The 60,948-nt window shown below is 39.6% G+C and overlaps 1 non-coding gene and 1 pseudogene across 1 annotated transcript; one reads left to right on the top strand and one right to left on the bottom strand.

The window, feature by feature from the left end:
- Nucleotides 1-10,661: 10,661 nt before the first annotated feature.
- On the bottom strand, nt 10,662-14,015 carry Igkvl8 (immunoglobulin kappa variable like 8; annotated as a pseudogene).
- Nucleotides 14,016-32,725: 18,710 nt separating this feature from the next.
- On the top strand, nt 32,726-32,858 carry LOC120102700 (small nucleolar RNA SNORA17). The gene has a single exon (XR_015687384.1). It is a non-coding gene; the product is annotated as a small nucleolar RNA SNORA17 (small nucleolar RNA).
- Nucleotides 32,859-60,948: the final 28,090 nt, after the last annotated feature.

Genomic DNA, 60,948 nt, shown 5'->3' with positions numbered 1-60,948 from the left:
GGACAGAAGAGCTGGACAAGAGGGTCTGGTCATGAGAAAGCTAGCTATGCCACTTCTCTGCCATGTGGTGACATGCAGAAGGGAGAGATGCCACCCCTCAACTTTTGCCACCTACAGAAAGGGATAAAATCTGGCTCAGAGAATATTGGAGTGGGAGATATGGCTCTATCCCTTACTTACCGAACGAAGCATTCCAGAGACTAGACCTTGAATCTCACCTGCAGAGCATAGTAGACCTTACCCTGGATGAGAAGGTTGTAAAGGAGCTAGGCTTGATGCCATGAATGTGGAGGAGCTGTCCCTGCCACTGTTGCTGTGCAGTGGGACAGAGAAATCGCATCCATCCATTGGCATCAATGGGATTATAAGAGCAGGAGAGCTGGCTCTTACCCTCAGTTCCCACAGCACTTTAGACAGGAGGCCCTGCATCTCACCTGGGCAGCACATTAGAACTGGCCATGCCTAAGCAGGATGCAGATGAGACAACCCCAAATGCCTGAGCACAATACAGCTGACCTTACCTCTTGTCTGGACACGGTACCGAGAATCGGGCGAAAGCCTGTGGGATGAAAGAAGCACACACACACAGGTTATTCATGTCAAGCCAGAAGAGGAAGAGAGCCTCTGGTTTCTTTATTGACCAAACTATATATCCAAAGAACACCACTTAGCAGGTATCTGTCAAGCACAGTGGGGAACCCTGGCTGAAACTTCGGTAACAAAGGACCGACTATGTGGCCTGAATAAATTAGGGAAATAACCAGGAAGGCCAGCCTAATTCTGACTCAGGTGAGAAGTACCTGGCCAGACTGTTCCCAGTTGGGGACAAAAGGCTTCCACATGCAAGGGCAGGGCTCAGCAGGGGTCAAACCTTGTTGGAGACCCAGAAGGGTCTTGTTCAGGCTGACAACATTCTGTGAATGTAAACTTCTTGTGCCACACAGTGACAAAGCAACCAGGCCCAAATCCAATACGGCTCCCACAGTAGACCTTACCCTGGATGAGAAGGTTGTAAAGGAGCTAGGCTTGATGCCATGAATGTGGAGGAGCTGTCCCTGCCACTGTTGCTGTGCAGTGGGACAGAGAAATCGCATCCATCCATTGGCATCAATGGGATTATAAGAGCAGGAGAGCTGGCTCTTACCCTCAGTTCCCACAGCACTTTAGACAGGAGGCCCTGCATCTCACCTGGGCAGCACATTAGAACTGGCCATGCCTAAGCAGGATGCAGATGAGACAACCCCAAATGCCTGAGCACAATACAGCTGACCTTACCTCTTGTCTGCTGAACAATGGTGCACACAAGGAAGACACACCTTCCTACTCTTTCTCACCACTCCCCACTGCTCCTGAGGTCATTAGAGTGGAAGAACAGGTCAAGTCCATCACCAGCTGCATCGTTTGGAAGAGTTGGCACTGCACCTCATCTGGAGAGCAAGACAGATCTGGCACTGATTGTGGAGGCTGCTGGTGAGCCTACAACAAGAGCATGAGGGTGGACAGCACTCAGGCCTAGATCCAGGGTTTTGAATTGTCCCACCACAATATCTACCCCAGTGATGTCTTGCTGGAGTGCATAATGGAGCAAGTCCTACAAATCAAAACTACAGGATCTCCACAGGACAACAACAGGTTATCCAGTAGAAGTCCCGGTGATGTGAAAATACTGATAGAGAAGTAGAAGACAAAATCATCATCTTGTACCAGGCCAATGAGTCATTGCAATAAAGATTTGCAAGCTTTGAAGTATACACAAAAGTGTGTACTGTAGAGTACACTGTAACACACTACAGTTTCCATGACAAGATATTTTTCTCTGTAGAGATAAAATCAGGTAGATAGTAATGTGCAAGGGTGAAGTGTTGCAGGTATCAAGGGTGGGACAGATTATGTGTTTGGATTACATGATGAGAAATCTATGAAAAAAATTAAAAAAAAATAAATAAAACTTAGCCTAAGAGAGATGGAGAGGAAAGGAAGGAGGAAAGGAGGAAATACACACACACACACACACACACACACACACACACACAAATACAAAGAGAGAGACAGAGAAAGAGAGACAGAGACTGTGTATACTGTAGGTACACAGAGAGGTGGATAGATTGATGGGGTATAATAGAGATATAGGAAATAGATCTTACACAGACACAATTTCTAAAAACATAAGGGAATAACATATAGAAACTGTGCTGGTGTTTCGTTTGTTTCAAAAACTATGCTGCAGAATTCAATTGTTCAATAATGCAATTTCTAGAATAATCTTTAAGAAAACCCTTTATTATCTATTATTTCATATAGGCAAATAGGAATTCCACTCCATGCCACGGGATAAGAAGTCATATGAGTATGATTTAATGGTATTATTTTCACTTAAGCAGAGCTTTGAAAATAAGAGCCAGAATAATCTGTGTGAAGTGATGCAGACTGCTGGGAGCATCAGTACCAGCTTCCTGGAATTTCAAGACACAGCACAGATAACAGCTAGACACTGTTACCTTTCCCTGTCACATGGGTCCTAGCATTTCTGAGAAAACCAAATAACCCTTTCCACTGTCAGCTTCTCTAGGTAATCATTCCCTTCCCTCTTAAGTACTGACAATTACAAACTAATCTTTTTATTTAATAATGTGTGCTTGGAAAGTCGGGAGAAACTTGTACTGTTCTTCATGAGTCCCAGCTTATGTTATAACTCCGCAAAGAAAAGGACTGTGTCCTCCGTTAAGGCAGAAAAGATATTTGGTACTCTATATTGCTGAAGATGAAAAGACTGAAAGATAGGGTACCAAGTGAGTGGTGTAGCTTCATTTGGACAAATAAATGACTCTTTGATACCTTTGTTAATAACCTGTGACATCTAAGAGTTTCAGTGGGTCCCTCATGAGGAGAAGCACCTGGGACAGCTTAGCCTCTCACTTCTGCTTCCATGGGGATTTATGTAATGATTTGTATCACTGTGAAAGGAAACTCTTTATACTGTAGACAATAGTAGATTGCCATACCTTCAGACTCCAGACTGTGGGTGGTGAGAGAATAATCTGACCAAGGTAGACTGCCACTGAATCTTGATGGGACCCATCTGCCAAACTGATTGCAAGATACATCAGGTGCTTAGGATATTTCCCTGATTTTTGCTGGAACAATTTTAATTACTGCTAGTGCTTGCCCAGAAAGTAATAGTCAGTCACTCTGTCTTCCAGAGATGCAGACATGGAGGATGGAGGTCATCTGGATGTCATATGCTGCACCTAGGAGTGGAGACAAATCAAATATGCACATAGTTAAGCGTGATGAAAAAGAGACATTTCCCAAATGCCTGTATTACAGTGAATTCGCTGTTCAATTTTATTTTACCTGGAAACCAGAAGAACATGAACCCAAGAAACTGAGCAAGGGGCCTCATGTCCAGGCTGATCCTGCATGCAATCATACTGGCACTATATTGAAGTCCCTAAAGCTGTGCAATGAGTATAAGCAAATAATTGGGAACCATTTAGCCGTCATTACAGCAGTCATTACAGTCATCTCAGAACATAGCATAAGCCCAGGGTCCCAGGATGCCCAAAGTCAGACTGTATATAGATAGATAGATAGATAGATAGATAGATAGATAGATAGATAGATAGATAGATAGATAGATAGATAGATATAGGTAGAGTTATAGATATAGACAGAGAGAGACAGAGACAGAGACAGCGAGAGAAAGAGACAGAGAGAATTGCATTTCTATTCAATGATTTAAAATTATATATGGCTTTTCTAATGTTTGTAAGCTCTATTTTATATAATATATTTTAAAGATATACTGGGGTTATTGAGAAGAGTATCTAGCAGTCAGAAAATACACAACAGAGACGAAACTACTAGATCTTTAACGCACTCAAATAATTATGGTTGGTTAAAAAAAATAGGATGTGTTTCCCTTGTGAAGTGTTTGGCAGTTTGGGGTAGGCATTGCTTTAAATTAAAATGGTAATTTATCAAATACATTCTTAATGAATTAAATGTAAGATTTTATAGCTTTAATCTTGTTAACAACAGTTTGAGAGGAAATACGCTGTAAGTGCATAGAAAACACCCTGATATCAAAAACTGCATCACCTGAAGTTCAACTCCATACGAAGACAGAGGTTCTTTCATGCCTGCAGACTTAATGGGTATACCTTTTGCTCAGTTTTGGATCTTATATATTTTGATCTTTTCTGCTATTTGCTATTTTTCCAAAGATTCCTCAATACAAATATTTGACCAGTGATGACAGACTTGAGTATCATAACAGAAAACAGAGCTACTCAATACATGGCTCTGCTGTGACTTACTAATGATATTTTCAACTTTCTTTCTTGAGCAGTAACTGGAGAAATTATCCTGATTCAAGTAACAGCCTCACTATCTCCATGTGCGTCATAGTCGCCAAACAAGCTAAGATGCAGAAAGGTTAGTGCACCCTCCTAACACATATATTTGAATACCACAGATGACACATCACTATCTTTGTCTTGACCATTCAGTCTTATTCATCATCAGGTCAAGTAAAACCTTTTATTCATAGTATCTTTGTCCTGAATCAAGGGAATGAAAGACATGACAGTATGAGATTAATCTGGAACCCACTAATTTTCCAGTAGCTGGACTTGTGGGATGGGTTGGTACACCTAGTCATACTGCAGCTTCTTCAGTACACAGAGCACCATTCCTATCAGAAGTATCCCACAGCAGCTTTTGGATGGATAAATAGAAATGGTGTATTCTCCATCTTTTCACTGCACTGTCTTTCTTCTGATATTTAACAGCTGTATCTGGATCTCTCTATGATCTTTGAGGCTTGAAAGACCTTTCTACATTCTTACATCATAGGCCCAGGATCTGAGGAAGATATTCAGGATAATAAGAGAATGACAGTTTCTCCCAATTTCAAATGGCAAGTAAATGATTACTGTGCAGGGCATCTGGGATGTGAATTCTTACCACATCTCCTTTAGTGATAAGTGAAAATATGATGGGAATTCCAGAAACATTCAACTTTCCTTCACCGTAAATCAGGTTAAGTTACAAATGATTTGGGGTTTGGATTATAACTTCATATGAAAGTATGTGTTGATGGTTCAGTACTCAGCATTGCTACCTTTGAAAAACATTCAACCAACTCATAAAACTTGAATAAACACTGTACACCTTAAGATTTGTGTGTGTTCATAATCAGTTGCTTAATAAATATGCCTTCTGGTTTTTTTTCCAGATTTCTAAAAGGCCAGATTTTGAGGAAATGATAATGGCTACTAGTAGAGGAATAATGGGCTTCACAGTACCTTCCTATAACTATCCAAGTCTAGGCTTAAAACCTCAAAATTAAAATTGACATGCCAAAATGCCCTTCTAGGAGTAGTTGAATTAAAAGTTTAAGATGATATAGAAATTCTGAAATATATTGGCAAAATCAATATACTCACATATGTTTTTCTTACAGGGAGAGAGGGAGTTGAGTATACAGAGTTGTTGTTATAATGGAAAAGAGAACTGTGAGAGAGAGCGCCCATTGTTCATGTGAAAGTGGTGATTTCACCTGCCAGTAGAGGAAACATGAAGTAGAGAAGCTTGGTTCAAAGAATGAAAGAGATAGAGTGACTTAGCACTTTAGGCCAAGTGTTAGGAACAAAAGCAAAAAACAAAAGAACAAAACAAAAAACTTTTATTCAGAGACACTTGCAGTTACCTTTTCTTTCTAACTACAGGAAATCTCTCAGTTGCTTGCACTTCTTAATGGTACAATGTACTAAGGCTTGAGATTTCAACCGAGGCACTCAGGGAAACAGTGTAGGTTCAAACTATAACATTATTTCTCTAGCACCCAAATGGTCTTAAAATGAAAAATACATAGAGACAATTTATCACTCTGTCCATACTTAAAGATCCTGCATTTTCCAAAGTGGCATCATAAACCCCCTGGAGATTAAAGAAATGAGTTTAACTATAACATAATATAAAATCTGTAAAAAGAAGGTGATTAATATATTAAATATCTGTAACAGTAGAATTTGTGACAAGATGATTACTGTATTAAATATTTATAATGGTAGAATTTGTGACATATATTAAGAAAGATATTCTGTGTAAATTTAGCCTGTTATAGAGATCATGTCTCAAAAAGGAACAAAATAAGAAAAGCTGAAAATGCATAATAAATTTCCAACAAACAATAGAACATGGTGAGCATTCTCATTTTAGAAGAACATATAAAACATCCAAAGCAACAACTGAACAAAAGCAAGGCCATAACTAAACGGTGTAAAGATTATATCATGAGGCACCATAGCTATCTTGCAGAGAATGAAGAGGTTGACAGGAAATCACACAAGCTTTGGAAGCCATAAATCCATAACTTTGTTCTCTATAGCCAAGTAGTCTATCTTGCGGTGGCATCATATTTAGCCTACTCTTTACAAATATATCCTAGGTTCTTGGCATCTATTTCTTCCTAGATCTGGTGTATGCTTTGCATCATCATCAGAAATCAAGGCATTGCCTTCAGAATGTACCTACATAGATATCCAAGATGCCATGTACTGACTAACCTCAAATACATTTCTATGAGGTCTTGTAAGAGGCCTTCAAGACCCCAAATGTGTTGCTTTCTCCATTTCTGAAAAACCAGAATCATGTGACAGTGAGTCTGTATTTGCACAAAGTTCCTGACCCTGTCTTGATAGACAGGAGGCAAGAAAGTGAGTGAACCAGAGAGTGAGGACAGAATCATTCCTCGGAAATATGTCCCCAGGGTTATACAGTTCAATTCAGTCATATTCTTTCAGATCCCACACATTCCAAAAGCAACATCACCTGAAGAAGACGATTCTATCCACAAATCTAGGAGAGAAGACACACCTGAATGGCAACTCGTAAATTCATTACTTCTATTACATTCCTATTATCTGGGTAGGTGAGAATCTAAATATTAATACTAAGGAGAAGACCGATGTTATCTTCTGTTTTGCTTTTATTATTAAATCTTTAAAAATTGATACAGTGTCTTTTGATCATAAGTAATCATACACAAATAAATTCTTTCAAAATAATCTCCTCTCTATTCATCTTTGGCCTTTGTTTCTTCCTTTATATTTTTGCATTTCAGAAATGTTATATTTTTAACATCTCCTAACAGGAGATGAGTGAGAGATTTAAATGAAAGAAAGTAGTCATAATAGGATAATATGAGGTGTGCCACATCACCACTCCTAATTAACTTCATTTCTAGTTTGTGATATTTCACATTTTATAGACTGATATAAATAGTGATTCTATAGATGTCGTATAGCAAAAAAATTGTCATATCAATGTTTCTACCAATGCATTAAAATGCTCAGGTGATAAATTTCTTTGTTCTGTTACTATACAAGTACATATGGCTGTTACAGGGCAAGAGCATGGAAAGAGTGATAACTTCTATCCGTCTTCCCAAACCAGGGTCACTCATGTTTAGATACAGGGTAGTCTATATCCTCAGTTCTTAAAGATGTGACTTGTGAATTTGTACTGCTCCCTGGGACATCTCATAGTGGTGAAGCATTATTGCTAACTAAGGCCAAAGTGTGAAGGTTAGGAAGAAGGATCCATCCAGTTTCCACCTGTGCACAGAGCTGACTCGGTCTACAGCTCTCTGGACAAAAATCCAAAGGGGAAAGAAAGCAGGACTCTATGAAGTGCTAAGAAACCTGACAGGAGAGGTGAGAGCACCACTCCTGCAAAAATCCTGGCCCAAAAGAAACCCAACTGGAGCTCTGGACACAAGGACCATGTTGGAGTCTGGGACAGGATCCTTCTTATTTCTGCCTGCATCTTGTGATGACCCTGTGTCACAGCTCTCTCTACCCAGATCCTGCTTGAAGAAAGCCAGTCTCCAGGAGTGCTGACACACAACCTTGCAGGAGGGACAAGCCACTAAGAGAGACAGCAAGAAAATCTAACACTACAGATAAACAGATGGCAAGAGGCAAGAATAAGAACTTAAGCAATAGAAACCAAGATTACTTGGCATCATCAGAGCCCATTTCTTCTACCAAAAAACTACTGCATATCCAACCACACAAGAAAGGAAAGATTTGGATTTAAAATCACATCTCATGATGATGATAAAGGTCTTTAAAAAGGACATAAATAATTCCATAAAAGAAATACAGGACGACTGAACTAAACCAGTTCCACAGCTCCCTGCACCCAAATGCCATGGGTGAGAAAGCTGAAGTCCCAGAAGTGAGGAAAATGCTGTAACTTCATGGGAGACTGCCACTTCTACTCACAAACTGAATCCAAGACAACATCAAAACAATCATCCATCACGATCAAATAAGCTTCATCCCAGGGATGGAAGGATGGTTCAATATAAGGAAATCCATCAATGTAATTCACTATATAAACAAAGACAAAGGAAAAAATAGCATCATTTCATTAGATACTTTGGAAGCATTTGACAAAATTCAACACTCCTTCATGATAAACGTCCTGGAAAAATCAAGAATTGAAGGTGCATACCTAAAAATAGTAAGAGCAATATACAGCAAACAGAAAGCTAGCAATAAAATAAATGGAGAAAATTTGAAGCAATCCCACTAAAACAAGGCTACGCACAATCTTGCTGCTTATTCAATATAGTATTTGAAGCCCTAGCAAGAACACGTAGAACATAAAAGAAGGTCAAACGTATACACAATGGAAAGGAAGAACACAAAATATCACCATTTGCAGATAATATGAAAGTATACTTAAGTGACCCTAAAAGTTCCAAAAGAGAACTACTAAGCCTTGGTAAAAAAAACTTCAGCAAAGTTACTGGATATAAAATTAACTCAAACAAATCAGTAGCCTTCCTCTACTCAAAGGATAAACAGGGTGAGAAAGAAATTAGGGAAATGACACCATTCACAATAATCACAAGTAACATGAAATACCTCGGTGTGACTCTAACCAAGCAAGTGAAAGATATGTATGAAAAATACTTCAAGGCTCTGAAGAAAGAAGTTGAAGAAGACCTCAGAAGATGGGAAGACCACCCATGCTCATGGATTGGCAGGAATAATATAGTAAAAATGGCCATTTTTTGAAAAGAATCTATAGATTTAATGCAATGTCCATCAAAATCCAACTCAATTCTTCATAGGGTTAGAAAGAGAAATTTGCAAATTCATTTGGATTACCAAAAAACCCAGGATAATGAAAACTATACTCAACAATTATAGAACTTCTCAGGGAATCACCATCCTTGACCTCAAGCAGTATTACAGAGAAATAGTGACAAAAACTGTATGGTATTGATACAGAGACAGGCAGGTAATTGCCTCTCAGCCTTTTGGCTAAGATCAACTGCAGAAACATGCAGGTACATCAGTGGAATGGAATTGAAGACCCAGAAATGAACCCACACATCTATGGTCACTTGATATTTCACAAAGAAGCTAAAACCATCCAATGGAAAAAAGACAGGCTTTCCAAAAATGGTCTGGTTCAACAAAACGTTAGCATGTAGAAGAATGCCAATCGAATCATTCTCATTGCCCTGTATAAAACTTAAGTACAAATGGAGCAAGGACTCCCAAATCAAACATGATAAGCTCAAACTAATAGAAGAAAAAGTGAGGATGTGTCTCAATGACATGAGCAATGGGGAAATTTTCCTCAACAAAACACATGGCTTATGCTCTAAGATCAAGAATCTACAAATGGGACCTCATAAAATTGCAAAGCTTCTGTAAGGCAAAGGACATTGTCATTTGGACAAAATGGCAAACAAAAGATTGGGAAAAGATCTTTACCAATCCTTCATCTGAAAGAAGGCAAATATCCAAAATATAAAAAGAACTCAAGAAGTTAGGCTCCAGAAAGCTAAATGACCCAATTAAAAATGGAGTACTGAGCTGAACAAAGAATTCCCAACCATGGAATAATGAATGGCTGAGAAGTACCTAAAGAAATGCTCAAAATTTTTAGTCATCAGGCAAATGCAAATCAAAACAACACTGAGATTCCACCTCACACAAGTCAGAATGGTTAAGATAAAAATTTCAGGTGACAACAGATGCTGGTGAGGATATGAAAAAAGAAGAACACTCCTCCATTGCTGGAGGGATTGCAAAGTGGTACAACCACTGTGGAAATCAGTCTGGAGGTGCCTCAGAAAATTGGACATTGCACTAACTGAGGACCCAGCTATACCTCTCCTGGGCATATACCCAAAAGATGTTCCAACGTACAACAAAGATACATCCTCCACTAGAAGCCTTATTTATAATAGCCAGGAGTTGGAAATAACCAAGATCTCCTTCAACAGAGATGGATACAGAAAATGTGGTACATCTATTCAATGAATTACTACTCAGCTATCAAAAACAATGACTTCATGAAAATTCATTGGCAAGTGGATTTGAACTAGAAAAATCTTCCTGAGTGAGATAACCCAATAACAGGAAAGCACACATGGTATGCACACACTGATAATGATTTAATTAGCAAGTCCAAATTCCCCAGTCTTTCAGTAATGGACTTTCTCAAGTATTTCCTTTTAGGTATGTTGTCAGACTTTACTTGTGACATCTGAGAAATGCTTAGAGTGGCTGATATGTGAACAGAAGCAGATGGAGCAAGGAAGCCTCTCACTTCTGCTTCTTTGGGGTTTATGTTATGACTTGTATCACTGTGGAAGGGTACTCATCATACTGTAGACAGTAATAGATTGCTGTATCTTCAGACTCCAGGCTGCTGATGGTGAGAGAATAATCTGACCCAGACCTACTGCCACTGAATCTTGATGGGACCCCATCTGCCAAGTTGGTTGCATAATAAATCATAGGCTTAGGAGGTTTCCCTGGTTTATGCTGGTACCAGCTTAAATAATTTCCAATGCCCTGGCTTGACTGGCAAGTAAGACTGACTCTGTCTCCCAGAGATGCAGACATGGAGGATGGAGACTGGGTCAACTGGATGTCGCATCTGGCACCTAGGAGTACAGACATAAGGAATACCCACATAGTTAAGCATTATAAACGATGACATCACCCAAATAACAGTCAACACTATTCAGTGAAATTCCCATTTTTGTTCATTTTATCTGCAAACCAGAGCAACAATAACCCAAGAAACTGAGCATGGACCCTCATGTCCATTCTGAGTTCTGACTGCAATGACAATTGCACAGTATATGTGTGACTGGTATATGAAGAAGTTCCCAAGACTGTGCAGTGACTGTATGCAAATCATTGGGAACCAGGTAGTGCTGAGTACAGCTCAAAGGCTTATTCATCTCAGCACTTAGCACAAGCCCAGGGTCCCCAGATGCCTGAGGTCAAACCACATGTATGTCTCCAGAGAATGAATTTTTTTCTCAAGTATTTAAACTTACGAATGACATTTGTAATGTAGTTAGTCTCTATATTGAATAATACATTTCAAAGATTAACTACTGTAATGTAAAACTATATCCTGCTGTCAAGGAATAAACAACAGAGAAGAAACTATTAGATTGTTAGCTCACTCAAATAATTAAAATGAACTAAAAAATAGTATGTGTTCCCCATGTGAAGTGTTTGGAGTAGTCATTACTTAAAGTTAGTAGGACAATTTGTCATAACTATACTCACTGCGATTTTACAGTTTTAACTTTGCAAAGTACAGTCCAATGATACTAAAAACATAGTACATGTACATATAACACCTTGTTCCTAGCAATCTGAGTCACTGGAAGATCTGACTTTATGTGAACATGTAGATACATTCATCCTTATAAACTAAATGGGCACAATTTTTACTCAGTTTGGGATTCTCCATATTTTTCTACCACTTTTCGTTATGTCTCATGGTCTGTCAACATAAAGGGTTGACTGATGATGATACAATTGAGTACTATAATGGAAAATACTGCTATTTTCACATTTTGTTCTTTAGCAGTAATTGGAGGTATTATCCTGATTCTGGCAGCACCTTGTCTGTTTGTGAATCAAAGTCTCCAAACAAGCTACTATGCAGAAATGTTTGTGCATTCTTATAACACAGATATTTGAGGATCACAGATCACACATCTGTCTTTGTCTTGACCATCCAACTTTATTTGTAATCAGGAGAAATACAATGTACTCATTTTTCAATACTTTGTCCTCAAGTCAGGGAATCCTTGGGGTCTTGCAGAAACTAACTGAAAGGTCCTACAATGTTGCAGCATGAGTCTGAATGAGCTGGTTTTCCAGGGGCCTGGACTTGAATGATATATGAGAACAAATACCTAGTCCTAAGGCAACTCCTTCAATATGAAAAACACCATCACCCTCAGGAGTGTCATGCATCAGCTTTTGGATGGGTTAATAATAATGCTGCCTTCTCTGTCTCTGTCTTTGTCCTGCGGATATCTAATAACTCTACCTGACTCTCTCTTTGATTTTTGAGGCTTGGAAAACATGTCTGAGTTCTCACATGATACCACCAAAATCTTAGGAAGATTCACACAGAACACTCACAGTTCATCATAAGAGGAGGGCTACAGCTCTTCTAAACCAAAAACACATGAATCAATAGTTTGCAGGGCATCTGGGATCTGAATTTTTACACAGCTCCTTTAATGATATGGGCAAATATGAAAGGAATTCCACAAACATTCAACTTTCCTTTACAAACGGGCCTTAGATTGCATTCAGTGCTAAATAATTTTGTATTAGATTATACCTGCCTAGGAAAGTATGCACTGAAGCTAAAATAGTGAGCATTGATACCTTCTAAAATTATTCAACAACTTCTTATGATACTCTACCTCACACGTATTGAGTAAATACCTGTACTTGTTGAGGTTTGTGATTATAAAACACATTGAGTTGATTAATAAAACAGATTTTTAAAAGGTCATGTTTTGAGGAGAGAATACAAGCTAATTTTTTGGGAATAATGAACCTCACTGAGTCTTTCTTTCTTATAACTATCCAAGTCTAGGCTCTAGAAGGTTTAAATTGAAATTTACATGTCAAAAGAACTTTTCAGGTATAGTTATGAGTTTGAGATGACATGAATATTCTGAAATATATGGCACATGTGTTTTTTCTACTAGGCAGAGAGATAGTTGAGGTATACAGAGAGTTTGTTACAGTGAAAAAAATTTGGGGGATAGTGCTCATTGGTCAGGCTAAGATGGTTTCTGAGAATAGTGCTAGCATTAGACTCTGGTTTCTGGAGTCTAGATGAAACCCACAGATGTCATTATCCTTGAGGTTAATTCAGGAGATGGTTTACATCTAGAACTGTAAGGCAGTTGTATCTTTTTATTGGATTTTTTACTTACATTTCAAATGTTATCCCCTTTTCCTGGCTTCCTGTCCATAAACCACTTATCCAATTCCCCACCCCTTTCATCTATGAGGGTGTGCCCCCAACCAACCACCCACTACTTACACCCTCCCTGCCTTTAAATTCCACTACACTGAAGGGTTGAACCTTGGCAGAACCAAGGGCTTCTCCTCCCATTGGTGCCCAAAAAGGCTAACCTCTGCTACATATGCAGCTGGAGCCATAGGTATGTCCATGTGTACTCTTTGGATGGTGGTTTAGTAGCTGGTAACTCATTTTACTTGATATTGTCGTTCTGACGGGATGGCAAACCCCTTCAGATCCTTCAATTCTTTCTCTAAGTCTCACAATGGGCACCCCATACCCAGATCCTATGGTGGAGAGAGCTAGACTCTCAGAAGTGTGGAAAATCCTGAGAGCTCAGAGGAGACAAGCACTTCTGCTCACAATCCTGGCCCAAGAAGAACCTGCATAGAACCCTCTGGACACAAGAAAATAGAAGCAGACAGGGACAGGATCCTTCTGGTCTCCCCCTGTGCCCATAGCTGAAAGCCAAATTCCAGGAGCTCTGGCACACCTGAGAAAAGACAGGTAAGACCACCACTTTTGCTCTGAGGTACCAGCATGGAATCCTCAGGACGCAAGAACTCAGGAGCAGTCTGGGACAGGATTCTTCCTGTTTCTGCCTGCGCCAGAGCAGACATGGTTCCACAACTCTCTGTACACAGATCCTGTGGGGGAGAGAGCTGGTCTCTCAGACTTGCAAAATCCTGAGAGCTCAGAAGAGACCACCACTTCTGCTCATATTCCTGTCCTAAGAGGAACCCAACTGGGGGTTGGGGATTTAGCTCAGTGGTAGAGCTCTTGCCTAGCAAGCCCAAGGTCCTGGGTTCAGAACTCAGCTCTGAAGGAAAAAAAAAGAGGAATCCAACTGGACCCCTCTAGACACAGAAACTTAGGAGCAGTCAGAGACAGGATCCTTCTGGTTTCTGCCTGTCCCTGAAGCTGAAAGCCAGTCTCCAGAAGTACTGACACTCCTGAGAGCAGAGGTAAGACCACCACTTCTGCTCAGAGGAACCTGCCTGGATCCTTCAGGACTCAACAACTCGGGAACAGTTGGGAAATTATATTATTAATCAGTTATGAATCCACTGACATTTAGCCACAGAGAGCCAATTGAAAACACTTTATTTGATTTTTCTAAGCCTGTGGCATTCCTTAATATTCCAACATTTCTCAAATTGTTATCAGGTGGTTACAATGTGAAAACTTTAAGATGAGAGAGTTTCAGAGGTATTCATTGCTATAAAACACTGATTGTCAGCTTTGAACATTTCTAGGGAGAAAATTTTAAAAAATAAATTTAAAGGAAGACATGGTTCTTTTCTCTGACAGAATCTCAAATGTCTAACCATCATAACTCCAAAGCATTGCTCCTGGCTCTGAGTTGACCAAGAGCATGGTAGTAGAGGGTACATAAGTAAAGTAGCGTTGTTAAAGAATGAAAGGAAGGAAAACGGTACAGAGTGACCATGAGAGACTAAAGTACAAGTACAAAACTGAAAATCACAAAAGAAAAATAAAAAAAAAAAACTTTTCATCAGAAACACTATGCAGTTACTTTTTGATCTAAGGAATCTCTTATTTTCTTCCACTTGCTAGTGTTTCCTAATGGTATAATCTATTAAAGATTAAGTTTTCAGGGGTTGGGGATTTAGCTCAGTGGTAGAGCGCTTGCCTAGGAAGCGCAAGGCCCTGGGTTCGGTCCCCAGCTCCGAAAAAAAGAACCAAAAAAAAAAAAAAAAAGATTAAGTTTTCAACTGAACACTTGAGAACACTATAGATTCAAATTATAACATTGCTTCCTCTGCCCCCAAATCTTCATAATTTTTAAAAAAGTAATACATTGAGACAAATTATCACTCTGACAATCATTACAGCTCTTGAATTTAAAGAAGATGAAGTCAAAAGCATCTTGGGAAACTCAGAAATGACCTTAGCTACAAGGTTATAAAAAAAATCTGTACAAAGAGAAGCTTAGTGAAGTCAGGGAAAGGAACCATCTAGTTTCTGACTGCACCCAGAGCTAAAAGCCCGTCACTAGGAACACTGACACACTTTAAAGCAGGGGTACAACCAAATCTTCTGCTCTGAGTGGTCTGCCTGAAGGCATCAGGACACAAAATCCCAGGAGCAGACTGAAAAGGAACTTTCCAGTTTCTGCCTGTGCCCTGAGATGAAATAGTCTCACAGCTTTTTCTACCAAGTTCTAGCTGTAACAAAACATTTCTACATAAGTGCTGACACACAGACATACAGGAGGGTCAAGCCACTGTCAGAGACAACCTATCACCAGAGAAAACCTGATGGTGAGAGGCAAGCACAGGAACATAAGCAACAGAATCCAAGACTACTTGGCATAATCAGAGCCCAGTTCTCCCATCAAAGCAAATACTGGATATCCAAACATACCAGCAAAGCAAGATTTGGATTTAAAATCACATCTCATGGTGATGATAGAAGACTTTACGAAGGACATAAATAACTCCCCTAAACAATACAGGACAGTGCAGGTAGATAAATAGAAGCCCTTAAAGAGGAAGCATAAAAAATGCCTTAACAAGTTACAGGAAAACACAACAAAACAGGTGAAGGAATTGAACAAATCCATCAAGGATTTTAAAATGGAAATAGAAAGGATAAAGATATCACAAAGGCAGGCAACCCTGGAGATAGATAACCTAGGAAAGAAACTAGTAGTTGTAGACAAAGCATCACCAACAGAATACAATAGATAGAAGATAGAACATCAGGGGCAAAAGATACCATAGAAAGAATTGACGCAATGGTTAAAGAAAATGTAAAAGGTAAAAAAGCCCCTGATGTAACCCAAAACATCCAGGAAACAGGGAGAAGATCAAACCTAAGGATGAAAGGTAGAGAAGAGAGCAAAGACTCCCAACTGGAAGGGCCAGTAAATTATAGAAGAAAACTTCCCTAACTTAAAGAGATGTCCAGAATCATAGAAAAAGCCTACAGAACTCTAAATAGTTTGGATCAGAAAAGGAATTCTTCCTGTCACATAATAGTCAAAACATCAAATGCACAGAACAAAGAAAGAATATTAAAACCAGGAAGGAGAAAATGTCAACTAAAGTATAAAGGCAGACCTATCAGAATTATACCAGACTTCACACCAGAGACTATGAAACCCAGAAGATCCTGGGCAGATGTCATACAGACCCTAAGAGAATGCAAAGAACAGTCCAGGCTACTATACCCAGCAAAACTTTCAATTTACATAGATGGAAAAACCAAGATATTCCATGAAAAATCCAAATTTATATAATATCTTTCCACAAACCCAGCCCTACAAAGGATAAGGGATGGAAAACTCCAACACAAGAGGGGGGACTATACCCTAGAAAAAGCAAGAAAGTCATCTTCTTGCAAAAAACCCAAAAGGAGAGGGACACACAAACATAATTCTACTTCTAACAACAAAAATAACATGAAACAACAGTCACTATCCCCTAATATCTCTTAACATCAATGACTCAATTCCCCCAACAAAAAGACAAGACAAAGAGACTGCATACATAAAGAGGACCCAGTATTTTCATACATGAAGGAAACATACTTCAGTGTCAAGGACAGACATGAGCACAAAGTAAAAGTCTGGAAAAAATTCTCCAGAAAAAAGAGTCCCATGAAACAAGCATGGGTAGCCATTCTACTATGGAATAAAATCAACTTTCGATCAAAAGTTATCGAAAAACATCAAGAAAGGCACTTCATATACATCAGAGGAAAAATCCATCAAGAAGAACTCTCAATCCTGAATATCTATGCTTCAAATGCAAGGGCACCTACATTCATAAAAGACACCTTCCTGAAGCTTAAAGTACATATTGTGTCTCATGAAATAATAGTGGGAGATTTCAACATCCCACTCCCATCAATGGAAAGATAATGGAAGCAGAAACTAAAGAGAGACGCAAAGAAACTAACAGAAGTTATGAACCATAAGAGTTTAACCAAAATTTATAGAAGAATTCATCCTAAAACAAAAGAATATACCTTTTTCTCAGCATCTAATGGTACCTTGTAAAAAAACTGACCAAATAATTGGTCACAAAACAGGCCTCAACAGATACAAGAAGATTGAAATAATCCCATGTATCATATCAGCTAACCACGGACTAAGGCTGGTCATCAATAACAACAAAAATGACCGAAGACCCACATACATATTGAAGTTAAATAATGCACTGCTCAATAATAACTTGCTCAAGGAAGAAATGAAGAATTTAAAGACTTTTTAAAACTTAATGAAAAGGATGGCACATTGTGAAGGGACACAATGAAAGCAGCACTAGGAGGAAAACACATAACTCTGAGTGCCTCCAAGGAAACCTGAGAAAGCATACTCTAGAAGCTTGACAGCACCCGTAAAAGCTCTAAAAGAAAAATAAGCAAATAAACCGAAGAGGAATAAACTTGCAGAGTATAATCAAACTCAGGGATGAAATCAAAGTAAAAACAAAAATAATGATACAAAGTATCATCAAAACCAGGAGCTGTTTCTCTGAGAAAATCAACAAGATAAATAAACCCTTAGCCAGAATAAGCATAGGGCAGAGAGGGTATGCAAATTAATGAAGTGAGAAATGCAACGGGGAAACATAAAAACAGAATCTGAGGAAATTTTTAAAAAAAACCTCAAATGCTACCACAAAAGCCTCTATTCAAAAAATCTGGAACATTTGGAGGAAATGGATAATTTTACAGACAGATACCAGGTACCAAAGTGAAATCAGGATCTGATAAACCATTTACACAGCCCTGTACCTCCAAAAGAAGGAGGAGCAGTTATTAAAATTCTCCAAACCAAAAACAGCTGAAGACCAGATGTGTTTAGTGTAGACTTCTATCACACCTTCATAGAATACCTCATACCAATACTATCCAAATTATTCCACAAAATAGAAACAGACAGAGCACTCCCAAATTCCTTCTATGAAGTCACAATTACACACAAAGACCCAAAGAAGAAACAAAACTTCAGACCAATTTCTCTTATGAATATAGAAGCAAAAATACTCGATAAAATTCTCGCAAACCCAATCCAAGAACACATCAAAATGGTCATCTATCATCCTCAAGTAGGCTTCATCCCAGGGATGCAGGGATGAGCCAATATACGGAAATCCATCAACATAATCCAATATGTAAACTAACTAAAGAATACATGAACATCTCATTAGATGCTGAGAAAGCATTTGACAATATTCAACACTCCTTCGTATCAAAAGTCCTAGTAAGATCAGGAATTCATTGCCCATACCTAAACATAGTGAAAGGAATATACAGCAAACCAGTAGCCAACATCAAACTAAATGGGGAGAAACTTGAAGCAATGCCACTAAATTCCTGGCCTAGACAAGTTGCCCACTCTCTCCCTACTTATTCACTATAGTACTCAAAATCCTAGCCAAAGCAATCAGATGACAAAAGGAGGTCAAAGCAATAAAATTGGAAAGGAAATACTAAAAATATCACTGTTGCAGATGACATGATAGTATATTTAATGACCTCAAAAGTTCAACCAGAGAACTACTAAGCCTGATAAACAACTTCAGCAAAGTGACTGAGTATAAAATTAACTGAAACAAATCAGAAGTCTTCCTCTATTCAAAGGATAAATGGGCTGAAAAAGAAATTAGGGAAATGACATCCTTCAAAATAGTCACAAATAACATAAAATAGATCATTGTTACTCTAAACAAGCAAGGGAAAGATCTGTATGACAAGAACTTCAAGTCTCTGAAGAAAGAAATTGAAGAAGATCTCAGAAGATGGAAAGGCCTCCCATGCTAATAGATTGGCAGGATTAATATAGTAAAAATGTTCATTTTGCCAAAAATCAATCTACAGATTCAATGCAATCTCCATCAAAATTCTAAATCAATTCTTTGTAGAGTAAGAAACAGCAATTTGCAAATTCATCTGGAATAAAAAAAAAACAGGATAGACAAAAGGATCCTCAACAATAAAAGATGTTCTAGGGGAATCACCATCCCTGACTTCAAGCTATATTACAGAGCAATAGTGATAAAAGCTGTATGGTATTGGTTCAGAGAGAGACAGGTAGATCAATGGAATACAATTGAAGAAATGAACCCACACACATATGGTCACTTGATTTCTGACAAAGGAGCTTAACCATCCAATTGCAAAAAGGATAGTATTTTCAAAAAATGATGCTGGTTGAACTGAAGGTCAACATGTGGAAGAATGCACATTGACCCATTCTCATTGCCTATATTGGCCTAAATCCAAGTGCATCCATGACTTCCAAATAAAACCAGATAGACTCAACCTAATAGAATGAAAAGTAGGGAGGAGCCTGAAACACATGGGCACCAGGGAAATTTTCCTGAACAAAACACCAATGGCTTATGCAATAAAATCAAGAATAAATAAGTGGGACCTCATAAAATTGCAAAGTTTCTATAAAGCAAAGGACATTGTCATTAGAACAAAACAGCAAACAACAGATTGGAAAATGACCTTTCTCTACCCTTCATCAAATAGAGGGGTAAAATACAATATATACAAAAAACTCAAGAAGGTAGACTTCAGAGAATCAAATAAATCTATTAAATATTAGGGTACAGATGAAGAAAGAATTCTCAGCTGAAGATTATCAAATTTCTGAGAAGTTCCTAAAGAAATGTTCCACATCCTTAGTCATCAGCAAACTGCAAATAAAAACAACCCTGAGATTCCACCTGACACCAGACAGAATGGCTAAGAACAAATGCTCAGGTGAGAACAGATGCTGGCAAGGATGTGGAGAAAGAAGAACACGACTATATTGTTGGTGGGATTACAACTGGTACAACCACTCTGGAAATCAGTCTTGAGGTTCCTCAGAAAATTGGACATTGCACTAACTGAGGACCCAGATATACCTCTCCTGGGCATATACCCACATGATGCTCCAACGTAAAACAAGGACACATGCTCCACTTTGTTCATAGCAGCCTTATTTATAATAACTAGTAGCAGGAAAGAACCCATATGCCCTTCAACAGAGGAACGGGTACAGAAATTGTGGTATATCTAAACAGTTGAGTACTACTCAGTTATCAAAAACAATAACTTCATGAATTCTATGTCAAAAGATGAACTAGAAAATATCATCCTGAGTGAGGTAACCCAATCACAAAAACACACAAATGCTATATACTCACTAATAAGTGGATATTAGCCCCAAACCTCGAATTACCCAAGATACAAACCAAAGACCAAATGAAGCTAAAGAAGGATGACCAAAGTGCAGATAGTTCAGCTCTTCATAAAGGGGGAAATAAAAATATTCATAGGAATAGAAATGAAGAAAAAGTTTAGAACACAGACTGAAGCAATGAGCAGAGTCTGTCCCACTTTGGTATCCAGTCCATATATATATATCCACCAAACCTAGACAATATTGATGAAGCCAAGAAGTACATGCTGACAAGAGACTGATATAACTGTCTCCTGAGAGTCTCAACCAAAGCATAACAAACATAAAGGTGAATGCTAGCAGCCAACGAATGACCTGAGAATGGGTTCCCCATTGGAGGAGTTAGAGTAAGGTTTCAAGGAGCTGAAGAGGTTTGCAATCCCATAAGAACAACAACACCAACTAACCAGACCTCCCAGGGACAAAACCACTACCCAAAGACTACTCATGTGCAGACCCATTACTCCAACTGCATCTCTATTATAGGATGGCCTTGATGGGCACCAATGGGAGGAGAAGACTTTGTCCTGCCAAGACTGGACCTCCAATTTAGGGGAATAACATGGGGAAAGTAGTAAGGGTGTGTTGGGGAGGTAGAACACCCTCATAGAAGAATGGGGAGTCGGGATCGGATAGGGAGCTTATGGAAACCAGGAAAGGGAATAACATTTGAAATGTAAATAAAAATATGCAATTATGAAAAGAAAGAAAAGTAATAGAAAATACATCAAGAACTTTATATGAAATTATATATTCATAATAATTTTGATAGAGTATAAGTAATTTAATAAAATATTCCAAGAAAGTGATGAGTGGAGAGAATAGGTTAAAATACATGTAAGTGCTTATTTACTGCATCAAAAATGACAATAGTTAAAATCCACAATTTAATCAGATAATAGACTGTAAGTGAAAATGTGCTTATAGAGCCAGAAAGGATACAAATAATGATCAATTGATTTTTATGTGGTTTGCTGACTTAATTACAACTACATAAGAGGAAATATTAACTGTTTAGACCTCAAAAATTTGAATCTACAATAGAATTTAGCTGGTGGGTATAATGATGTATTACAACTTAAAATGCAAGGTATAGAAATTATGTATTCACATGGGGTCTTTTTTTAGGATGTACAACAAAAAAATCAAAATGAATAAAATTACACCATTAACAATATAAAGAGTCTAAGCCAAAAACAGAAAAGTATAGGCATGGATAATAACCTGAATAAGATATGAAGAAAACATAGAAATTTTTTAAAAAGTTAAATATCATAACTAGGTATAGAAAGTCTTTTTAAAGCTATGTATGGAATGGCAAAACTTAAAATATACTATTAGCATCCTGAATGTAAGGATTCAAGAGAGGTGGATAATCAGATATTTTTAATGAGACTATAAAGTGATAACACTCAAAAGTACTTTTGCAAATGTTTCTACCACTAAAAGGAGAATTATTATACAATTCAAGTATTAAAAAAAATACTTGGGTCTCTTTGCAGAGAAATGAAAACTCATTTTCACACCAAAATTAGTAAAAGTAAAAAATGCTTGATAAGAGTTCTTCCAAAATTTCAACAAGCTGAAGGGTCCAAGTGAGGGCACCTCAGTTCAACTTGGGAAAGTGAAGAAAGGAACCACAAGAGGGGAGGGAGGGATGGAGAGAGAGAGGACGGATAGGGGATGGGGGTTGGGGGAGAGGAGAACTTGATCTGATATTAGTTGGGAGAAAAGGACTGCAACCCTAAGGTCAGCAGACAGAATGGAAGCAGGACACCTCAGGAGGAAGGTTGGGAGGTCACTCTGGAATGTAGCAGAGATCTGAGAAGTGAGAGTGTCTCAGTACTCAAGGGGTGGGAGGACCCTGGAAGAAATGCCCTACACTGGGGAGAGGGAACTTATTGAAACACAGAGCATCAAGTGAGGGATAGGGGTTGCTATCCCACAGGTCAAAGCTCTGATCCATAACTGTTGCTGCCTGAAAGAAATGCAGGAATGGAAATGCAGAAGAGTCTAAGGAAAAGAAGGTCCAGTGACAGACCCAAAGTGGGATACAGCTCAAGGGGAGGCCCCAAGATCTGACACGATTACTAAGGCTATGGTGTTCACAAAAAAGGGACCTATAATGACTGCCCTCCAAAAGATCCAACAAGTAACTGATTCAGATGCAGATAGTTGCATTCATCCAGTGAACAGAAGCTGCTGACCCCTCTGGTTAAATTAGGGAAAAGTTGAAGGAAGGTGAGGAGGGGGCATCCCTGAAGGAGGACCAGCAGTCTCAATTAATCTGAACCCCCGAGATCTTTCAGACACTGAATCACCAACCAGACAGCATACTCCAGAGGACTTGAGGCCTCCAACACACATACAGCATAGGACAACCTGGTCCGGGTTCAGTCAGAGAAAATGCGCCTAATCCTCAAGAGACTGGAGGCCCCACAATGTTTAGAGGTCTGGTTGGGAGGGGGGGTAGGGACTGTCTTGTGGAGACAAGGGTGGTGGTGGAGGGGTGGAGGGAGAGGAGGTATGTGATGTGGAACTGGAGGTGTACAGGGAGGGGAATAAAATCTGGAGTGTAAAAATATATAAATAACAGACCCCGTGAGAGAGAGACCCAACTGCCTGGTCAGGTGGGCACTCCTGAGGCTGCAGAGCGGAAGAGACCACCAACACTGCCCACCCCTGCCCACATCCCTGGCCCAAGAGGAAACTGTATAAGGCCTCTGGGCTCCCATGGGGGCGGGCCCAGGAGCGGCAGGACCCCTGTCTGAGACACCGCCGGAACCTGAAGGAAACAGACCGGATAAACAGTTCTCTGCACCCAAATCCCGTGGGAGGGAGAGCTAAACCTTCAGAGAGGCAGACAAGCCTGGGAAACCAGAAGAGACTGCTCTCTGCAAACACATCTTGGACGCCAGAGGAAAACGCCAAAGGCCATCTGGAACCCTGGTGCACTGAAGCTCCCAGAAGAGGCGGCGCATATCTTCCTGGTTGCTGCCGCTGCAGAGAGCCCGTGGGCAGCACCCCACGAGCGAACTTGAGCCTCGGGACCACAGGTAAGACCAACTTTTCTGCTGCAAGAAAGCTGCCTGGTGAGCTCGGAACACACGGAGGCAGAATTCCTCTAGGACCGGGCACGTCCTGTGTTTACTGGAAGTCCCACACCCGCGGATCCCGGCCTGCAGCAGCTCTCTGCTCCCAGACCCCGTGAGAGAGAGACCCAACCGCCTGGTCAGGTGGGCACTCCTGAGGCTGCAGAGCGGAAGAGACCACCAACACTGCCCACCCCTGCCCACATCCCTGGCCCAAGAGGAAACTGTATAAGGCCTCTGGGCTCCCATGGGGGAGGGCCCAGGAGCGGCAGGACCCCTGCCTGAGACACCGCCGGAACCTGAAGGAAACAGACCAGATAAACAGTTCTCTGCACCGAAATCCCGTGGGAGGGAGAGCTAAACCTTCAGAGAGGCAGACAAGCCTGGGAAACCAGAAGAGACTGCTCTCTGCACACACATCTCGGACGCCAGAGGAAAACACCAAAGGCCATCTGGAACCCTGGTGCACTGAAGCTCCTGGAAGGGGCGGCGCATATCTTCCTGGTTGCTGCCACTGCAGAGAGCCCGTGGGCAGCACCCCACGATCGAACTTGAGCCTCAGGACCACAGGTAAGACCAACTTTTCTGCTGCAAGAAAGCTGCCTGGTGAACTCAAGACACAGGCCCACAGGAACAGCTGAAGACCTGTAGAGAGGAAAAACTACACGCCCGAAAGAAGAACACTCTGTCCCCATAACTGACTGAAAGAGAGGAAAACAGGTCTACAGCACTCCTGACACACAGGCTTATAGGACAGTCTAGCCACTGTCAGAAATAGCAGAACAAAGTAACACTAGAGATAATATGATGGCGAGAGGCAAGCGCAGGAACACAAGCAACAGAAACCAAGACTACATGGCATCATCGGAGCCCAATTCTCCCACCAAAACAAACATGGAATATCCAAACACACCAGAAAAGCAAGATCTAGTTTCAAAATCATATTTGATCATGATGCTGGAGGACTTCAAGAAAGACGTGAAGAACTCCCTTAGGGAAACACAGGAAAACATTAATAAACAAGTAGAAGCCTACAGAGAGGAATCGCAAAAATCCCTGAAAGAATCGCAAAAATCCCTGAAAGAATTCCAGGAAAACACAATCAAACAGTTGAAGGAATTAAAAATGGAAATAGAAGCAATCAAGAAAGAACACATGGAAACAACCTCGGATATAGAAAACCAAAAGAAGAGACAAGGAGCTGTAGATACAAGCTTCACCAACAGAATACAAGAGATGGAAGAGAGAATCTCAGGAGCAGAAGATTCCATAGAAATCATTGACTCAACTGTCAAAGATAATGTAAAGCGGAAAAAGCTACTGGTCCAAAACATACAGGAAATCCAGGACTCAATGAGAACATCAAACCTAAGGATAAAAGGTATAAAATAGAGTGAAGACTCCCAGCTCAAAGACCAGTAAATATCTTCAACAAAATCATAGAAGAAAACTTCCCTAACCTAAAAAAAAGAGATACCCATAGACATACAAGAAGCCTACAGAACTCCAAATAGATTGGACCTGAAAAGAAACACCTCCCGTCACATAATTGTCAAAACACCAAACACACAAAATAAAGAAAGAATATTAAAAGCAATAAGGGAAAAAGGTTAAGTAACATAAAGGCAGACCTATCAGAATCACACCAGAGTTCTCGCAAGAAACTATGAAGGCCAGAAGATCCTGAACTGATGTCATACAGACCCTAAGAGAACACAAATGCCAGCCCAGGTTACTGTATCCAGCAAAACTCTCAATTAACATAGATGGAGAAACCAAGATATTCCATGACAAAACCAAATTTACACAATATCTTTCTACAAATCCAGCACTACAAAGGATAATAAATGGTAAAGCCCAACATAAGGAGGCAAGCTATACCCTAGAAGAAGCAAGAAACTAATCGTCTTGGCAACAAAACAAAGAGAATGAAAGCACACAAACATAACCTCACATCCAAATATGAATATAATGGGAAGCAATAATCAATATTCCTTAATATCTCTCAACATCAATGGACTCAACTACCCAATAAAAAGAAATAGATTAACAAACTAGATACGCAACGAGGACCCTGCATTCTGCTGCCTATAGGAAACACACCTCAGAGACAAAGACAGACACTACCTCAGAGTGAAAGGCTGGAAAACAACTTTCCAAGCAAATGGTCAGAAGAAGCAAGCTGAAGTAGCCATTCTAATATCAAATAAAATCAATTTTCAATTAAAAGTCATCAAAAAAGATAAGGAAGGACACTTCATATTCATCAAAGGAAAAATCCACCAAGATGAACTCTCAATCCTAAATATCTATGCCCCAAATACAAGGGCACCTACATATGTAAAAGAAACCTTACTAAAGCTCAAAACACACATTGCATCTCACACAATAATAGTGGGAGATTTCAACACCCCACTCTCATCAATGGACAGATCATGGAAACAGAAATTGAACAGAGATGTAGACAGACTAAGAGAAGTCATGAGCCAAATGGACTTAACGGATATTTATAGAACATTCTATCCTAAAGCGAAAGGATATACCTTCTTCTCAGCTCCTAATAGTACGTTCTCCAAACTGACCATATAATTGGTCAAAAAACGGGCCTCAACAGGTACAGAAAGATAGAAATAATCCCATGCTTGCTATCGGACCACCACGGCCTAAAACTGGTCTTCAATAACAATAAGGGAAGAATGCCCACATATACATGGAAATTGAACAATGCTCTACTCAATGATAACCTGGTCAAGGAAGAAATAAAGAAAGAAATTAAAAACTTTTCAGAATTTAATGAAAATGAAGATACAACATACCCAAACTTATGGGACACAATGAAAGCTGTACTAAGAGGAAAACTCATAGCGCTGAGTGCCTGCAGAAAGAAACAGGAAAGAGCATATGTCAGCAGCTTGACAGCACACCTAAAAGCTCTAGAACAAAAAGAAGCAAATACACCCAGGAGGAGTAGAAGGCAGGAAATAATCAAACTCAGAGCTGAAATCAACCAAGTAGAAACAAAAAGGACCATAGAAAGAATCAACAGAACCAAAAGTTGGTTCTTTGAGAAAATCAACAAGATAGATAAACCCTTAGCCAGACTAATGAGAGGACACAGAGAGTGCGTCCAAATTAACAAAATCAGAAGTGAAAAGGGAGACATAACTACAGATTCAGAGGAAATTCAAAAAATCATCAGATCTTACTATAAAAACCTATATTCAACAAAACTTGAAAATCTTCAGGAAATGGACAACTTCCTAGACAGATACCAGGTACCAAAGTTAAATCAGGAACAGATAAACCAGTTAAACAACCCCATAACTCCTAAGGAAATAGAAGCAGTCATTAAAGGTCTCCCAACCAAAAAGAGCTCAGGTCCAGACGGGTTTAGTGCAGAATTCTATCAAACCTTCATAGAAGACCTCATACCAATATTATCCAAACTATTCCACAAAATTGAAACAGATGGATCACTACCGAATACCTTCTACGAAGCCCCAATTACTCTTATACCTAACCCACACAAAGACCCAACAAAGAAAGAGAACTTCAGACCAATTTCCCTTATGAATATCGACGCAAAAATACTCAATAAAATTCTGGCAAACCGAATTCAAGAGCACATCAAAACAATCATCCACCATGATCAAGTAGGCTTCATCCCAGGCATGCAGGGATGGTTTAATATACGGAAAACCATCAACGTGATCCATTATATAAACAAACTGAAAGAACAGAACCACATGATCGTTTCATTAGATGCTGAGAAAGCATTTGACAAAATTCAACACCCCTTCATGATAAAAGTCCTGGAAAGAATAGGAATTCAAGGCCCATACCTAAACATAGTAAAAGCCATATACGGCAAACCAGTTGCTAACATTAAACTAAATGGAGAGAAACTTGAAGCAATCCCACTAAAATCAGGGACTAGACAAGGCTGCCCACTCTCTCCCTACTTATTCAATATAGTTCTTGAGGTTCTAGCCAGAGCAATCAGATAACAAAAGGAGATCAAGGGGATACAGATCGGAAGAGGTCAAAATATCACTATTTGCAGATGACATGATAGTATATTTAAGTGATCCCAAAAGTTCCACCAGAGAACTACTAAACCTGATAAACAACTTCAGCAAAGTGGCTGGGTATAAAATTAACTCTAATAAATCAGTAGCCTTCCTCTACACAAAAGAGAAACAAGCCGAGAAAGAAATTAGGGAAACGACACCCTTCCTAATAGACCCAAATAATATAAAGTACCTCGGTGTGACTTTAACCAAGCAAGTAAAAGATCTGTACAATAAGAACTTCAAGACACTGAGGAAAGAAATTGAAGAAGACCTCAGAAGATGGAAAGATCTCCCATGCTCATGGATTGGCAGGATTAATATAGTAAAAATGGCCATTTTACCAAAAGCAATCTACAGATTCAATGCAATCCCCATCAAAATACCAATCCAATTCTTCAAAGAGTTAGACAGAACAATTTGCAAATTCTTCTGGAATAACAAAAAACCCAGAATAGCTAAAGCTATCCTCAACAATAAAAGGACTTCAGGGGGAATCACTATCCCTGAACTCAAGCAGTATTACACAGCAATAGTGATAAAAACTGCATGGTATTTGTACAGAGACAGACAGATAGACCAATGGAATAGAATTGAAGACCCAGAAATGAACCCACACACCTATGGTCTCTTGATTTTTTACAAAGGAGCCAAAACCATCCAATGGAAAAAAGATAGCATTTTCAGCAAATGGTGCTGGTTCAACTGGAGGGCAACATGTAGAAGAATGCAGATCGATCCATGCTTATCACCCTGTACAAAGTTTAAGTCCAAGTGGATCAAGGACCTCCACATCAAACCAGACACACTCAAACTAATAGAAGAAAAACTAGGGAAGCATCTGGAACACATGGGCACTGGAAAAAATTTCCTGAACAAAACACCAATGGCTTACGCTATAAGATCAAGAATCGACAAATAGGATCTCATAAAACTGCAAAGCTTCTGTAAGGCAAAGGACACTGTGGTTAGGACAAAACGGCAACCAATAGATTGGGAAAAGATCTTTACCAATCCTACAACAGATAGAGGCCTTATATCCAAAATATACAAAGAACTCAAGAAGTTAGACCGCAGGGAAACAAATAACCCTATTAAAAATGGGGTTCAGAGCTAAACAAAGAATTCACAGCTGAGGAATGCCGAATGGCTGAGAAACACCTAAAGAAATGTTCAACATCTTTAGTCATAAGGGAAATGCAAATCAAAACAACCCTGAGATTTCACCTCACACCAGTGAGAATGGCTAAGATCAAAAACTCAGGTGACAGCAGATGCTGGCGAGGATGTGGAGAAAGAGGAACACTCCTCCATTGTTGGTGGGATTGCAAACTGGTACAACCATTCTGGAAATCAGTCTGGAGCTTCCTCAGAAAATTGGACATTGAACTGCCTGAGGATCCAGCTATACCTCTCTTGGGCATATACCCAAATGATGCCCCAACATATAAAAAAGACACGTGCTCCACTATGTTCATAGCAGCCTTATTTATAATAGCCAGAAACTGGAAAGAACCCAGATGCCCTTCAACAGAGGAATGGATACCGAAAATGTGGTACATCTACACAATGGAATATTACTCAGCTATCAAAAACAACGAGTTTATGAAATTCGTAGGCAAATGGTTGGAACTGGAAAACATCATCCTGAGTGAGCTAACCCAATCACAGAAAGACATACATGGTATGCACTCATTGAAAAGTGGCTATTAGCCCAAATGCTTGAATTACCCTAGATCCCTAGAACAAACGAACCTAAGATGGATGATCAAAATGTGAATGCTTCACTCCTTCTTTAAATGAGGAAAAAGAATACCCTTGGCAGGGAAGGGAGAGGCAAAGATTAAAACAGAGACTGAAGGAACACCCATTCAGAGCCTGCCCAACATGTCGCCCATACATATACAGCCACCCAATTAGACAAGATGGATGAAGCAAAGAAGTGCAGACCGACAGGAGCCGGATGTAGATCGCTCCTGAGATACACAGCCAGAATACAGCAAATACAGAGGCGAATGCCAGCAGCAAACCACTGAACTGAGAATAGGACCCCCGTTGAAGGAATCAGAGAAAGAACTGGAAGAGCTTGAAGGGGCTCGAGACCCCATATGTACAACAATGTCAAGCAACCAGAGCTTCCAGGGACTAAGCCACTACCTAAAGACTATACATGGACTGACCCTGGACTCTGACCCCATAGGTAGCAATGAATATCCTAGTAAGAGCACCAGTGGAAGGGGAAGCCCTGGGTCCTGCTAAGACTGAACCCCCAGTGAACTAGACTATGGGGGGAGGGCGGCAATGGGGGAGGGTTGGGAGGGGAACACCCATAAGGAAGGGGAGGTTGGAGGGGGATGTTTGCCTGGAAACCGGGAAAGGGAATAACACTCGAAATGTATATAAGAAATACTCAAGTTAATAAAATATATATATATAATATATATAAATAAATAAATAAATAAATAAATAAATAAATAAATAAGACAAAATAAAAAAATTCTTCCAGATGCAGCTAGAACTAGGTAAGTTCTAAATGTTCCTCCTCTAGTAACATGGTGAAGTGGGGTTCTTCAATACCATGGACTGCTACTTGCAAGCAAAGAAAAGGTAATTCTTCATGTGTACAGCTTGGCAAGGCTACAGAGTAAAATAGAACAATATCAAATTGTACATATTGTGTAAGCTTTTTCTGTAGTCCTTGCTATGAATAGGGAAAGGGTACTGACTCCAGTGAGTTCTGTGGTAGAAGTGCAGGTGAATAAATAATTATGGCTCTGAAAACAAACACTAGTTACATGACCAGTATACTTACAGACACCAAAAATGCACACACAACTATCACTGGAAGGAAATAAATGCAAATGAGCTCAGTAGTAATACGAAAATTCTTTCAGTTTCCTCATTTATCCTATTTAAAAGATATCGGCCCAAGAATGTTGTGTGCAAGGTACAGAATTCCTGTTTATTACTGTTTCAAACTACCTGTGATTGCACAACAATTTGAAAATAGAAAATTAAAAGACCTTATAGAAATAGTGACTGAGTAGTAATCACTGTAGTAAATAAGCAAAATCTATACCTCCCTCTAATGGAGGAAATTGAGGCAGACTCTCAAGCACATTTTGAAGAAATCAAGAATAGAATGAGTGTAAAGCAATTTGTGTTTATTAGAAGAGCTCCAAGGGACTAAACCATCAACCAAAAAGTACACACGGAGAGACCCATGGCTCCAGCAGCATATGTAGCAGATAATGGCCTTGATGGTCATTGAAGGGAGTAGAGAACCTTGGTCTTGTGGAAACTAGATGCCCCAATATAGAGTAATGCTGGGGCAGGGAGGCAGGAGGGAGTAGGTGGGTGAGTGTGGAAGCATCCTCATAGAAGCAGGGATAGTGAGATGAGATAGAGGGATTAAGGAGAGGAAATTGTTAAAGAGGAAAACATTTGAAATGTAAATAAAGAAAATATCCAACAAAAAATAAAATAAAAATGAGAAAAGATCTATTGGAAAAAAGAAGAGTCACACCAAAAATTAGTATATTTAATACCCAAATTCAAGCAATCTGCAAAAATAAAATTCTGACAGTATATAAATGGCACAAAATAGCAAAGATACTTTAGATTTAGACTGTTTACATTTGTTTTTTCATAAAACATCTTGGTTTCTCCATTTATGGTAATTAATATTTTTGATGGATATAGTAATCTTAGCTCGCGTCTGTGGTTTTTCCAGGTCTGTAAGAGATCGGTCCAACATCTTCTGGTTTTTAGAGTCTGTTGAGATGTCTGATCCTACAACCATATATATGCATTCATATGAACTTGGCCTTTTCCTTACAACTTTTAATATTCTTTCTGTGCATTTGGTGTTTTCATTATTATGTGGAGAAAGGATTTTCTTTTCTGGTCCAATACCTTTGGTGTTCTGTAGGTGTCTTGTATGTTTATGGCCAACATTTTTTAGGTTAAGAAATTTTTTTCTATGATTTTGTTGAAGATGGTTTCTGGCACTCTGTTATAGGAATCTTCACTTTCTTCTATTTCTATTATCCTTAGATTTGGTCTTTTCATTCTGCTCCAAATTTCCTAGGTGTTTTAGGTTAGGAGCTTTTTACACCTTGTGTTTTCTTTGACTGAGGTGTTGTTATATTCTATGTCTGAGATTCTCTTTTCAATCCCCTGAGTTCTGTTCGAGATGCTTGACTCTCTAGCTTCTAATGTCTTTCCTAGGTTTTCCATCTCAATGGATCCTTCATTTGTGATTTCATTATTGTTTCTATTTCCATATTTAGATCTGGGATATTTTGTTCAATTACTTCACCTATTTGATGGTATTTTCCTATATCTCTTTAAGGGGTTTATGTGTTTCCTCTTTAAAGGCTTCCTTCTGTTTGCCTGTCTTTTCCTGTATTTCCCAAAGGGAGGAATTTTTCTGTATATCCTTTGAGGGTAAAAAAAATCCCTTGAACATTAAAGGACATAAAAATGAATAGAGAATATATCTGTGGTCATAATGTGAGCTACTGTTCTTTAAAAACTTATATATCTTTGCTTACAATGTTGTAAGGGCATTATATAACTGTCCCTCAAAGGACAGAATGGTACTGAATTCTCTGGCAATGAAGATAAAGACAGTAGTGGGTCACCTAGTGCATAAGAGTCAATCACAGACCACTATCAAGAGCACAAATGCTATTAACAACTAACTGGACATTTTCTCCAGTCTCATAAATGGATTTTAAAAGTATATCATATCCAATTTGCAAATAATCTCAATGTATTGCCAATAATATGCCTGAAAGAGTATTGAATGTTGGTAAATTCCACCTAGAATTTATGTGGAAAGTTAAATGACAGCATAAATAAGAAAATATGAGGCCTAGAATATTGGTATTTAATCTTCTTACTTGATTCTTCTCAGATGTATAAAATTGCACTAATTACAATTGTAGTGTACTTCTGCCATCTACAGGTATAGAAGGTGTTTCCTTTGTGCCACACACGTGTCATTAGGTGGCAGATAAGAGAGAGGATGTGTCTCCTATCAGTATTCTGACCTATAAACATCTGAATGATTAGTAGCCAAGCATTCCCTAAAACCGCAACACTAAAAAGACAACCAGAATGTAGCCAGGCAGGCCCAGACAGTATCTAATAACAAGGAGACAGAAACTAGAAGAACTACACTTAGGACCATAGTCCCTAGGCAGGAGTGAGAGGCAACCGTTGCAAAGGGAAACTCTGGCAGACAGAACAAGGACCAAGCACAAGACAACAACCACACTGACAACATGGAGCCCAAACAAGGACCAAAACTGATATGACCAAGAGTCTAGCTGAGGGGAGGCCTGGAAAACAGACCATGCCTCAGATGATCCCTGCCTAGAACCAGAATACCTGATAAGGACATAGCACTCCTTAGACCACACCTGCGAAAACCCGAGATACTCAGAGGCCACAAGCAGAGCTAAGAGAAGCAAAAATGTGGTAGAGAAGTGAAAAAGAAGGAGAAGCAGAAGGATGCGGACACAAAAAAAGAGAGGCAGAACTGGAGACTCAAGACTTATGAAGAACAGATGATGGGAGTAGCTGAGTATGCACCTGAGACTAAGAAAGGGTTCTTGGCCCTATAGCAGCAGGGTCAGTTACCATCAAAGTCCAGGTAGACATAGATGGACTGAGCTGCTGCCCTGGGGACATACTGATGTCTGAGGGCAGTGCAAAACTGGCTCTACCCCTCACCTACTCCTTGTAGTACAGCTGGTCGTAGGGACATGGGTGTAGGAAAGCTGACCCTGGCCCTAGCCACTTGAAGTACTTGGGAAAGTAAGGGTCCACACATTGCAGGAGTTGTGGGTGAGCTGGCCAAGAGGATAGAAACAAGCATGAGATAGTTTGCCTTAGCACTTTTCTCCTGTAGGGAGAGAGAGGGAGGGAGAGAGAGAGAGAGAGAGAGAGAGAGAGAGAGAGAGAGAGAGAGAGTCCTCATACATTACCACCTATGGCAAGCAGGAGACACTGTGCTATCACGATGAAACCAGAGAGTTAGACTTGACTTCTTCAGGTGCAACACTCAGAACAGCAGATTGGGCAACTTGCCTAAGCAGCACTATAGAGTTGGTCCTGATGACAGGGGACAGAAGAGCTGGACATGAGGGCCTGGTCCTGAGAAAGCTGATTCTGCCACTTCTCTGCCATGTGGTCCCATGCACAAGGGAGAGATGTCCCTCCTCGCCTTTTGCCACCTATAACAGGCTGAAAAACTGGCTCCAAGGATATTGAAGTGGGAGGTGGGAGATCTGGTTCTGTCCATTACATGCTGTAGCATCCCAGAAACTAGACCTTGAATCTCATCTGTACAGCATAGGCGAACTGACCCTAGATGAGAAGGTTGTAAGGGAGATAGACTTGAGTTAATGAGCATGGAGGAGCTGACCCCACCGCTGCTGCTGTGCAGTAGGAGAGAGAAATCACATCTTAGCCATTTTGCCCTTGTTTCTGGAAGAGGACAAGAGAGTTGACCTCAATGGGGTTATGAGAGCAGGAGAGCTGGCTCTGACCCTCAATTCCCACAGCACTTTAGACAAAAGGCACTGCATCTCACCTGGGCAGCACATTAGAACTGGCCATGCCTATGCAGGATGCAGAAGAGCCAACCCCAAAAGCCTGAGCAAAATACAGCTGACCCTACATCTTGTCAGCTGTGAATGGTGCAGACAAGGAAGACATACCTTCCTATTCTCTCTCTCTCTCTCTCTCTCTCACCACTTCTCCACTGCTCCTAAGGTCATTAGAGTAGAAGAACAGGTCATGTCTATCACGAGCTGCATCCTTACGAAGAGATGGCCCTGAACCTCACCTGGAGGGCAAGACAGATCTGGCACTGATTGTGGAGGTTGCTGGTGAGCCTACAACAAGAGCATGAGGGAGTACAGCAGGATTGACCAGAAAAGATAACCTTAGGCCTAGATTCAGTGTTTTGAATTGTCCCACCACAACATCTACCCCATCAGTGTCTTCCTGAAGTGCATAATTCAGCAAGTCCTACAAATCAAAACTACAGGACCTCCACAGGACCACAACAAGGTATGCAGTAGAAGTCCCAGTGATGGGGCAATACTGATAGAGAAGTAGAAGCCAGAGTCTTCTTGTACCAAGCCAATGAGTCATTGCAATGAAGATTTGCGTGCTTTGAAGTATACACAAAAGTGTGTACTACAGAGTACACTGTAAGACACTACAGTTTCTATGACAAGATACTTTTCTCTCATCAGGTAGGTAATACTGTACAAAGGTGAAAGGTTCCAGGTGTGAAGGTTGGGAAAGATTATGTGTTTGGAGTACATGTGTGAAATCTATGAAAAAAAATGAAAAATACATAAATAAAACTTAGCTTAAGAGAGACCAAGAGAAAAGGAAGGAGAGAATGAGTAAATACAGAAACACACACACACACACACACACACACACACACACACACAGAGAGAGAGAGAGAGAGAGAGAGAGAGAGAGAGAGAGAGAGAGAGAGAGAGAGAGAGAGAGACTCTGTACTCTAGGTACACAGAGAGGTGGATACATAGATGAGATAACATAAAGGAAATAGATTTTAAACAGACACAATTTCTGAAAACATAAGGGAATAAAGAAATCTGTTCTTGTGTTGGTGTTTTGTTTGTTTCAAAACTATGCTCCAGAATATCGCTTGTTCAATAAAACAATTTCTAGAAGCATCTTTAAGACAACTCTTAATTATCTATGATTTCATATAGGCAAACAGGAATTCCACTTCATGCAGTGGAATTAGAAGTCATATGAGTATGACTTAATTGTATTTGTTTGATATAAGCAGAGCTGTGAAAATAAGGGCCAGAATAATCTTGTGTGAAGTGATGCAGACGGCTGGGGACATCAGTACCAGCTTCTGGAATTTCAAGACACAGCACAGATGATGACTGGCATTCTTCCCTTTCCCTGAAACCTGGGTTCTCTCATTTCTGAGAAAACCAAAAAATGCTTTCCACTGTCAGCTTCTCTAGGTAATAAGTCCCTGCCCCTTAAATACTGACAATAACAAAATAGTCTTTTTATTAAATAATATGCACCTGGAATGTCAGGAGAAACTTCAACTCTTCTTCATGAGTCCCAGCTTATGCTACAAAACCACAAAGGAAAGACTGTGTCCTCTGTTAAGGCAGAAAAGATATTTGGTGTGCTATATTGCCGAAGATGTACAAAGTGAGTGATTTAACTTCATCTAGACAAACAAAATGACTCTTCATTACCTTTGCTAAAAATCTGTGACATCTGAGAAAGAGTTTCAGAGGGTCCCTCATGAGGAGAAGCAGCTGGACAGCCTAACCTCTCACTTCTTCATCCATGGGGATTTATGTAATGACTAGTGTGATGGTGACAGGAGACTGTTTATACTATAGACAATAATAGATTTCCATATCGTCAGACTCCAGGCTGTTGTAGGTGAGAGAATTATCTGACCCAGGTACACTGCCACTGAACCTTGATGGGACTCTATCTGCCAAACTGGTTGCAAGATAGATCTGGTGCTTAGGAGATTTCATTGATTTCTGCTGGAACAATCTAAATTACTTCTCGTGCTATGACTTTCCGGGCAAGTCATAGTCACTCTGTCTTCCAGGGAGGCAGTCATAGAGTATGAAGACTGAGTCATTTGGATGATACAACTGGCACCTATGAGTGGAGACATTCTCCGAATGCCTGTGTAACACTGAAATTGCAATTTAAATTTATTTTACCTGGAAAGAAGAACAACATGGACCCATGAAACTGAGCAGGGTGTCTCATGTCCAGGTTGATCCTGAATGCAATCATACTGGCACAATGGTAAAAGCTATATTGGACTACCTAAAGCTGTGCAGTGCATATAAGCAAATAATTGGGAACCATTTAGCAGTCATCACAGCTGCAAGGTTTACTCATCTCAGCACTTAGCTTAAGTCCTGGGTCCCAAACTCAGACTGTGTGTGTGTGTGTGTGTGTGTGTGTGTGTGTGTGTGTGTGTGTGTGTGTGTGTGTATAGAGAGAGGGGGGGGATAGAGAGAGAGAGGACAGAGAGACACAGAGGGACACAGAGAGAGAGGGAGAGAGAAAGAGAAATATAATGACATTTCTATTCAATGATTTAAAGATAGAGATGGCATTTCTAATGTATGTAAGCTATATTTTATATAATATACATAAAGATACACTGGGGTTATACAAAAGAGTATCATGCAGCCAGGGAATACACAACAGAGAAGAAACTACTAGATCTTTAACTCACTCAAAGCATTATGATAATGCCTCTCAACTTCAAACAGCAAGTAAATCATTAGTTTGCAGGGCAACTAGGATCTGAATTCTTTTTTTTTTTATTTATTAACTTGAGTATTTCTTATATACATTTCGAGTGTTATTCCCTTTCCCGGTTTCCAGGCCAACATCCCCCTCCTTCCTCCCCTTCCTTATGGGTGTTCCCCTCCCAACCCTCCCCCCATTGCCGCCCTCCCCCCAACAGTCTAGTTCACTGGGGGTTCAGTCTTAGCAGGACCCAGGGCTTCCCCTTCCACTGGTGCTCTTACTAGGATATTCATTCCTACCTATGAGGTCAGAGTCCAGGGTCAGTCCATGTATAGTCTTTAGGTAGTGGCTTAGTCTCTGGAAGCTCTGGTTGCTTGGCATTGTTGTACATATGGGGTCTCAAGCCCCTTCAAGCCCTTCCAGTTCTTTCTCTGATTCCTTCAACGGGGGTCCTATTCTCAGTTCAGTGGTTTGCTGCTGGCATTCGCCTCTGTATTTGCTGTATTCTGGCTGTGTCTCTCAGGAGCGATCTACATCCGGCTCCTGTCGGTCTGCACTTCTTTGCTTCATCCATCTTGTCTAATTGGGTGGCTGTATATGTATGGGCCACATGTGGGGCAGGCTCTGAATGGGTTGATCATCCGTCTTGAGTTTCATTTGTTCTAGGCATCTAGGGTAATTCAAGCATTTGGGCTAATAGCCACTTATAAGTGAGTGCATACCATGTATGTCTTTCTGTGATTGGGTTAGCTCACTCAGGATGATATTTTCCAGTTCCAACCATTTGCCTACGAATTTCATAAACTCGTTGTTTTTGATAGCTGAGTAATATTCCATTGTGTAGATGTACCACATTTTCTGTATCCATTCCTCTGTTGAAGGGCATCTGGGTTCTTTCCAGCTTCTGGCTATTATAAATAAGGCTGCTATGAACATAGTGGAGCACGTGTCTTTTTTATATGTTGGGGCATCTTTTGGGTATATGCCCAAGAGAGGTATAGCTGGATCCTCAGGCAGTTCAATGTCCAATTTTCTGAGGAAGCTCCAGACTGATTTCCAGAATGGTTGTACCAGTCTGCAATAGGATCTGAATTCTTATCACACCTCCTTTAGTGATGTGTGCAAATATGACAAGAATTATAGAAATATTCAACTTTCCTTTACATTAGATTGGATTAAATAACAAATGATTTGGCGTTTGGATTATAACTACATATGAAAGTATGTATTGGTGTCACGGTACTCAGCATTCCTATCTTCTAGAAACATTCAACTAACTCATAAAATTGAATAAACAGTGTACACCTTAAGATCTGTGTGTGTTTCTAATCAGTTACTTTAATATATATAAATATGTGTGTGTGTGTCTGTGTGTCTGTGTGTCTGTGTGTCTGTGTGTGTGTGTGTGTGTATGACTTTTTTCAGATTTTAAGGGTCACATTTTGAGAAAATGATACTGCTAATAGTTGAGGAATAATGGGCTTCAGAGTACCTTCCTATAACTATCAAAGTGTAGGCTTAAAACTTCAAAACCAAAATTGACATGCCAAAATGCACTTTCAGGTGTAGTTGGCTTCCAAGTTTAAGATGATATAGAAATTCTTAAACATATGGGTGAAATCAATATACTCACATTTGTTTTTTGTACACGGAGAGAGGGAGTTGAGTATACAGAGTTGTTTCAGTGGAAAAGAGAACTCTGGTAGAGAGTGCCCATTGTTCATGTGAATGTGGTGAATTCACCTGACAGTACAGGAAACATGAAGTAGAAGAGCTTTGTTCAAAGAATGAGAGAGATATAGTGACTTATAGCACTTTAGGCCAAGTGCTAGCAACAAAAGCAAAAAACAAAAGAATAAAACGAAAAACCTTTTTTAGAGACACTTGAAGTTACTTTGTTCCTAACTACAGGCAATCTCCCAGTTTCTTGAACTTCTAATGGGGTCAATGTACTAAGGCTTGAGATTTCAACAGAAGCCCTCAGGGAAACACTGTAGGTACAAAATATGACATTGTTTCTCTAGCACCCAAATGATCTTAAGATGAAAAACACATTGAGACAATTTATGACTCTGCCAGTACTTACAGACCCTGCATTTTCAAAAGTGACATCATAAACCCCTGCAGACCAAAGAAATGGTTTTAGCTATAAGATAATATAAAATCTTCACAAAAGAATGTGATTAATGTATTAAATATCTGTAATGGTAGAATTTGTGATAAGGTGATTAATGTATTAAATATTTGTAATGGTAGAATTTGTGACATATATTGAGAAATATATTCTATGTGAATTCAGTCTGTTCAACATACAGAGATCACGATTCCAAAATAGAAGAAAATAAGAAAAGCAGAAAATTAGTTATAAATTCCAACAAACAATAGAACATAGTGAATATACCCATTTTAAAAAGACATAAAAAATCCAAAGCAACAACTGAAAAAAAAGCATGGCCATAACTAAACAGTGTAAAGATTAAATCATGAAGCACCATGGCTTTCCTGCAGAGAATGAAGAGGTTGATAGGAAATCACATAAACTTTGGCAGCCATAAATCTATAACTTTCTCCTCTATAGCTGAGTATTCTATCTTGGGTTGGCATAATGTTTAGCTTATTCAATTTCTCAAATACATTCTAGGTTCTGGCATCTATTTTTTCCTAGGGAATGTGGTGTATGCTTTGCATAATCATGAGAAATTAAGCCATTGCCTTCAGAATACACCTACAGAGATTTCAAAGAAGCCATGAACTGGCTAACCTCAAAGACATTTCTATGAGATCTTGTAAGAAGCCTTCATGATGCCAAATGTGCTGCATGCTCCATTTCTGAAAAACCAGCATCATGTGACAGTGATTCTGTAGTTGTAAGAAGTTCCTGACCCTGTTGTGAGAGACAGGAGGCAAGGAAGTGAGTGAACTAGAGAGTGAGGACACAATCATTTCTCAGAAATATGCCCCAGGGTTACAGAGTAGTCCAACTCAGTCATATTCTTTCAGATCCCATACATTCCAGAAGCAACATAACCTGAGGAAGATGGTTCTATCCACAAACCTGGGAGAGAAGACACACCTGAATGGCAACTTTGGAATTTAATACTTCTATTACATTCCTGATATCTGGGTAGGTGAGAATCTAAATATTAATACGGTAGAGAAGACCAATGTATTCTTTTTTTGTTTTTATTATTGAATCTTTAAATTGATGAGGTGTCCTTTGATCATATTTATTAATACACTATTAAACTCTTTCAAAATAATCTCCTCTCTATTCACCTTGCCCTTTGTTTCTTCCTTTATTTTTCTTCCATTTCAGAAATGTTGTATTTTTAGCATCTCTTAATAGGAGATTAGTCAGAGATTTAAATGAAAGTAACTAGTCATACTAGGATAATATGAGGTGTCACCAGTTCTGAATTAGCTTCATCACTAGTTTGTGAATAAACAAGATATTCACATTTTATAGACTGATCTAAAAGGGATTTCGATAGACGGTATATGAAAAAAATGAAATTTTTGACTTTTCCTCAATCTGGTTTTATCTTTCCTAGCATCTATAGGCTTGGGTCACTTATTTGATAAAATGTGTCTCTAAAGCCAAGAGCCTATAGAGAGCCAGGCAGACCTCCATTCAGACTCGATCCCCAAAACCCATGGAAGATGTTATATTTAAAAATCAATTTATATACTTTAATAAAAGGACAAACAAGGGCACAAATGTACAATGTTTTTAATAAGATGGTAGAACATGGCATTTACTCTGACCTCGTAGGTAGCAATGAATATTCTAGTAAGAGCACCAGTGGAAGGGGAAGCAATTGGTCCTGCTAAGACTGAACCCCCAGTGAACGTGATTGTTGGGGGGAGGGCGGCAATGGGGGGTGGATGGGGAGGGGAACACCCATAACGAAGGGGAGGGGGACGGATTAGGGGGATGATTGCCCGGAAACCAGCAAAGGGAATAACACTCGAAATGTAAATAAGAATACTCAAGTTAATAAAAAATAAATAAAAATATATATATGTGTGTTATTAGTTGATTTCTTTTAATGTGCAATGTGTTTTGCCTGAGTGAGTTTGTGTGCATTGTATGCAGGCAGGCAAAACAGGAGTAATGAAGAAATAGTTCTGAGCCTATTGATGTGGTGGAATGAAACACAGGTCCTCTGTAGGAACAAGCAGAAAATGTTCTTGTTTCATACTTCCAGTCCCCATTTTTAACAAGGGACATATCGAGGACTATGCCCTGTGTACTTATGTAACACATAATTAGACAGTGGGAGCTAGGACTGTATGAATATATGTTCCTGGAAAAAATCATGACTTCCACAGAATCTTCTACTAAGCTGATTACTATATACAATCTTCACTGGTTTTGTAGAAATAGAAAAGTCACAGGTTCAGGGACTAATTACAATTCATCTTGGGCAAATTTTAGAACCTCTAACAACTGTACTTCCTCATCCACTTCTTTGTTTGACCTAATGTCTTGTAACTACCAGGAAAAAGGTTTTATTTACAGACCACAAGATACTGCCAACCACCATGCTAAATAAGAATGCTGTCCACATCTGAGGCCTACATCATTGATTTCACCAATGTAATTGTCCTATCAATGTTTCTCCCAATGCATTAAAATGCTCAGGTCATTAATTTCTTTGTTCTGTTGCTATACAAAGTACATCAAGCTGTTTTACAGCAGGAACATGTAAGAGTGATAACATATCTGTCTTCCCAAACCAGGGTCACTCAAGTTTAGATACAGGGTATTATATATATATAAAATCTTCAATTCCTGAAGATATGACTTCTGAATTTATGTTGCTCCCTGGGACATCCCATAGTTGTGAAGCATTAAGCTAACAAACCAAAAGTAAGAACTTTGGGAAGGAGGATCCTTCCAGTTTCCACCTGAGCACAGAGCAGACTCAGTCCCACAGCTCTCTGAACCAAATCCAATGGGATCAAAGGTAGAATTCTATGAAGTGCTGAGAAACGTGACAGGAGAAGTGAGAGCACTACTCCTGCAAAAATCCTGGCCCAAGACAAACCCACCTGGAGCCCTCTAGACATCAGACCCAAGTTGCAGTTTGGGACATGATCCTTCTAATTTCTGCCTGCATCTTGCACTGACCCTGTTTCACAGCTCTCTCTACCCAGATCCTGCTTGGAGAAAACCAGTCTCCAGGAGTGCTGACACACAACCTTACAGGAGGGACAAGACACTGACAGAGACAGCAAGACCATCTAACACTACAGATAATCAGATGTCAGGAGGCAAGAACAAGAACCTAAGCGGCAAAAACCAAGACAACTTGGCATCATCAGAGCACATTTTTCCTACAAAAGCAAATACTGCATATCCAATAACACAAGAAAAGAATTATTTGGATTTAAAATCACATATCATGATGATAATAGAAGACTTTAAAAAGGATATAAATAATTCCCTTAAGGAAATACAGGACGGGGGCATTCAAGGTGCAGGAGCCCTGTGGACTAGACTGCACCTGATCTGAAAGGACCCGGTCAAATAGCTCACTGCAACCAAATTCCGTGGGAGGGAGAGCTAGACCTTTAGAGGGGCATACACACATGGGAAGCCAAAGGAGACTACTTTCTGCCCACATTTCTGACTCTAGAGGAAAACGCTTAGCAACATCTGGGCCCTTTGAGCATGAGGACCCAGGAGAAGGCAGAGCAGGCACTTCTGGTTGCTGCCCTCATGGAGAGCTGTAACCCCCCACTGAGATGTGACTTCAGGCCCAAGACCAGAGGTAAGACCAACTTTTCTGCTCCAAGTGACCTACCTGGTGGACTCGGAACACATGAACACAGGAACAGCTGAAAACAAGTAGACAGGAATGACTACATGCCTGAAAACAGAACACTCTGTTCCCATAACTGACTGAAAGAAAACAACAGAGAAAACAGGTCTACAGCACTCCTGACACACAGGCCTATAGGACAGTCTAGCCACTGTCAGAAATAGCACAACAAGGTAACACAAGAGACAACCTGATGGCAAGAGGCAAGTGCAGGAACCCAAGCAATGGAAACCAAGACTAAGTGGCATCATCAGAGCCCAGTTCTCCCACCAAAGCAAAACTGAATATCCAAACACACGAGAAAAGCAAGATCTAGATTTAAAATCACATTTGACCATGATGATGGAGGACTTCAAGAAAGACATAAAGAAATCCCTTGGAGAAATGCAGGAAAACACAAGTAAACAAGTAGAAGCCTATAAAGAGGAATCATAAAAATACCTGAAAGAATTATAGGAAAACACAATCAAACAAGTGAAAGAATTAAAAATGGAAATAGAAGCAATAAAGAAAGCAGAAAAGGAGACAACGCTGGGTATAGAAAACCAAAGGAAGAAATAAGGAGACGTAGATACAAGCATCACCAACAGAATGCAAGAGATAGAAGAGAGAATCTCAGGAGCAGAAGATTAACATAGAAATCATTGACACAACTGTCAAAGATAATGTAAAACAGAAAAAGCTATTGGCCCAAAACATACAGGAAATCCAGGACACAATGAGAAGATCAAACCTAAGGATAATAGTTATAGAGTGAAGACTCCCAAGCACCAATAAATATCTTCAACTAAATCATAGAAGAAAACTTCCCTAACCTAAAAAAAAGAGATGCCCATAAACATACAAGAAGCCTAGAACACTCCAAATAGATTGGACCAGAAAAAACTCCTCCCATCACATAATAGTCAAAACACCAAATGCACAATACAAAGAAAAAATACTAAAAGCAGTAAGGGAAAAAGTCAAGTAACATATAAAGGCAGACTTTTCAGAATTACACCAGACTTCTCACCAGAGACAATGAAAGCCAAAAGATCCTGGACAGATGTCATACAGACCCTATGAGAATACAAATGCCAGTCCAGGTTACTGTATCCTGCAAAACTCTCAATTAACATAGATGGAGAAACCAAGATATTCCATGACAAAACCAAATTTACACAATATCTTTCTACAAATTCAGCACTACAAAGGATAATAAATGGTAAAGTCCAACACAAGGAGGAAAGCTGCACCCCAGAAAAAACAAGAAACTAATCATCTTGGCAAAAAAACAAAGAGCAGACAAGTACACAAATATAATATCACCTCCAAATCTGAAGATAACAGGAAGCAACAATCACTATTCCTTAATATCTCTCAACATCAATGGACTCAACTCCCCAATAAAAAGACACAGATTAACAAACTGGATATGCAATGAGGATCCAACATTTTACTGCCTATAGTAAACACACCTCAGAGAAAAAGACAGACACTACCTCAGACTAAAACACTGGAAAACAACGTTCCAATCCAATGGTCTGAAGAAGCAAGCTGGAGTAGCCATTCTAATACTGAATAAAATCGATTTTCAACCCCAAGTCATTAGAAAAAATAAGGAAGGACACTTCATATTCATCAAAGGAAAAATCCACCAAGATGAACTCTCAATCCTAAATATCTATGCTCCAAATGCAAGGGCACCTACATACGTAAAAGAAACCTTACTAAAGCTCAAAGCACTCAAAGCAACTCACACAGTAATAGTAGGAGATTTCAACACCCCACTGTCATCAATGGACAGATCATGGAAACAGAAATTAAACAGTGATGTCGACAGACTAAGAGAAGTCATGAGCCAAATGGACTTAACGGATATTTATAGAACATTCTATCCTAAAACAAAAGGATATACCTTCTTCTCACCAACTCATGGTACTTTCTCCAAAATTGACCATATAATTGGTCATAAAACAGGCCTCAATAGATACAGTAAGATAGAAATAATCCCATGCATCCTATCAGACCACCATGGGATAAAGCTGGTCTTCAACAAAAATAAGGGAAGAATGCCCACATACACAAGGAAGTTGAACAAGACTCTACTCAATAATAACCTGGTCCAGGAAGAAATAATGAAAGAAATTAAAGACTTCTTAGAATTTAATGAAAGTGAAGGTACAACATATCCAAATTTATGGGACACAATGAAAGCTATGCTAAGAGGATATTAGCCCAAAAGTTTGAATTACCCAACCTACAATCCACAGACCACATGGAGCTCAAGAAGAAGAACAAAGTGCAGATTCTACATCTTTCTTAAAAGGTAGAACAAAAACATTCATAGGAGGGGATATGGAGGCAAGTTTGGAGCAGAGAGACCAAGGGAATGACCACTCAGAGCCTGCCCCACATGGGTATTTAGTCCATACATATACAGCCACTAAAATTACATAAGATTGATGGAGCTAAGAAGTTCATGCTAACAGGGGCCTGATATAGCTATCTCCTGAGAGACACAGACAGACCATGTCAAATACAGACTCCAGTGCTAGCAGCAAGTCATTTACCTGAGAACATGATCCATGTTGGAGGAATTAGAGAGGAATTGAAAGAGCTAAAAGGGCTTGCAACCCCATAATAACAATAATGCCAACCAAACAGATCTCTCAGAAACTAAACTACTACCCAAAAACTATACATGGACTGACCCTTGGCTCCAGCTGCATATGTAGCAGAGGATGGCCTTGATGTGCACCAATGCAAGGATAAACCTTTGGTCCTGCCAAGGCTGGATGGCCAGTGTAGGGCAATGTTGGGGGGATGGGAAGAGAAGATATATTAGGAGAGAACACCAGTATAGAAGAAGGGAAGGGGATGGTAAAGAGGTCTTATTTTCGGGAAAACAAGACAGGGAATATCATTTGAAATGTAAATAAAAGTATCCAATAAATAAAAAAATCCACAGGGAAGGAAGTAGAAGTCCTTAAAGAGAAAATAGGAAGATCCCTTAACAAATTACAGGAAAAAGCAAACAAACAGATGAAGTAATTGAAAAAAAACCATACAGGATTTAAAAATAGAAGTAGAAACAATAAAGATAAGACAAAGTCTGATTAACCTGTAGAGAGAAACCCTAGGAAGGAGATCATGAGTCATAGTTGCAAGCATCACCAACAGAATACAAAAGATAGGAGATAGAATCTCAGGGGCAGAAGACACAATAAAAAACATGGAAAAAAAACCACCAAATAAAATGTAAAACACAAAAATCTCCTACATCAAAACATCTAGGAAATACAAGATACTATGAGAAGATCAAACCTAAGGATAATAGGTATAGAAGAGAGCAAAGATTCCCAAATTAAAGGGCCAGTAAATATCTTCAAATAAACTTCCAAAACCTAAAGAAAGAAAGGCCCAAAACACACAAGAAGCCTACAGAACATCAAAGAGATTGGACTGGAAGAGAAATTCCTCCCTTTATATAATAGTCAAAAGACCAGATGCACAAAAGAGAAGAAAGAATATTAAAAGCAGTAAGGAAAAAAGGTCAAGTAACATACAAACACAGAATTATCAGAATTACACCAGACTTCTCACCAAAAAATATGAAAGCCAGAAGATGCTAAACAAATAACATAAAGACCCCCTAGAAAACAAAAATGACAGCCTAGGATTCTATATACAGCAAAACTCTCAATTAACATAAATGAAGAAACCAAAATATTCCATGACAAAACCAAATTTATACATAATTTTCCACAAATCCATTCTTGAAAAGGATAATAGATAGAAATCTCCAACAGAAGGAGAGAAATTACACTCTAGAGAAAAACAGAAATAAAATTCTTGCGGCAAAATCAAAAGAAAATAGCAACAGAAAAATGATTCTGCATATAACAGCAAAACTAAGCCTTAATATCTCTTTACATCAATTGGACTTAATTCCCCAATAAAAAGACATAGACTAACAGACTGGATATATAAACAGGACACAACATGTTGCTGCATACAGGAAACACATCTGAGAGACAAGGACAGACACTATCTCAGAGTAAAGGCTGGAAAACAATTTTCCAAGCAAATTGTCCCAAGAAACAAGTTGGAGTAGCCATTTTGATATCGAATAAAGTCCACTTCCTAAACAAAAGATTATACCTTCCTCTCAGCACCTCATGGTACCATCTCCAAAATTGACCATGTCTCCCTCAATGAACAGGCCTCAACAAATACAAGAAGATAGAAATAATCCCATGCATCCTATCTGATCACCATGGAAAATGGCTGCTCTTCAATAACAACAAAAACAACAGAAAGCCCACATACACATGGAGGCTGAACAATCCTGTACTCGATAAATTGGTCATGAAAGAACTAAAAAAAATGAAAGAATTTTTAGAATTTACTAGAAAGGAAGCAAAAACATACCCAAAATTTTGGAACAAAATGAAAGCAGTTCTAAGAGGAAAACTCAAATCTCCAAGTGCTTAAAAAAGAAACATAAGAAAGCATACATTAGCACCTTGACAGCACACCTAAACTCTCTAGAACAAAAAGAAGCAAATATACCCAAGAGGAGTAGAAGGCAGGAAATAATCAAACTAAGGGCTGAAATCAATCAAGTAGAAACAAAAAGGACTGTACAAGAATCAACAAATCCATGAACTGGTTGTTTGCGAAAATCAAAAAGATAGATAAACCCTTAGCTGGACTAACCAGAGGACACAGAAACAGTATCATATTAACAAAAACAGATTTCAAAAGGGAGACATAACAACAGAATCTGAGGAAATTCAAAAAATCATCAGATCCTACTGTAAAAGCCAATACCCAACAAAACTGGAATATCTGAACGTAATGGACAATTTTCCAGACAGATACAAGGAAATAAATTAAATCATGATCAGAAAGACCATCTAAACAGTCTCATAACTTCTAAAGGAATAGAAGCAGTTACTAAAAGTCTCCCAGGACCAGATAGGTTTAGTACAGAATTCTATCAGAACTTCATAGAAAACTTAACAACAATACTCTTCAAATTATTCCACAAAATAGATCCAGTAGGAACACTACCCAATTGCTTCTATGAAGCCACAATTACACTTAAACCTAAGCCATCCAAAGACCCAACAAAAAAAGAAAATTTCAGACCAGTTTCCCTTATGAATATCAATGCAAAAATACTCAATAAAATTCTGACAAAGTAAATCCAAGAATACATCAAAACAATCATCAGTCATGATCATATAGGCTTCATCTTAGGGAAGTGGAGATGGATCAGTATATGGAAATCCATCAATGTGATCCACTACATAAACATACTCAAAGGAAAAATCATGATCATCTCATTAGATGCTAAGAAAGCATTCAACAAAATTCAACACTCCTTCATGTTAGAAGCCGTGGAATGATGAAGAATTCAAAATACATACCTAAACATAGCAAAAGCAATATATAGAAAACTAGTAGTCAACTTCAAAGTAAATAGAGAGAAACTTAAGTCCCAATAAAATAAGTGACTATACAGTGCTGTCTATTCTCTCCATAGTATATAGTACTCAAAGTCCTAGTGAGAGACATCAGGCAACAAAAGGAGATCAAATGTATACAAATTGGAGAGAAAGAAGTCAAAATATCACTGTTTTCAGATGATTTGATAGTATACTTAAGTGATGCAAAAGTTCCAACCATGTACTCCTAAACCTGATAGACTACTTCAGCAATGTAGCTAAATATAAAAATAAATCAAAAAATCAGTGGTCTTCCTCTAATCAAAGGATAAACAGACTGGGAAAGAAATTAGGGACTCAATATCATTCACAATATTCTTTTTTTTTTTCTTTTTTTTTTTATTAACAGTATAGCATTCTTTTTTTTTTTTTTTTATTAACTTGAGTATTTCTTATATACATTTCGAGTGTTATTCCCTTTCCCGGTTTCCGGGCAAACATCCCCCTCCCCCCTCCCCTTCCTTATGGGTGTTCCCCTCCCAACCCTCCCCCCATTGCCGCCCTCCCCCCATAGACTAGTTCACTGTGGGTTCAGTCTTAGCAGGACCCAGGGCTTCCCCTTCCACTGGTGCTCTTACTAGGATATTCATTGCTACCTATGGGGTCAGAGTCCAGGGTCAGTCCATGTATAGTCTTTAGGTAGTGGCTTAGTCCCTGGAAGCTCTGGTTGCTTGGCATTGTTGTACTTTTGGGGTCTCGAGCCCCTTCAAGCTCTTCCAGTTCTTTCTCTGATTCCTTCAATAGGGGACCTATTCTCAGTTCAGTGGTTTGCTGCTGGCATTCGCCTCTATATTTGCTGTATTCTGGCTGTGTCTCTCAGGAGCGATCTACATCCGGCTCCTGTCGGTCTGCACTTCTTTGCTTCATCCATCTTGTCTAATTGGGTGGCTGTATATGTATGGGCCACATGTGGGGCAGGCTCTGAATGGGTGTTCCTTCAGTCTCTGTTTTAATCTTTGCCTCTCCCTTCCCTGCCAAGGGTATTCTTTTTCCTCATTTAAAGAAGGAGTGAAGCATTCACATTTTGATCATCCGTCTTGAGTTTAGTTTGTTCTAGGGATCTAGGGTAATTCAAGCATTTGGGCTAATAGCCACTTATCAATGAGTGCATACCATGTATGTCTTTCTGTGATTGGGTTAGCTCACTCAGGATGATATTTTCCAGTTCCAACCATTTGCCTACGAATTTCATAAACTCGTTGTTTTTGATAGCTGAGTAATATTCCATTGTGTAGATGTACCACATTTTCTGTATCCATTCCTCTGTTGAAGGGCATCTGGGTTCTTTCCAGCTTCTGGCTATTATAAATAAGGCTGCGATGAACATAGTGGAGCACGTGTCTCTTTTATATGTTGAGGCATCTTTTGGGTATATGCCCAAGAGAGGTATAGCTGGATCCTCAGGCAGTTCAATGTCCAATTTTCTGAGGAAGCTCCAGACTGATTTCCAGAATGGTTTTACCAGTCTGCAATCCCACCAACAATGGAGGAGTGTTCCTCTTTCTCCACATCCTCGCCAGCATCTGCTGTCACCTGAGTTTTTGATCTTAGCCAATCGCACTGGTGTGAGGTGAAATCTCAGGGTTGTTTTGATTTGCATTTCCCTTATGACTAAAGATGTTGAACATTTCTTTAGGTGTTTCTCAGCCATTCGGCATTCCTCAGCTGTGAATTCTTTGTTTAGCTCTGAACCCCATTTTTAATAGGGTTATTTGTTTCCCTGCGGTCTAACTTCTTGAGTTCTTTGTATATTTTGGAAATAAGGCCTCTATCTGTTGTAGGATTGGTAAAGATCTTCTCCCAATCTGTTGGTTGCCGTTTTGTCCTAACCACAGTGTCCTTTGCCTTACAGAAGCTTTGCAGTTTTATGAGATCCCATTTGTCGATTCTTGATCTTAGAGCATAAGCCATTGGTGTTTTGTTCAGGAAATTTTTTCCAGTGCCCATGTGTTCCAGATGCTTCCCTAGTTTTTCTTCTATTAGTTTGAGTGTGTCTGGTTTGATGTGGAGGTCCTTGATCCACTTGGACTTAAGCTTTGTACAGGGTGATAAGGATGGATCGATCTGCATTCTTCTACATGTTGCCCTCCAGTTGAACCAGCACCATTTGCTGAAAATACTATCTTTTTTCCATTGGATGGTTTTGGCTCCTTTGTCAAAAATCAAGTGACCATAGGTGTGTGGGTTCATTTCTGGGTCTTCAATTCTATTCCATTGGTCTATCTGTCTGTCTCTGTACCAATACCATGCAGTTTTTATCACTATTGCTCTGTAATACTGCTTGAGTTCAGGGATAGTGATTCCCCCTGAAGTCCTTTTATTGTTGAGGATAGCTTTAGCTATCCTAGGTTTTTTGTTATTCCAGATGAATTTGCAAATTGTTCTGTCTAACTCTTTGAAGAATTGGATTGGTATTTTGATGGGGATTGCATTGAATCTGTAGATTGCTTTTGGTAAAATGGCCATTTTTGCCATATTAATCCTGCCAATCCATGAGCATGGGAGATCTTTCCATCTTCTGAGGTCTTCTTCAATTTCTTTCCTCAGTGTCTTGAAGTTCTTATTGTACAGATCTTTTACTTGCTTGGTTAAAGTCACACCGAGGTACTTTATATTATTTGGGTCTATTATGAAGGGTGTCGTTTCCCTAATTTCTTTCTCGGCTTGTTTCTCTTTTGTATAGAGGAAGGCAACTGATTTATTTGAGTTAATTTTATACCCAGCCACTTTGCTGAAGTTGTTTATCAGCTTTAGTAGTTCTCTGGTGGAACTTTTGGGATCACTTAAATATACTATCATGTCATCTGCAAATAGTGATATTTTGACCTCTTCTTTTCCGATCTGTATCCCTTTGATCTCCTTTTGTTGTCTGATTGCTCTGGCTAGAACTTCAAGAACTATATTGAATAAGTAGGGAGAGAGTGGGCAGCCTTGTCTAGTCCCTGATTTTAGTGGGATTGCTTCAAGTTTCTCTCCATTTAGTTTAATGTTAGCAACTGGTTTGCTGTATATGGCTTTTACTATGTTTAGGTATGGGCCTTGAATTCCTATTCTTTCCAGGACTTTTATCATGAAGGGGTGTTGAATTTTGTCAAATGCTTTCTCAGCATCTAATGAAATGATCATGTGGTTCTGTTCTTTCAGTTTGTTTATATAATGGATCACGTTGATGGTTTTCCGTATATTAAACCATCCCTGCATGCCTGGGATGAAGCCTACTCGATCATGGTGGATGATTGTTTTGATGTGCTCTTGAATTCGGTTTGCCAGAATTTTATTGAGTATTTTTGCGTCGATATTCATAAGGGAAATTGGTCTGAAGTTCTCTTTCTTTGTTGTGTCTTTGTGTGGTTTAGATATAAGAGTAATTGTGGCTTCATAGAAGGAATTCGGTAGGGCTCCATCTGTTTCAATTTTGTGGAATAGTTTGGATAATATTGGTATGAGGTCTTCTATGAAGGTTTGATAGAATTCTGCACTAAACCCGTCTGGACCTGGGCTCTTTTTGGTTGGGAGACCTTTAATGACTGCTTCTATTTCCTTAGGAGTTATGGGGTTGTTTAACTGGTTTATCTGTTCCTGATTTAACTTCGATACCTGGTATCTGTCTAGGAAATTGTCCATTTCCTGAAGATTTTCAAATTTTGTTGAATATAGGTTTTTATAGTAAGATCTGATGATTTTTTGAATTTCCTCCGAATCTGTAGTTATGTCTCCCTTTTCATTTCTGATTTTGTTAATTTGGACACACTCTCTGTGTCCTCTCGTTAGTCTGGCTAAGGGTTTATCTATCTTGTTGATTTTCTCAAAGAACCAACTTTTGATTCTGTTGATTCTTTCTATGGTCCTTTTTGTTTCTACTTGGTTGATTTCAGCTCTGAGTTTGATTATTTCCTGTCTTCTACTCCTCCTGGGTGTATTTGCTTCTTTTTGTTCTAGAGCTTTTAGGTGTGCTGTCAAGCTGCTGACATATGCTCTTTCCTGTTTCTTTCTGCAGGCACTCAGCGCTATGAGTTTTCCTCTTAGCACAGCTTTCATTGTGTCCCATAAGTTTGAGTATGTTGTATCTTCATTTTCATTAAATTCTAAAAAGTTTTTAATTTCTTTCTTTATTTCTTCCTTGACCAGGTTATCATTGAGTAGAGCATTGTTCAATTTCCACGTATATGTGGGCATTCTTCCCTTATTGTTATTGAAGACCAGTTTAGGCCGTGGTGGTCCGATAGCACGCATGGGATTATTTCTATCTTTCTGTACCTGTTGAGGCCCGTTTTTTGACCAATTATATGGTCAATTTTGGAGAAAGTACCATGAGGAGCTGAGAAGAAGGTATATCCTTTTGCTTTAGGATAGAATGTTCTATAAATATCCGTTAGGTCCATTTGGCTCATGACTTCTCTTAGTCTGTCTACATCACTGTTTAATTTCTGTTTCCATGATCTGTCCATTGATGAGAGTGGGGTGTTGAAATCTCCCACTATTATTGTGTGAGGTGCAATGTGTGTTTTGAGCTTTAGTAAGGTTTCTTTTACATATGTAGGTGCCCTTGTATTTGGGGCATAGATATTTAGGATTGAGAGTTCATCTTGGTTGATTTTTCCTTTGATGAATATGAAGTGTCCTTCCTTATCTTTTTTGATGACTTTTAGTTGGAAATTGATTTTATTTGATATTAGAATGGCTACTCCAGCTTGCTTCTTCTGACCATTTGCTTGGAAAGTTGTTTTCCAGCCTTTCACTCTGAGGTAGTGTCTGTCTTTGTCTCTGAGGTGTGTTTCCTGTAGGCAGAAGAATGCAGGGTCCTCGTTGCGTATCCAGTTTGTTAATCTATGTCTTTTTATTGGGGAGTTGAGGCCATTGATATTGAGAGATATTAAGGAATAGTGATTATTGCTTCCCGTTATATTCATATTTGATGTGAGGTTATGTTTGTGTGCTTTCATTCTCTTTGTTTTGTTGCCAAGACGATTAGTTTCTTGCTTCTTCTAGGGTATAGCTTGCCTCCTTATGTTGGGCTTTACCATTTATTATCCTTTGTAGTGCTGGATTTGTAGAAAGATATTGTGTAAATTTGGTTTTGTCATGGAATATCTTGGTTTCTCCATCAATGTTAATTGAGAGTTTTGCTGGATACAGTAATCTGGGCTGGCATTTGTGTTCTCTTAGGGTCTGTATAACATCAGTCCAGGATCTTCTGGCCTTCATAGTTTCTGGCGAGAAGTCTGGTGTGATTCTGATAGGTCTCCCTTTATATGTTACTTGACCTTTTTCCTTTACTGCTTTTAATATTCTTTCTTTATTTTGTGCGTTTGGTGTTTTGACAATTATGTGACGGGAGGTGTTTCTTTTCTGGTCCAATCTATTTGGAGTTCTGTAGGCTTCCTGTATGTCTATGGGTATCTCTTTTTTTAGGTTAGGGAAGTTTTCTTCTATGATTTTGTTGAAGATATTTACTGGTCCTTTGAGCTGGGAGTCTTCACTCTCTTCTATACCTATTATCCTTAGGTTTGATCTTCTCATTGAGTCCTGGATTTCCTGTATGTTTTGGACCAGTAGCTTTTTCCGCTTTACATTATCTTTGACAGTTGAGTCAATGATTTCTATGGAATCTTCTGCTCCTGAGATTCTCTCTTCCATCTCTTGTATTCTGTTGGTGAAGCTTGTATCTACAGCTCCTTGTCTCTTCTTTTGGTTTTCTATATCCAGGGTTGTTTCCATGTGTTCTTTCTTGATTGCTTCTATTTCCATTTTTAATTCCTTCAACTGTTTGATTGTGTTTTCCTGGAATTCTTTCAGGGATTTTTGCGATTCCTCTCTGTAGGCTTTTACTTGTTTATTAATGTTTTCCTGTGCTTCCCTAAGTGTGTTCAGGTCTTTCCTGAAGTCCTCCAGCATCATGATCAAATATGATTTTGAAACTAGATCTTGCTTTTCTGGTGTGTTTGGATATTCCATGTTTGTTTTGGTGGGAGAATTGGGCTCCGATGATGGCATGTAGTCTTGGTTTCTGTTGCTTGGGTTCCTGCGCTTGCCTCTCGCCATCAGATTATCTCTAGTGTTACTTTGTTCTGCTATTTCTGACAGTGGCTAGACTGTCCTATAAGCCTGTGTGTCAGGAGTGCTGTAGACCTGTTTTCCTCTCTTTCAGTCAGTTATGGGGACAGAGTGTTCTGCTTTCGGGCGTGTAGTTTTTCCTCTCTACAGGTCTTCAGCTGTTCCTGTGGGCCTGTGTCTTGAGTTCACCAGGCAGCTTTCTTGCAGCAGAAAATTTGGCCTTACCTGTGGTCCCGAGGCTCAGGTTTGCTCGTGGGGTGCTGTCCAGGGGCTCTCTGCAGCGGCAGCAACCAGGAAGACCTGTGCCGCCATTTCCGGGAGCTTCAGTGCACCAGGGTTCCAGATGGTCTTTGGCTTTTTCCTCTGGCGTCCGAGATGTGTGTGTAGAGAGCAGTCTCTTCTGGTTTCCCAGGCTTGTCTGCCTCTCTGAAGGTTCAGCTCTCCCTCCCACGGGATTTGGGTGCAGAGAACTGTTTATCCGGTCTGTTTCCTTCTGGTTCTGGTGGTGTCTTAGGCACAGGGGTCCTGCCGCTCCTGGGCCCTCCCCCACGGGAGCCCAGAGGCCTTATACAGTTTCCTCTTGGGCCAGGGATGTGGGCAGGGGTGAGCAGTGTTGGTGGTCTCTTCCGCTCTGCAGCCTCAGGAGTGCCCACCTGACCAGGCGGTTGGGTCTCTCTCTCACCGGGTCTGGGAGCAGAGAGCTGCTGCGGGCCGGGATCCGCGGGTGTGGGACTTCCGGTAAACACAGAACGTGCCCGGTTCTAGAGAAATTCTGCTTCCGTGTGTCCCAAGCTCACCAGGCAGCTTTCTTGCAGCAGAAAATTTGGTCTTACCTGTGGTCTCGAGGCTCAAGTTCGCTCGTGGGGTGCTGCCCAGGGGCTCTCTGCAGCGGCAGCAACCAGGAAGACCTGTGCCGCCCCTTCCGGGAGCTTCAGTGCACCAGGGTTCCAGATGGTCTTTGGCTTTTTCCTCTGGCGTCCGAGATGTGTGTGCAGGGAGCAGTCTCTTCTGGTTTCCCAGGCCTGTCTGCCTCTCTGAAGGTTTAGCTCTCCCTCCCACGGGATTTGGGTGCAGAGAACTGTTTATCCGGTCTGTTTCCTTCAGGGTCCGGCGGTGTCTGTGGCGGGGGTCCTGCCGCTCCTCCACAATATTCTAAAATAATATAAAACACCTTGCTGAGAATGTAGCTAATCAAGGAAAAGATCTGCATGAAAAGAAATTCAACTCTCTAAAGAAATAAATTGAAGAAGATTTCAGATTCATAGATTGGCAGGATTAATATTCTAAAAATGGCCATTTTGCCAAAAGCAATCCACAGGTTCAATGCAATCCCAATCAAAATCCAACTCAATTCTTCATAGATGTAGAAAGAGCAATTTGCAATGAGAACGGGATGCTCGTTCAATTAAGAAAGCATTAATTGAACATCTAATTGTTTGGCATTTGTTAACTATTAATAATGAACAGAAATCCATATTTCAACTGAAGTCTTTAAATGTGGAGAGCTATCTTTCAAAGTCAATGATGGTAACAAGGAAGGGAAAGGGGAGCGGGATGGAGAAGATAGAAGCAGAAATGGATAAAAGGGGGAGGGAGGGATACATAGAAAAGAAAAGGAAGTAGAAAAACAGGAGAAGCTCTTTTCAATAAATGACAGGGCAGATTTAATTGAAAAAAATTGAGTTACTAAAGGAAAATGACTATACTTGCATTGTACACATGATCTTAAGAATTTGTGAACTCTAAGAAAAGGCATGAAAGTAGGAGGGAGACCAACTAGAAAGAAGGGAAACCAAGGCCAGCATGAGTAGGAAGAGCCTAAGAGATAGAAATAGTAAATGTTGAACATGAGACAGAGACATTGAGAAATGAAAAAAAGGGAGGGAGAGGAACATAAAGTTAGTTGTTAGGTAGGTAGGTAGAATGAATAATAGGCAAATAGACAGACAGACAAATTCATTGATTTGAGAGAGCATCCATGAAAACCCTGGAGACCTCCAGAACAATAACTAATGAGGGAGGCCTGTTTTGCTAGCCCTTACACAGGAGTTAGAGCAAAGAATAAATACTGTTAAGTTGGTGTATATAAAGAAACATTGCAGTGAAATGAGACCACACAATGGCTATTAAAGAAGGACTGGAAATTGGTGGCACTTGAGATCTAGTCAAACCACTCATCCACTCAGATGAGTTTAGCTAGAGCTCTCAACTGCAAAAAAATTATTCAAGTTCCCCAGCCACTCCCACTCACACAGAGACAGAGAACTCTGCTTTGCAGTCAAGCAGCACATTGCCAGCTGGTCTGCTCCACCATGCAAGAAAGTTTTTGTTAGTGTCTGTATCACCGTGTGAGGAAAATGTGTACCTTGCAAGCAGTAATAAACTCCCAAATCATCAGCTTCCACTCTGCTGATTTTAAGAGTAAAATCTGTCTCTGATCCACTGCCACTGAACCTATCAGGAATCCCAGAGTCCAGTTTGGACACCAGATAGATTAGTCGCTTTGGAGACTGGCCGGGCCTCTGTAATAACCAATTCAAATATGTCTTTCCATCACTATGTACGAGGCTCTGACTTGACTTGCAAGAGATGGAGGCTGGTTGTCCAATGGCAACTGACAAAGACACTGGAGTCTGGGTCATCACAACATCACCACTGGTTCCTGAAATTATAATACAATAGTGTAAAGTCATGTGCAAACTTCCTGAGCAATATTTGTGAAACCCTTTAAGTTATTCCTTTCAAGTTAGATCCTGGCAATTTTTGTAATTTAAAAACATTATTTATCAAATGCTTTTTCACAGAACAAGTGATTTGAAGCTTCTAAAATACCAAAGTCTACAGCACTCTGTCTGATCTATGTCAGAATCTTGATCTTAGCACAGCTATCCTGCCATCTGGAATTTCTCCTTTGGATGTAACAAAACCTTACATACTCATTTTGGAGAATATGACCTGCCTGATCACAAATTAACAGCGCACATATGCAGTGAGAGGTCACTCTCCATCCCCATTCTCTCCGTCACCTTCCACTCTCCTTACCCTGAATCCAGAGCATTAGCAGAAACAGGAACTGGGCAGGACTCATCATTTTGAAGATATGAAATTAGGAGAGTGTTCGGTGAAGGCAAGAGGGCAGTTGAGATTATATCTCAAGCCAACAAGACAAGGACCACCCTAGGGAACAATATGCAAATTTTCTGGTCTGTATAACAGTGTACGTTGAGGGGATAGCTATGTGGATTCTTAAATGTGAACGATAACTCAAAAGTGAAAGTAATAAAACAAAAAAGTGGTTACTGAAGGTAGAATATCAGGCTGTTAAAGGTTAATTAATACAGTTCAAATTAATTATTAAAGTGAAGCAACAAATTAGTCTCTGTACAGTTTGAAATTTACTTAAATTTTGTCTATATACAGACTAGTAAATTGCGGAGAAAAAGGGAAATGTAATTATGACACACAGCTTGTTGTCTAGAAAGATGAAATGAGCTCCCACAACTTTGTGCCCATAGTCTCTAGTGCATTCCAAGCATACAAGAGGGAAGCAAATAATTCACCACTGTCTTCAACTTATTGACTGTACTCTGATTCTGCACCAGGAAATATACTTTTTATTATAATCAAGGGAATACACATAAGGGATTAATGTGATACAAAAAATGTAAAATATAAGCATTACCATACTTAGTATAATCCCACCATAGGGGTCAACAGCTTCTGTTCATTGGTTGGATACACATATCTGCATCCTACTCTTTGAGCTCCTTGTTGGGTCTTTTGGGAGGAAGTCATGATAGATCATTTTGTGAGCATCCCATAGCCTCAGTAATGTTGTTAGATCATTGGGCCTCCCCTTGAGCTGGATCCTACTTTGGACCTGTCACTTTACATCCTTTTCCTCAGGCTCTTCTCCATTTTTGTCCCTGCAGTTCTTTAAGACAGAAACAATTACAGTCAGAGTGTGACAGTCAGACTGTCGGATGTCAATTACATCCCTCACTTAATGCCATGTCTTTCTGCTGGAAGTGGGTTCTATAAGTTCTCTCTCCCCACTGTAGGGCATTTCATCTAAGCTCCCTCCCTTTGAGTCCTAAAATTCCCTCACCTCCCAGATCTTTGGTACATTCTAGAAGGTTGTCCCACCCCTGCCTCCTGAGGATTCCTGTTTCCATTCCTTCTACAGGTAGTCGGGGCTTCATTCCATTTCCCCCACACAATACCAATTCACGTTTCCCTCTTCCACACCCTGTCCTCTTTCCCACCAAGGACCCTTCCTCCATTTGCACAAATGATTGCTTTTCTCTCCCTCTTAATTGGTATTGAGGTATGAAGGAGTGGGACTTGGGCCCTTTGGTTTGTTGATCTTTTTGAGTTCTGTGGATTATATCTTGGGTTTTCTGTACTTTCTGTTTTTTGGGTTTTTTTTTTGGCTGATGTCCAATTATTAGTGAGTATATATCATGCAGTGTCTTTTGGGGCTCAGTTACATCACTCAGGATGATATTTTCTAGTTCCATCTATTTGCGTGCAAAACTTAGTGTGTCTTTGTTCTTAATAACTGAGTAGTATTCCATTGTGTAAATGAAAAAAAAATTCTGTATGCACTCTTCTGTCATGGGACATCTGAGTTGATTCTAGCTTCTGGATGTCATAAACAAGGCTACTATCAACATTCTGGAACATCTGCACCAGTGGTATCTTTTGTGGGTATATTCTGATGAAGAGTATAGCTGGGTCTTTACATAGTTCTACTTCCAATTCTCTGAGGAACCTCTAGATTGATTTCCAGAATGGTTTTACCACTCTGCAATCCCACCAGCTATGGAGGAGTGTTTTTCTTTCTCCACATCCTCACCAACATGTGCTGTCACGTGAGGTTTTGATCTTAGCCATTCTGATTGTGGTAAGGTGGAATCTCAGAGTTGTATTGATTTGCATTTTTCTGATCACTAAGAGCTTTGAATATTTCTTTAGGTGCTTCTCAACCATTAGAGATTCCTCTGTTTTGAATTCTTGGTTTAATTCTATATCCCTTTTATTGATTGAGTTCTTTTGTTTATGGTGGTTAGCTCCTTGAGTTCTTTATATATTTTGGGTATTCCTCTTCTATCAGACATGGAGTTAGTGAAAAATTTTCCCCAATGTGTGGGTTGCCAATTTGTCCTATTGGCTATGTCCTTTGCCTTACAGAAGTTTCCCAGTTTTATGAGGTCCCATTTACCAATTCTTGATCTTAGAGCATGATCCATTGTAGTTCTGTTTAGGGAATTTTCTACTGTGCCTCATTTTTCTTCTATTTGATTCAGTGTATATAGTTTTATGTTAAGGTCCTTCATTCACTTGGACTTGAGCTTTGTGGAAGGTGACACACATGGATCTATTTTCATTTTTCTATAGATAGCCAAGTAGACCAGCAGAATTTATTGAAGATGCTCTCTTTTTTTCCATTGAATAGTTTTATCTCCTTTGTCAAAGATCAAGGGACCATTAGTGGTTTTTCTTTGTGGGTCTTCAATTCTATTCCTTTGATCGACATTTCTGTCTCTGTACCAATACCATGCAGTTTTTATAACTATTGCTCTATAGTATAGCTTGAGGTCAGGGATGGTGATTTACCCCCAGCAGTTCTTTTATTGTTAAGAATTGTTTTCACTATTCTGCATGTTTTATCTTTCCAGATGAAATTGAGAATTGCTCTTTCCATGACTTTGAAGAGTTGTGTTGGGATATTGATGGGGATTACATTGAATCTATAGATTGTTTTTGCAGCATGGCCATTTTTACTATGTTAATTCTGCCAAGTGCAGAGTCAGAGTACAGTCAATAAATTGAAGACAGTGGTAAATTTAGAGACTTTAGTTATTGTCATACAGATATTTCACTTGTTTGGGTTTTTTACAGCAAAATATGTTATGTTAATTGTTGCTATTGTGAAAGGACTCATTTCCCTAATTTTTTCTCAGACTGTTTATCGCTTGTATAAAGGAAGGCTACTGATTTAATAGAGTTATTTTATATCCATCCAATTTGCTGAAGTTATTTGTCAGCTGGAGAAGTTCTTTGATAGATTTTTTTAGGACCACTTATGTATCATCTGAAAATAGTGACACCTTTATTACTTCTTTGCCAATTTGTATCCCCTTGATCTCTTTTTGCTGTCTTCCTCAGGAGGAGGGTGGCTGCAAAGACCTTCCAGAATGTACCAGAGACCAGGGACATAAGAAACTCTCAGGACTCAAAGGGGAGGACCCCAGATAAAATGTCCTACACTGGGGAAAGGGAACGTATAGAAACCACCTCCAGCAGAAAGACATGGCATTAAGTGATGGATAGAGCTGCTATCCTACAGTCAAAACTCGAACCCATATATCTTCCTGTCTGAAAAAAATGCAGGGATGGAAATGGAGAAGAGGCTAAGGAAAAGCAGGTCCAGCAACAGACCAAAATGGGATCCAGCTCAAGGGGAGGCCCCAAGATCTGACAACA

This window comes from Rattus norvegicus, chromosome 4 (genome assembly GCF_021556685.1).
Source record: "Rattus norvegicus strain SHRSP/BbbUtx chromosome 4, alternate assembly SHRSP_T2T, whole genome shotgun sequence".
NCBI lineage: Eukaryota > Metazoa > Chordata > Mammalia > Rodentia > Muridae > Rattus > Rattus norvegicus.
The sequence above is the reverse complement of the archived record's forward strand: the minus strand, read 5'-3'. Positions and strand labels throughout refer to the sequence as shown.